Source organism: Citrus clementina, unplaced genomic scaffold, assembly GCF_000493195.1.
Source record: "Citrus clementina cultivar Clemenules unplaced genomic scaffold, Citrus_clementina_v1.0 scaffold_2, whole genome shotgun sequence".
NCBI classification, from domain to species: domain Eukaryota; kingdom Viridiplantae; phylum Streptophyta; class Magnoliopsida; order Sapindales; family Rutaceae; genus Citrus; species Citrus x clementina.
The window spans coordinates 8,898,825-8,960,516 of NW_006262688.1; the positions used below are offsets into that span (position 1 = coordinate 8,898,825).

The 61,692-nt window shown below is 36.8% G+C and overlaps 10 protein-coding genes across 13 annotated transcripts; 4 read left to right on the plus strand and 6 right to left on the minus strand.

Moving 5' to 3' along the window:
• Positions 1-1,466: 1,466 nt before the first annotated feature.
• Positions 1,467-2,623, minus strand: LOC18050962. The gene has a single exon (XM_006446394.2). The coding sequence runs from the start codon at positions 2,585-2,587 to the stop codon at positions 1,808-1,810; it is 780 nt and encodes a 259-aa protein (XP_006446457.1). The 5' UTR covers positions 2,588-2,623; the 3' UTR covers positions 1,467-1,807.
• A 4,849-nt stretch (positions 2,624-7,472) lies between these two features.
• On the minus strand, positions 7,473-10,984 carry LOC18050963. 2 transcript variants are annotated; one of them, XM_024190164.1, is made up of 8 exons: positions 10,789-10,984; positions 10,535-10,652; positions 10,365-10,445; positions 10,090-10,233; positions 9,133-9,303; positions 8,715-8,927; positions 8,545-8,633; positions 7,473-8,394 (listed from the first exon to the last, which is right to left on the minus strand). In XM_024190164.1, exons 2-8 carry the CDS (start codon positions 10,620-10,622, stop codon positions 7,690-7,692), a joined length of 1,491 nt encoding a protein of 496 aa, XP_024045932.1. In that variant the 5' UTR covers positions 10,623-10,652; positions 10,789-10,984; the 3' UTR covers positions 7,473-7,689. The 2 variants fall into 2 exon arrangements, with proteins under 2 accessions (XP_024045932.1, XP_024045931.1); XM_024190163.1 differs by having other exon boundaries at positions 10,090-10,266.
• A 1,810-nt stretch (positions 10,985-12,794) lies between these two features.
• Positions 12,795-18,256, minus strand: LOC18050964 (potassium transporter 8). The gene is given in 9 exon segments (XM_006446396.2): positions 12,795-13,968; positions 14,255-14,509; positions 14,601-14,724; positions 15,029-15,081; positions 15,201-15,461; positions 17,493-17,546; positions 17,633-18,092; positions 18,094-18,123; positions 18,218-18,256. Coding segments are annotated over 9 exon segments (2,328 nt in total). The 3' UTR covers positions 12,795-12,916.
• Positions 18,257-27,664: 9,408 nt separating this feature from the next.
• LOC18050965 lies at positions 27,665-28,507 on the minus strand. Its single transcript, XM_024190720.1, has 2 exons — positions 28,088-28,507; positions 27,665-28,012 (listed from the first exon to the last, which is right to left on the minus strand). The coding sequence occupies exons 1-2, from the start codon at positions 28,505-28,507 to the stop codon at positions 27,665-27,667; spliced, it is 768 nt and encodes a 255-aa protein (XP_024046488.1).
• A 3,294-nt stretch (positions 28,508-31,801) lies between these two features.
• On the plus strand, positions 31,802-35,360 carry LOC18050966 (cyclic nucleotide-gated ion channel 18). Its single transcript, XM_006446398.2, has 6 exons — positions 31,802-32,394; positions 32,479-32,691; positions 32,793-33,103; positions 33,231-33,342; positions 34,204-34,440; positions 34,538-35,360. Exons 1-6 carry the CDS (start codon positions 31,861-31,863, stop codon positions 35,324-35,326), a joined length of 2,196 nt encoding a protein of 731 aa, XP_006446461.1. The 5' UTR covers positions 31,802-31,860; the 3' UTR covers positions 35,327-35,360.
• A 484-nt stretch (positions 35,361-35,844) lies between these two features.
• LOC18050967 (probable receptor-like protein kinase At5g18500) lies at positions 35,845-38,562 on the minus strand. Its single transcript, XM_024190721.1, has 8 exons — positions 37,860-38,562; positions 37,689-37,730; positions 37,463-37,579; positions 37,263-37,376; positions 36,820-37,038; positions 36,627-36,742; positions 36,181-36,441; positions 35,845-36,084 (listed from the first exon to the last, which is right to left on the minus strand). Exons 1-8 carry the CDS (start codon positions 38,560-38,562, stop codon positions 35,845-35,847), a joined length of 1,812 nt encoding a protein of 603 aa, XP_024046489.1.
• A 3,317-nt stretch (positions 38,563-41,879) lies between these two features.
• On the plus strand, positions 41,880-42,876 carry LOC112100860. The gene is made up of 2 exons (XM_024190722.1): positions 41,880-42,720; positions 42,830-42,876. The coding sequence occupies exons 1-2, from the start codon at positions 41,880-41,882 to the stop codon at positions 42,874-42,876; spliced, it is 888 nt and encodes a 295-aa protein (XP_024046490.1).
• A 93-nt stretch (positions 42,877-42,969) lies between these two features.
• Positions 42,970-44,016, plus strand: LOC112100861. The gene has a single exon (XM_024190723.1). It carries the CDS (start codon positions 42,970-42,972, stop codon positions 44,014-44,016), a length of 1,047 nt encoding a protein of 348 aa, XP_024046491.1.
• A 7,756-nt stretch (positions 44,017-51,772) lies between these two features.
• Positions 51,773-54,906, plus strand: LOC18050968 (protein DSS1 HOMOLOG ON CHROMOSOME V). Of its 3 annotated transcripts, none has more exons than XM_006446401.2 (4): positions 51,773-51,797; positions 51,917-52,027; positions 54,344-54,476; positions 54,595-54,906. In XM_006446401.2, exons 2-3 carry the CDS (start codon positions 51,937-51,939, stop codon positions 54,472-54,474), a joined length of 222 nt encoding a protein of 73 aa, XP_006446464.1. In that variant the 5' UTR covers positions 51,773-51,797; positions 51,917-51,936; the 3' UTR covers positions 54,475-54,476; positions 54,595-54,906. The 3 variants fall into 3 exon arrangements, with proteins under 3 accessions (XP_006446464.1, XP_024045924.1, XP_006446463.1); XM_024190156.1 differs by having other exon boundaries at positions 54,686-54,860; XM_006446400.2 differs by having other exon boundaries at positions 54,344-54,860.
• Positions 54,907-55,967: 1,061 nt separating this feature from the next.
• On the minus strand, positions 55,968-57,636 carry LOC18050969 (UDP-glycosyltransferase 90A1). Its single transcript, XM_006446402.2, has one exon. The coding sequence runs from the start codon at positions 57,540-57,542 to the stop codon at positions 56,118-56,120; it is 1,425 nt and encodes a 474-aa protein (XP_006446465.1). The 5' UTR covers positions 57,543-57,636; the 3' UTR covers positions 55,968-56,117.
• Between the last annotated feature and the right edge of the window lie 4,056 nt (positions 57,637-61,692).

The following is a 61,692-nucleotide window of genomic DNA, read 5'->3' on the forward strand; positions in this document are numbered from 1 at the left end:
TAAATATGATATTATTTATTTTTATAAGGATAAAATGGGAAGAGAGAGGAGTAGATTCCCACTCCCACCTCCCCCCATGGGAGTGGGAATTTCACTCCCCACTCCAAAATTGAGTGGGACCCACGGATTCTCACTCCCACTCCTTTTTTTTTAAGGTAAATAAATACTAGAGTAGAAAAAATTCACACTCCACACTTTCACTCCAGAAAATAAACACTACCTTAAAATCTTTTTTCACATTCCCAAAAATAATTTCAGACGGAAGACGGACTCTTAACGTGGCTCGTGGAATCTGCGAGGCCACTATCCACCAGCCAAAACCAGGCCCAGCCTCCGGGTAAAATCGTAGCAAATTGTGCTTTCAAGACTAGGCCCAGAATGTAAACGTTGTGCCACGTTTGCGTGCATTACGTGACAACCATTTCCTTCAACTATGCTGTTCTTTAATTTTATAAACGGATACGATTTGTTGGTCATACATTTAGCTTAAGTCAGGGACTTAACTGAATGGTTTCCAAACAGATTTACTTAATTGGTTATCCGAATTTGAATTTTGACTTCATAATTTCTTTGTAAAATTAAGTGCCAACTATTATATAACCGAGTAAGGATTTAAGGAGGAAAAAAAGGGACTTTGATAGAGCATCATTATATTTTTGGTTAGAACAGAATGGAAAAATCCACCAACCATATATAGACAACACAAAGATGTTAGTTTTGCTAGCTAACAACTCATCCACTAAATGGTAATAATTGAGACAGGCCAAGCACTAACCTACCTCACCAACACTATTATTATGACATGGTTATAAATCTATTATTACCATCAGTATCACTTTGAAATTTATAAATGCATGCACTGGTATGAAAATTAAAAAAATAAAGGTAGAAAAAGATTATAAAGAACTTCTAGTAGTTTTTGAAACTCTAATACTGACTAAGTTCTTTGTTGATTTGAATTTACCTAGTTACTTTCTACTCTAAATTAAACATGGTATGACGCTAACCAATTGAACTTCTTTTGTGAATGCCTTTATTGAATCTTAATATTTACATATATTATTGTTATTTATGTTGCGTTATTTTTTTAGCACCAACATCTCTCACATTTAAAAATATGATCTCAAAATACAAATATCGGTGTTAACATCCCATCAAACCAACCTTATTGAAGGATTGACTTAATTTGCAATGAGATGATTCAAAATATTAAAATTATCTAATTTAATTAATACACTTATCATATACTTTTTAAAACTATCGATGGACTTTTGTAGCGTCAATTGATTCAACTAATAAAATAATTCAATGAAGTTAAATGTTGAAGCTTTGCCAACACGGAAGGTAAGGATGGGTTATCATCAAAGTTTTTTTTTTTTTTTAATTTTGTATTTCCTTTGTTCAAATCACAAATACAAACCCAGAAAAATGGACATTCAATGCATACAAATTCCTTTGAATTATTGATGTTTCCTTGAATTTGAAGATTAACAAAACACCCACTTTACCTCCACCCCCACTCTCTCTCATTTACAAGTCCCACCCCCTCTTAATTTGCTAATTATGTGAAGCCCCAAGCGTAATTTAATGTAATTTACATTAAATTACATTATCAATAACAAAAATAATAATAATAATCAACAAAAGCAAATCAAGAAAATTTTATCCTCACTCCTCAGCATTCCTGCCAAAATAAAAATCAACCGCCAACAGCATGGCCCCACCACAAAATACGGGCATGGGGCGGGCGCGCACGTTAACCTCCCACGCGGCGTACGCAGTTTTTTAAACGGAAGTCACATGACGCTCACGTGACGATATTGAGCGGGGTAGTAAGAGGAGGCGTGTCTTTTCCGAAAACGACGGACGCGAACCTCGAGGAGAAGTCCCTGGACGCCAAATCCTCGTCGGTCGCCGCTCCCTCGTCGAAGTTCAAGGAGTAACTCAGGGGATCGTAGTAGAATTTCGGCTGCTGCCTATGCTGGGCCCCACCGGCGCAACCACCGCGGACGCAAATGACGAAACGCTGGTGGTTCTTCCTAAACGTACGGATGAAAGTCTTCCACTTGGGACCCGCGGTGATCTCAGACCACTCACGGAGCCTCTTCCATCCACGCGTCCACCAGGGGGCGTCGTTCGCTTTGTAATTGTAATCGACGGCCCTGATTCGCTCCCACCAGACCGACGACGGCGACGGCCCGGGTTTGGAGCCGAAACACGGGATCCAGAAACAACACCCTCCGTGGGAGGAGAACCTCTGCATATCGATATCATCAATGTCGTCAATGTCGGTATCAACAACGTCTTCGGAGGTGTTTTCGTGAGTTTGTGGGGGCATTTTCGGGAATATAATTACGACGGGGCCCCACACAGCCTCAGAAACTCTCTTTAGCTCAGGAGGAGGTGACCGGTAGAGTGGGGTGAGGTGGGGCGTGGTATGGTGGTAAAATGAGGACGCGTTCGTTTTATTTGTCCACGAAGAAGAAGAAGAAACAAACGAAGCGCCTTTTGTAACGGAAATTTCGCAAGATGTGTAGGGAAACCGCCACCGGTAAATGCCGGTTGCCAGGTGTGCTTGCCATGACATATTTATTAGTTTTGTTCGTCCTGGCGCCTGCGTGCTCACTGCTTTGTTGTCATTTAGTTAATTTGGAAAATCCCTATTAAAAAAAAATTTAAAATGATAAAATCAAATAAATTATGTTATAGTTTTTATTCATGTGTTAGGAGAAATAATTAGTGATAAATATAATAGACGACAAGAGTTGGCATTTGATGAGTAATATTTCCATCTCTGTCTTAAGTATTTTAAAAATAATAATATTCGAAAGGAATAAATCACTTCGAAAAAAATGAATAAATCACTTCAAAAAATAAAAATAAAAATAAGAAAAAGAAAAAACCTCGGCTGGTGGTCAGGGGGGCAACTGTTGTAATTGCAACTGTTTAACAGTTACTGGCGCGGGGTTGCAGGTGCGGTTATCCAGTACACTCAGAATTAATCGTTATCTTTCTTCAGACAAACCAGCACTGCACAACAAGATAAATAGCCTGTTATAAATTCCGCGGGTGCCACGTGGCATCTATCATTAGAAACTAAAATTTAAATTGTCGTGTGTCGAGGTGTATTTGATCAGAAGCACTCTTTCCAACTTACTACCAAACATAAATCATATGTTTAGTGGGATGATGATAATTGGAGAATCTGACAGTCGGTGATGGCATTATGTAGTCAAATTTATTTATTATAATTATTGCTGATTTATTTTTTTCAAAAAAGTAGGTTGTCTTATAGAAAATTCTCGACGCCTTCGGGTACTTTTTGTCGTTTATAAATATTTTTAATATTGTATTATTTTCTTAAAAAAAGTATTTTAATGATCATTCATTTTACTTGTTATAAGAAATGAAAAATTGTTAATGATGATTGAAGGATCCAAGAATTTCTGATGACTGTTTTCTTTCTAATCATATGTGTTGCAAGAAATTTTAGACTACATTATAAGTATCATATCAGTTATACAATAAGTAAATGATACTATGACATATGTGTATTTATTTTAAAAAATCATCATGCAAGTGGTGGTTATATTAAATTTAATCACACTTGTCATGCATGAACTAATTAATTATAATACATATGAGGTATTCTAGAATTTCTCATGCATTGTTAGAACTGATTTGATATTTTATTTTATTTATTTCATAATATAATCATAAAATATTTATCTATTAAAATAATTTTTATTATTTTTAACAAAAATTCTCATTAACAACCAAATAATTAAATTTTTTTGTTAAAAATCCAACTTATAAAAGTTCACTAATAAAAAATTTATTTAAATATATTCTATTTAAAAAATTATACCAACCAGAGTCTAATCTAAGCCGTCAAATAAATAGTTTTAAATGATTTGTTTTTAGAGTGTTTTGGTAATTTACATGTACATCTTTCATCATTAGAGTAATGATACAGCCACAAACTCTTGTATAAATTTATTTTGTATAAACTGACGTGACATTAATTCATTGGTTGAATGAAAATATAAAATAATAAAAATAAATCATGTGGGCCAAGTGATATTTAATTCAACAAATGAATTAATGTCACATCAGTTTGTACAAAATAAATTTATACAAGAATTTATGACTATATTATTACTCTTCATCATTATCATGGTGGGATGAGCTGTTCATAAGGGCTTGCATAATGCTTTGCAGCGTGCCTTAAAATATATTTGCATAAGCTACGCATGTTATTCGGTTATCAAGCTTCAGCTCCTTCCTTTTCCATACTCACTGTACGAATGGATCTAAGCCCAAAGAATGTCAAATAGGCCCAAACATTTTTTAACACTTAAGAGAGCCATTTTATGAAAAACCATTTTGCCCCCATTTAGCACCCGGTTGAGATTATAGTGGGTGATAAAATAAGTTAATTCTAGTATATGAATAAAATAAGCTGTTAATTAAAAAAGTTATTATTTAGTAAATTATATTGTTGTAGTTGCTGTGAGTTTAAAGAACAAAGTACATGCATTTGATAAATTTTATTACAAATTACTATTTTATTATACAATGACCAAAATACATATATGTTTTAATATACAATTAGGATTTATGGGAAAATAAGATTGTTTTAAGTGGATTTTGGGTTGTAAGGAAATGAGACAAAATCTCACCAAAACAATGAATTTATTTTTTAAGGATCAAGGTACCTCACTTAACCGTGGTACATGGGTTGTTTTGGGCAACAAATGAGATGAAAAAGAGTGGAAGAGGTCTGATAATGGTGAGAGGTCAAATTTGAAACGTGGGAACCTTAAAACAGTGTTTTTAGACCTGCAAAATAAGGAAAGAAGGTCAGAGGTGGAGCCGACGGTGGCCGGCGATCACACTTCGACGCTCAAGTCAGCTACTTAAACTTTTTGAGTGATGAGAGCTTGTAAGCTCTCTAAAAATGGTGGCTGGAGATTGAAGAAGACTTCATTCCCTTTTTTGTGTGTGTATTGGTGATGAGTATGACAGAGATAGAACATTTTTGTCATTATAAGCATACTATGAGTACCTTGCCACGTGGCACATTTTTAGTGGTGATTCTACTATCATTTTTGAAATTCTCATGTCTTTTTCACCTTTATCATGTTTTTTTCTACCGTTAGGAGCATGCTTGGAGGGTAAGGAGGAGGTTTTTGTTGTTTTACGTACGCAGCGTACGCTGCAAGTGGTCCAAGGTTCCTTTTGTAGAGGTTGTCTGGACAGTAGCAAGCGTGACAATTAAGGACCACTGTCCTTTGCGTGCTGCTTTTAATTTTTTGCAGATATTACAATTAGTTGTCCCCTCTTTTTCAACAAGATATTATTTTTTTGATTTTGCCAAATCAAATATTCTTTTTGGGCGAGGGAGATAGCACGTGTGGTGGATGTTTTTAGATATTTTCTTCAACACCTCAATCCTGTCATGGTGTACCTCGCGTACCAATTTAATTAGCAGGTGTATCGGTATAGGTTGGGTACCCTCCGAGGATAACTTATAGTCATATAACCTTTGCATCGACACGTAACGCTTCAGTTTCAATATTTTATTTATCCCCAAACAAAGATAAAATTATCTTTTATTAAAATATTAAGGTTATAATAGAAATTTTAAAAAAGTGTGGTGACTTATTTAACAAATTACTTATAAAAAGTAAATTCGTTTTAATTTCTACTTTCAAAATAGATAAACTTATAAAATAAATAATTTTTAAAAATTTATCAAATGCTTAATTTATCAAAACTTATGAAATAAACAAGTTATAATGTTTTATCCTCAATTCCAAACGACGCTGTAGTCACTAAGTCATTTACAACCTCTAGCAAGATTTTTTTTTTCAGTCCACTGGGAGATAATTTGTTTGTATGAAAAAGTTCGCTTATATATTTATGGTTTCAGTTCACGAATCGTCGGAGTGTTGTTTTCCTATCCAAAACTAAACTAGCACAATTAATCACAAAATTCCAATCCAAAATTAGGAGAAAAAAGAAAATTTAAAAGAAAATTTAGAGGACTCTAAAAATTATGCAGTAGAAAAAAATAATTAAATAAATTTTATTAGAACCAGAGGATAAATTATAACGTCTAATAATTTTTGTTTTATTTATTTATAATTGTTACACTCTACAAAATATTATAATCTAGAGCTTATTGGAAACTTTTATTTTTTTGGATTAAATGAGACTATTGCTCAGAATACAATATATTACATGATATTATAACTAATATTTACAATCACATAATTACTGAAACTAGTTTACATCAAATCTTATACAATACTACTTAAATTTTAACCCTTTCTAATTTTCAAAATATTTCAACCTTCACTCAATAGAAGAGAAAGGAAATTTAAATTGAATATCACTTCCCTCACACTTGCGAGTAGGGGTGAGCAAAACTAAACTGGAATTGAAAAAATTCGGTTTGGCTTTGTTTTTTCGATTTCGGTTCGGTTTTTTTATCTCAAAAAAACTGAATATAGAAATACCGAACCAAACCATTCGGTTCGATTCGGTTTTCAGATTAAATTTTAAAAAACCCTAACTGAACCGATAATATCATTCGGATCCCTCTCTTTTATAAAATTTTAGTATGACCCAATATTAAGAAAATATTTACATATAAAAATTCTGTTATGGCCTAACATGTTTTGCAGACTTTTCAAAAGGGTCATCGACCAAAAGTCAACAAGGCAAGATAACATTCTGATCCCTATTTTTTTGATAAGTTATATTATGGTGCATAAACTTATTTTAATTTATTTACGTTTTGAGCCAAAAGTTTTGATATTAAAAACAATGACGATGATTCTGAAAATTATTCAGTTTAGTCCAAAATTTTGTAATTTTTTTTTGCTTATACAAATTTGTAAATTTTTTTTGGTTGATTATACATTGATTATAGTAAGCTTTGTATGCAAGTTAAGATAAACCGAAAAACCAATTTGCTAATCCAATCCGTTACCGAAAAATCAAAACCGAACCGAAAAACTGAAGCCAAACTGAAACCGAACTATTGGTTCCGGTTCGGTTTTTATTTTTTAAAAAGCTGAACAGATTTTTTGAATTTAGGACCTCGAACCGAATCGAAACTGAAAATTTATCTCAAAACCAAACCGACCTGATGTCCACCCCTACTTGCGAAGGAGTGGCTCTAACCACTCGGTTAAGACCCAATGATTTTTACTAGAAACTTGAATACACTTATAGCACGGCCCAAAGATCTACCGAACGCAATTCCAAAAATTGTGCCAATTTTTTTATCAGAGTTATGGTTTGCCTCGTTTTATATCCAACAATGTGCTGATCAACATTTTTGTTTTCCTTTTCACACAATTTCTTGAGGAAATTAAACATATATTGCATACAACTTTGCTTTTTTGAATTAATATGATTGAGAACAAAAGAATATACAAAGAAGCTATATTGGTGTTAAATTTAACATACTCTAGATAGTAGATTCTCTTGATTTCTAGTCAAAAGAAAACAGGAAAAAAGGGGGGAAGAAAGAAAAGAAAGAACAATATACATCCTTTTGACTAAGAACAAACTTTGGAATAACATTCCTCCTAAAAGAAACATTAAAGCCTCCCTCATTCCTCATCACATATATCTTCTTTTGCTTTTCATTTTATCATATCTAGTAATAAGCTGTCAATATACTTGGGAATAACTATTGGAATAACCCATGTAATTCAACCGCGGTCGAATGTTGTGGTGGTTATATCTAGGATCCCCGTAATCAACAGCCTTTATCACCACAGCTTCACGTCGTCCATCCTGCTCTTGAACTGCCCCGAAAACAATCTCATTCGTCTCACAGCTTTTCTCATAGTAAGTTTGAGGATGTGGTGAGAATTGCCGATGATGATGCTGTTGTTGTTGGTGGTGTATTGGCATCTGCTGTTGTTGTCCGTGGTGATAATCAACTTCCCATCCATTATAGTAAGATTTGCTTTGCTTGGTATACTGTCTCTTGTCCAAGTCTTTGATTGTATATGGATGATAGCTCTTCTTTGGTGTAGGGGTTCTTGTTTCTAATGGGGGTGGCTCATCCTCATCTGGAATCACATAGCTCTCTTGCATATGCCACGTGCTTGGAGGTAAATTTCTTTGCTGGTACTGGTGCTGGAGCTGATAGTGGACAGGCTTTCTCCTAAACATGGAAAATAATCCCCCAAAGATTTCACCCACTGTTGATCCAGTGTTCTGGACAAGCCTCCCAATTGAACCGAAAAAACCCTCCTCTGGTTTCTCAAAATCATCTTCGGTAGGAACTAAGGGTGGCCTGGCAGATTTAGGAGGCCTTTGATATGGTGCCACAGCCGGTGGACCTCTCTTCATCTGGGTTCTTGGGTCCTACCAAGTAAAAAGCCAGAAATTAATTTCCTGGATCATATCATGCAATGAATCTGGAATGGATAACTTACGATAGCTCTGATCATCTATACACCAGGTATTCGTGGTCAAAATATGGGATTAGAAGATTAGAAACCTGAAATCACTTACATCTTTTGAGGAAAACATTGCTTGTACCCTACGCTGCAGCAATGCTAACATGTAACCAAAGAAAGCAGCTGCCACAAGCACAAATATTCCTGCAACATTGGATGACATATCTTATAGATCATGCAGAATTTGAAACAAAAGCCACAAGGGTGAGAATTTTCTGGTTCTACCTAAATGAAAAGTATCATCATAATTATCAGAACAATCATCATCATGGAGTTGGATCTCTCTAATTGCCTGATTTCCTCTGTCTATGACCAAAAGAGAGCAGCTACTTCCAACATAAACCACATCAAAGTTGTTTGAAAATTTTGCATCTTCACTCGGACCATCAACATGACCTACACCTCGGCTCCATTTCCCTCCAGCAATAGTCGTAACCCCTGCAGAGTTGTAGATCCAGTTCATTAAGTTATTCAGATAACAACAAATATTGTCAAAGACAAGGACTTCAAGAAAGCATGCTTCGTTTGACAAGAGATCATTTGTTAGAAAATTTTTCCCTTACATTTTAGCTCCAACATCATGATCCAAAGGGATTTGACTTGCTTTAATCAAGAGAATGCATAAAGTATACAAAAAATTTACCAGTATCACTGATCTTCCTGATAGCCATATTCATTGTATCAGCGATGTATATATTTCCTCTGTCATCCACTGCAAGCCCTTTTGGGTGGTTCATTCGTGCTCCTCTCGGTCTCCCATCTACATGCCCATAGTACCCTTCAGGTGATCCAGCAACTAGCTTGGGCCTGCTATCTGTTGTTTGACATTTTAAATTTACCTCATAAAAAGACTGACAATGTCTACTCAAACAACTTGTTGAGCAGACAAAAGAAGAAGTAACTCAAATTGGTAAATTAAAACTGTGTATGTGGCTGAAGAAGTAAGAAGTTTTCATCTTTTTCTTTTTTCCTTAAATTAAAAAAAAAAGAGCAACTGTTCTGTTCAAGAAAACAAGTTAGCTCATATCATTTACAACTATACAACAAAAGAAGAATTGGTTACGCATCACTCAAGTAACTAAAAAGTTTAAGCTTCTGGAAGAAGCTTAAAGGTATTCTCACATCGAAATCAAGATACTTCAGTTTAATGAAGTACAGAAATTAGTTAGATAAGAAAGATAAAGTACAAAAGCAGTAAAAGTTGAGTAAAAAACAAGTCTTATTGATAGGAAAACAAAATCAGTCCTAAAATAGAAAAAAAAAGTGGAAGGGTGAAGCTAATCACAAAGTAAGATTTGGGTATGCAGAAACATAACTAGAAGGTGTCTTGTACTTTTAAAAGTGGAGACTTCTACTTAACAAAAGCATTTTAAACTCTACTCTAATAATTTTAAAGGCATTTCAGAGTCTGTCAGGGAAAAAAAAGAACATATTGGTCGTTGTGATGTCCCTAGTATGAAGTTAAGTACCACAATTGTTCCAAAACAGAAAAATGAAGGAAAATTAAATTCTCATTTACTGAATAAAACCAACTTAATTATCAGAAGAATACGATGAAGCATACACGGCATACTGAGAATTCTAACAAAAAGAAACATACACGGAGACAACGAAGTTGAAATCTTGTAAATGTTACTGTTTTCACTATCCAAAACAAGAAGCTCCCCACTTGGCGACACCGCAACTGAGAATGGTTCCATTCCAAATTTGCTTCCCTCAAAGACTGTCTCTACAGTGTATCCACCTTCAAATTTAATCATTGAACTGCTAGAAACAGCTGAAATTCAAACCCCATCAACCTCAACAAATGCGAACAACAAACTCTAGACCCAGTATATATATGTAGAACATTACCAAAAGAAAAATGATAAATACCTGTTTTTGGAGAATCTTTAAGTGACCAAAGCCATTTCACAAGAGCAGAGACCACATTGGAGACAATTCCAGCTACAATTTCTGCAAATTTATTAAACAATTAAGCAAATGTGATATAAAAAAGAATGCAAAAGAAATTAAAAAAAAAGAGAGTAGAAGCCAGTACTCACTAGCAGGTGGAGTGGAAGCTGAAACGGAAGAGAACCCACCAAAGAAAAACACTAAAATCAGAAGAAATACAACCAAATTTCTCACCATTGTTGTTCAGTTGGGGTTTCTTTGTTGAACCTGAGAGATAAAGGAATACTCAAAATTGTTAAGATTCCAAGCTTGGCATCTTATATATACCCATTTAAAAAAGCAGACCCCACAAGGCATTATCAGTCATTCCTTTTGCTTGCATGCTAATCAGCAGAAGATTAACCTTTTCTTTGAGAGAAAGTGAATGAGGCAAAGAGAAAGCAGTATGGAAGGCTTGAGCATTCCACAAGAAGTCTAGAAACACATACGGGATATCTGTTCAACAAAACAAAGTAAAAAGGAAAAAGAGAGAGAGAGGAGAAAGAATCTGTGTGTTGTCTCCTCTACGTCAGAGAGAATCAAATGCCTCTCTTTGTGGCCTTTTTTTTTTTTTTTCAAATCTAATGGTAATCTAAATAAATATCTATAGAAAAAATGCATCAAATATATTAGAGATATAATGTGATTTATATAATAAGTAAAGATGTTATGGTATTTATACTTTAATTTTAAATGATCACTATATAAGTGTAATTACACTTAATTCAATTACATAGGTTTAAAATCTAATCTTATTAATATTTAATCATATATTTATCTACACACAGATTTAACAATTATTTTAAGTCCCTATAAAGATTCAAACTTGTGACCCCGATTTTGAAAGAATAAGTCCACTACTAGACCAATAACTTGGTGGTTACTTTTATATATATAATTTAAAAAAATAAAGAAATAGTCTAAAATATCAAAATGCTACTTCAATATTTTTATTTAGTGTTTAAGATTTGGATCAGTTTGGGAAGAGTATTCACTATTCAATGTTGGGATCTTGTCTTGTGGGCTGAAAGAACAGTTAAAATATGCCAGTCACGTCACAGACTCCAAGGCCGGTAGCTCCATTGATCTCCTTTATTTAACTCTTTAAACTTTATTTATTCTATACTTTTTTTGAGTACTTATTTATTCTATACTTCAAAATTGTTTTATATGCTTTTTTAAGAGTTTGGGTTTGATGATCCTTTATAATGTGCCCTTACTAGTCATGTAGCATGTGAAATTAAAGTGGGTAAAACTCTCTAGAGAGAATGTTTACATCTTCTTTGAATTTTTTTTTTTTTAATGCTAAAGTGTAGCAGCTCAACCTTAAAGTATATTTAGGCAATTGTTTAGAGTCCTATCTAAAAATAAGTTCATAATTTAGAATAAATTGATTTTTTTACATCTTATTTTATACTTTAAAAATAAAATTTTCAATTGAAATATTTTTTTTCTTTTTTAATATATCAACAAGGCCCATCTAATTCTTTCTAAATATATTTTAAATGGCACATTAAAATTCAAAAGGTGCTGTCTATCTATTTCAATATATCAAAACCAAAAGGTAGTTTAAAAAGCACAAAAATGATTAATAGTGAATATTTGTCCAATCTCATCACCTATTCATTATCTTTTTTTGAATTTTTCTTTTAAAATTGTTATAATTCTAAAAATATAGTATAATCTGAAATCTACTGAGATTTTAAATACATACACTTATAATATAATCCAAAGATCAGTCGAGCAATAGCTTGAAAGTATACCAAAAAAAAAAATTACTCTTATCTTCACTTTTCCGAGCTATACTTATAAAATTATCTTTTTTAATTTTGTTTACCCTTTAACATAAACATTAGTTTTTAGTTTTACACCTAAAACAAAATAATTTTTAATTGTAATATTTATATGAAATTTTTGCCAAAGCCCCACCAATGTCTTGAGCTGGCCTGTCAGTGACTGCGTTATTTGATATAGTAATGCTCAATTTCTTGATAGCTTAGAAACGAGCACCTTGCATGATCCTCGTCTCTTTATTTACATGCCCACCAGGCTAGAGGATGACTCGGCGTTGGCAAGCTTGGTCCGTTATCTTCTGTGTGTAGAATGAATAATCAAAATCAACTTTTACGGCTATTTATTGCATTGGTATTTGCAAGATAGATCTTGTATTATTGTTAACATCGTATTTGTCTTCTGGAATTTCCAGAGCTGAAAACATGCTGGGTTTGATTGGCTTTTGCTGAAACAAAATCTAACATAACATGACCCAATCCATGAAGCAGATTATAGGCTTTAGCATCCCGCAGATAAAAGGATTTAAGGAATCCGTAATTTTTCTACTGTAACTAAAATTTAAGAGTGAAGGAAGCATGATAGAAAGGTTACACTTGTACATGATGATTTTCGAGTGACTACAGAATAATATATGGTTGAAGCTGTGATCTTTCATATACAATATGACTCAAAAGCATAAGTATAATGTATTCTGGAATTTAAACAAGGTAGATCATCCCTACCTCTAGAGTAGATGCACAGGGAATGCCGAGTGCATAAGTTGGTCCCCTGGAATTTCTTCTCAAGAAATCATATCCAAGGTTTATCACAAGTCTCTTCATCAAACTTGACCCGCTCTTGGCTCTGACATAACAGTGTCCAAGTATAAATGCCATTCCTGCCTCCCTTGCATCCATCAGTTCTTGTAACTCCTCTCTTGTGTCTGTATCAATCCGAGGACTCTCTGGCACAACGAATTTCACTCTCTTCCTCAGTTTCTCTGGGTTCTTTAGCTCCTTCAGCTCAGAAGTGCCTGCCATTTGGGAAAAATCTCCATCATCTTCACACATTCTTATGCCGTCTAAGTTTGACGAAGTAGTCCCAACAACTGTCATTTTTCCGTCGCATTCCACGTCTTCTATTCCTAAACTGCACTGTGGTTTCTCCGAACGGATGAATTCGGCAATACTACAAACAAGGTCCTTTTCAAACTCCAGATCATCTTTGTGGATATCACGATATCCATAACGAGCTATGCATCTGTAAAGACGGTATTCCTTTGGACCCACTCTTCCCACCAGGAACCTTTCGTCTGGTCTGACATGTGGCACTGGAACTGATTTGATGCAGAGGAAGACCACAACCTGGTGAAAAGCTGGAAGGTTGGTGACAAAGTGAGAGAAAATTGCTGGGATTCCAGAAACTAGCTCTGTATGTATAAGGCCAATACCCCGGACCCTAACAATTCCCAGATTCGGGCCTAAGCTCAAAATCCAGTTGATGGAGACCTTATTTTGAACATCAAACTCATATTTCTTGAGTGTGCCATAGTGCCAAACATACATAGCAACTAGAAAAATAAATGAGAGGGCAATAGGAACCCATGCCCCTTCTAAGAACTTGATGAGGGATGCTGAAAAGTAAAGTGCTTCAACCGAGCCGAAGAAGATTATAAAACAAATGGCAAAGAAAATGCTCTGATGCCAGCATAAGACAATGACCAGAGACATTAGACAGGTTGTTACCAGCATGACAGTTATAACTGCTAAACCTGTTAGAACCAAAAGGAAAAAGGAAGGAGATGTAGTGAGAATGATTGTGGCTTCAGCTTATAAAACATGAAGATCACTGTAAAATCTCCTAAAATGTAGTAATTTAGTTTAAATATTGGGTTAAACTCATTCATCAAAATGATAAAACCGCAGGTGATAAATATGAAAATCATGCATTCTCTATATAAAGACACCACAACTTTAAAGCTCGAGTGGATAGTACTCGAAACCACACTATTTTAAATATGTGCACACAAGCAGAAAAACATTTGATGCACCAAATACCTGATGCGTTCCCCATGTGTTTTGTGTCTCTAAAACCAATAGTAATAGCCAAGCATAAAAGCATTAATGTCCAGTTGATCTCTGGAATGTAAATCTGGCCATGTATTTTGGAAGATGTATGAATGATTTTGACCCTTGGAAAGCAACCCAAAGCAGAGCACTGTTTTATTATCGAGAAAGTTCCAGTGATAATGGCTTGACTTCCCACAACTGCTGCAAGTATGGCTATAGCCAGAACAGGCCATCTTAATTTCTCTGGAACCACAAGAACAATGGTACTTTAGTTTCTTCTTTCAATTTAGAGAGGATTTAGTCTCATCTATAGGAACCAACAATTACCACTTACCAGGTACAGATACGTAGAATCCAATTCGGTAATCACTTTCAATATTATGATGCTTAGAAAGATAAGCTGCTTGTCCCATATATGCAAGGATTAAAGATGGATAAACCAAACAGGTGAAAGCAATCTGAAGAAAATTGGAATATGTTAGAAAATCTCACCAGAGAATTATTCTGTAATTGATTTTGTGAATCTAAGAAACATGAATTCAAATGTGTTTTATTTGCACATGAGTTGCAGAGGCTTTTGAGGGACATCAATGTATACAATTGAAGGATAATGCCTTGAAGTAAACACACTGCACTTGTTTTTATTAATAATGAGAGCTCCTTATCGGTAACAAAACCTAGTGCAATGTTCCATCAATATATTCCAAGATTAATTATCTTAAGAGCACGCATTTATCTGAAATCATCGACAAGTCAGATTACCTTAATTGACAACTGTGAGAAATGCCCAAGATCAGCATACATAGCTTCTGAGCCTGAAATAAAAAAGAATGGTTGATTACTATAAAAAAGAAAATAATAATAATAATAACAAAAAGAAAAAACTAACTGGGAAGGTGGTAAAGTATATAGTTCAGTGTCCATACTCTCGTACCTGTTATACACAAAAGGATCCCACCCAAGGACATCCAACCTCCCTTTTGGGTCTTCTTTAAAAATTTGTACATGTAATATGGAGAGAGTGCTTTGAAAACATGGGGATTCCAGTGGAAAATGTTATAGACACCAATAGCACTGATGCATAGAAGCCATGTAATGACAATAGGGGCAAATAGAAATCCCACTCGATGAGTCCCGTAATGTTGGAGAGAAAACAAAAATACCAATATGGCACAAGCAACTGGCACTTCAACATCTGCAGAATCCCATAATAAACTCTGAGAAAATATAGTAATAAGCACTAATTGATACTGTGAGTTCAAGTCCACACTTCTGAAAAACTTCAATTTTTTTGCTATCTTTTTTACCATTTCATAGTGCGGTTTGTCTTCCTTTAAGATTAATAGTTCTTGTAGGTAGGTTTTGACTTCTTTGAAGATTAACAGACCTCTACGATTTCTCTAAAAGATAGGAACCGATAGAACTACTACTTCATCAAGGTATAGAAGCCCCCTGCACATTCGCATGGGTGTGCACACAAGATTACTCACATACTCATGCGCATATAATGTGAAATACTTTTTCTTAGACAGATCTTTGTGATTGAGAAAACATAATGGGAAAACAAGAAAGTTCTCATCCTTTCAACACCATTGCTCTTGCATTTAACTTTTTCTGTTGTCGTGGACCTAGCAATTGAATACTTGAACAGCTTGCACCTTGTGTGATCTTAGAAATTAATTAACAAGAAAGTTTATTATCATGCCAGCATCACCACTTCACACTAATTCTCCAACAGAAACTAAGATGAAGTGGACAAGACCTCTGCTCAACAGTGTTGTCTGTGGATTATGTAAGTAAATGCAAGTCCTTAGAGCTCAATAAGTTTCAGTCTGTCAAAATTTTTAAGTGGAATGGTGTCAGGAATTGCACTTATCAAAAGGGAAACAGAAATATCCCTTGTTTAATAGGTTAAACACATAGAACTAAAGACAAGCACCTTCACAGTAGAGTAATGTTTGATTGCTTTAAGATCAAGTTATAATATAGAATCTATGATATCCAGGCGTCCAACTGATGGAGAATGTGATTAAATCATGACATGATAGCCAGTGGAGAACATGTTCCCCACAAACAGCAACGTTGGCAACTAAGGACGTAGGACCTAACTCCACCAATAAGTCAAAAAAACTAACTTTAGCCCACTGATAAAATGATAAACAAATGTGACAAAACAAGCCAATCATGCATGTATAAGAAATTAGAGTCACAATTAAGACACGGGTAATTATCTAGAAACTTGGAGTGCAATATGTACATCTCTTAAGATATTCTCGAGAGTGACGAAGAAGATGAATGGTGACAGCAGCCAAAGAATGATACCATGCTTCAGCCATCGTTATAATTATGTATGGCTAATGGCAGCTTCAAGTCATAGTTCTGACCCAATTTCAGCAGTTCAAGAATATGTCTATGCTGTCAATTAGGCATATAAACTCATAAATATCCAACTGCAGTAAATTACGTGTTTAAATCCTTTTTTCTTTTTACCCAGAACCTTATCCAAACCAAAACTACTTTTCTCTTCACTTTATAGTGACGGCTAACCTTCTATTAAAGACAACATTTTTGACTTAATTATCTTATTTATTTAAATTAAACTTCTTTTATATGCCACATATTGAGTCTTTACTTTAAAATAAGCAGGATGTCATCCACTTGACCTTCCGCATTAAAAATTAAATATCTTAAATAGCTTGATGGTGATTTGAGTTTGATTAAAGTAGGAAGGTTTATCTTAATTATATTTGTACGGACCCCACAATAATGCATGCTTCTGCAGCAATTAGGAACTCTCTTCTTGTCCACTTGCTCACATCCAGACAACTTAACAGTGGAAACAGAAGCTTTGGAAATTCACAACCTCGTAAATTCTGCTTATACAACAGCAAAATCAAGATGCAGACACAAAACCAAGATTTGCTTATTTTACTTCCTTCCCCACAATTATAGAGAGCCAAATAAATTGTTTCAGAAGCAATAAATATAGCCCAGCTGCAGAAATCTGGTGTCACCTAACAACCAAAATTAACAAATAAACCTATATTTTGTATTGCTATTTACCAAATAAACTAAACTTTGGGCATCGAATCCGAATGTGAGCCACAACAAGAGAAAAAAATGGCTAAAAGTAATAAAACTATTTCAGGCCATAAGAGTTCCTTTGAAGAGAAGAAGTTGATCATTAACAAGCTTGAACAAAATGGATTCAAGATAAGGAACTTACATTGGTGGTGTTCTTTAGACATTGAAAGTTCCAAGCCTGATACCGCCGAAAAAACTGCAAATATAGCACAAAAACCAAACAATAACAACCCAATCTTTCATCATAAATCCAAAAGCACAGAGAAGGGAAACCTCCACTACCAGAAAGCGCAGGCGTAAGCACCCCATCACCGATGACCATACACGTTCCAATCAAAGCCAAAATGAGCAACATCTTTTGCAACACTCTATGCTTCTCCAAAGTATATTTCAAACTAGACCCAATAGAACTTTTATTATCGGATAAAATTACATCCTTATTGTACGCCGATAACTCCTCATCTGCTAATTGACAATTGGGCAAAGTACTAATTCTGGCATGCCTGCATAGCAATGAATACAAAGCAAAAGTGCCACCTTCACCATTATCATCTGCTCTAAGCACAATAAACACATATTTCAACAGTGGTATTAATGTTAGTGTCCAGAACACAAAAGATAAAACCCCATAAATCTCCTCATTAGTCTCAGAATGTTGTATGTCCTCTGCAAAAGTGCTTTTGTACACATACAAAGGAGAAGTGCTTAAATCTCCATACACAACACCTAAGCTCTGGTAAGCCCAAAGTTAACACAGTCTTCCATGAATCTTTCTGCAACAACAAACAGAACCAACATCATGAAACCGAAAAAGAAAAAAATTAATTTTGAAGCAAATAAAACAAAAATGGTTGCTACATGCCATACCTTAACTGGACTGTTACCGATAACACGTTCAAGATCCATAACTGCTTATCACTAAATCACTGGGAATCCATTTTTTGAAGGCAAATAAATACAACCAAGATAGATTATCACCCTCCCCAGTTGAAACAACTAGAATTTCATTTGAAAAAAGAGAAAAAAAAAAAAGAAGAAAAGTTGAAAGGGAAAGACTGGTTTTTGTTGTTTGTAAGGAACAGAATATACAGAGTAGTTAATGAGTCCAAGACTCAAGAACCCACCAATGTAGACAAATGAAGAACAAACACGAAACACAACAAACGAATATAGAGAATAGGGAGAACTTTTATATATTAATTTGTTAGTTGAGATTCTGAAAATGGATAGAATATATGTTTATATAATTTTATATATTCTTTTGAGGTCTTGGGGTATGGTGTAATCTTCTCCACCTGGCTTTTGGCTTCTCAGTGACTGTGAGTGTGAATTTAGAAGAAATTGTGAGTGGCAATTTTGGCAAGTGGACGGTGAACGAAGCATGCACTATCTGCAAAAATCTTTTCTTACGATATACCTAACTCTCATCACTCGAGCAAACTGCCAGTGTAAGAAACTGCTTCTCTTCAGTTATATTTATTAAACGGTTGGTGAGTTCTTTCTCGTCTTATTGTGTGTGTATATACACCTGTCCAAAAAATAAATAAATAAATATAAGGTTGCATTTTACACAATTAAATTATAATAATCAACCAATAAGCGCGTTGATCAACTGACATAAATTATTTTATCTTAATTAAGGTTATTGATTCGAAACTTGAGAATATAATTTCGTTAAATATTTGTTAAAAAAAATTTATTACTCTAGTAGTTCTATTCAGTTCAAATCTAAATTAATCAAGACCTAATATAATCTTCAGATACCAAATAATTTAATCCACTAAAAAAATCATAATAATCGATTAATTTGGTTGGCGCCTCCTTATCTTATAAATACACTATTTATTCTTTAATATAATTCTATTTATTGTAAACTAATTTGTGGTGATAATTAACTCTTTTTTTTTTTTGTTTTTATTTTTTTGTCACAAGTAGGATGTGATATGTATAAGGAATTGCCATCTCAATCTTATATTATCCTGGTCCACTGGAGTCGTACACGTTTAAAAACTTGAGTGGCATACATAATTCGAGAGGACAAAAGAGCTGGAGCTAGCAAGCAAATGATGTTTTCACAAATGGCTTCGTCTCTCTCTCTCTCAAGGACAAGGCAATGCAAAAAAAAAAAAAAAACTTAAGGTGCCCATTCTGGCAACTGGCAGAAAATCTAGTTTGCCCCAACTTCACCAGCAAACCAAACACTCAACGCTGCCTGAAGCAGCCAACACTTGGTAGTTCAACTGCATCAGTTTCTCTGCCGAAAAGGACTCCGATACCCCGTGACTTGACGAAATGATTCAGCAAGTCTCATTGTTTTCAAAAGTGGTCATGTAGATTTTTTTCCTTTTTTTTTGGGGGGGGGGGGGGGGGGAGAGAAAAAAAACAATTATGCTCATATGAAAAATAATTAGATCGCGATAGTCAAATGATATAATTGTTATTTTACCAAACTATAAAAATAAAAGCTTGTTCTTTCTTCTCTCTTTCTACGAGCTTCAGTGTTTGCTTCTCTATGTAAGATTGAAAATGATGACTTTAAGAAGAAAATTAGGGTTGATCATTAGGGCATATATTTAAGCCATTAAGAATTTAGTTAATGTAAATTAATCAAATTGTTAACTGAACAAAGTTATGAGTGTTATATTGACGATAAATAAATAATAATAATAATAATAATAATGATGATGATTCGGTCTTCAAAAAGGGAAATGACTTTAAAATATACCATTCTTAGTAAGACAGAATGAGAAAATCTTAGTAACATTTACACAAGATCTGCATCTTAGAATAATATATATAATGCTACTGTTTTTAGTTCAAATTCTTTGAGATCTTCTTCTTCTTTTTTTTTTTTTTTTCATAGTAGAATAAATGCTGCAAGAACCAGATGCAGTTATCTGAATTGAGCAACCTTTTTTATTTTGTTTTCTAGAATATATGAATCCAGCAACTTAATTAGAGGGACATCATCTATGCACATAAAGCAGCTAATGTTTTACTGGACTGTGTATGAGCTGTTGTTGTTTCAAATAAATCCACAGTGCAATCAATCAGCATATGTTATCCACAACTTTACAATCACCACCACAAGAAAAAAAAATGCCATTCATATGACATATTTCAAAAGTTTATGAAAATCAACAAAAAACAAAAAATAAATTTGGAAAAATAATACGCATGGTGAAATGCTCCCATACTGAATATGTTTATTAATAAGATAAATTTTCGGTTAGTCTTCTCGTGAAATAATAATTTTTAAAATATTTTTAAATTATTATAAATTTTAACTTACTTCATTTTTGTCTAGAAGTTAAAGAAATATTGAATGCATGTTAATGAATTTTCTTCTTATCTTCTTAATAAAAAGTGAGAGTAAGGTGGCGTTTGTTTTTTAACTTAATGACTTAAAGTAACTTAACTTAATTAATTGAGTTAATTAGATGTGTTTGTTTTTATAACTTAATGAGACTTTTTAGATAATTTTGACTTAATAAAATAAGCCAATTTTTTTTGCTTTTTACTTAATGGAGAAATCTCAATTAAGTCAATTACTTACTAATGTCAAAAATATCCATGTTTTATAATTTATTTTTTATGTCTATCCCAAAACTCACACATAGACATTTAACCCACATAAAAATATCTCTGTTTTTTCTTTCTTATATTATATACGATAAAATTTGAAATTTATGGTATTTTATATATTAAAATTCTAAAATAATTATGTATTCACTTGAATATAGTTTTACTTATAATGTTAAAATATTTTGGTATTTAATATATTATTTATTTGACATTCAAATTTAATAAGGATACAAATGTAAAAGTACATATTTTTTAGCTTTTTCAGTTAAAAAAAACAAACAACTTAATACTTATTTTCTGAGATTCAGACGAAAAAATAAATATATTATTCAGATTCAGACATTCAGATCTATTCAGAATTCAGACTAATTCAGGTCTATTCAGATTTCAGATAAAAAAACAAACGCCACCTAAGTTAAGGTTTATAATCATTTAAGGATATTTAGAATAATATTATTTCATAAAAGAATAATCCGAAAAAAAAACCCTCTTTCTAATTTGAGCTAGACCGTGCGTTGGGATAGGTTATTGGATCATCCATTTTTTTCAGAAATAATGTAGAAGAGAATAGATTCTTGCAAATCTTAATTAATTACATACACGTGCATATGATTCACTAATGAATGTTCACTGCCACATGATTCCGTTGACCCAAAATCCCCATTCAGTAACGAATTATAATAATAACTAATTATAAGATAAATATTTATTAATCAAAGAAAGATGAGATGAGAAAAATCTGCCATGTTCTCTTTACGTTCGACAAATTATATGCAACAATTTTTTGGAGCTGGTTTGATAAAATAAAAAAATAAAAATTATGGGTTATGTTGGGATAGCACCCAAATGTTTTGGCATGTTTCATTGCACCACTAATTGCTTTAACAACAATCACCGTATACGCAAAACTTTTAAATTAGATTTATGATAGTTTTTATTGTAAATTTTTACTATGTCCTGGTTGGAAGATATTATTTGCTTTTAATTTTATTGTATAATATTAGTTTTATGATCTTTTTATTGTAAATTTTACAAGTTATCATGGTTATTTTAGTATTTACACAGCCCATTCAATTCAAAAGAGGAACGTTATAGTCTTTGAAAAATTATCATTCGTATACCCTATATTTGCTTTGTTATCAAAAATACTACAACATTTTGAAGGCGTATCAATCGTCCATCCTTAGTTGACAAAATGTATCAGCCGACCACCAAACCGTTAGTTGCCGTTTGAAAGTTAATGGAATTACAGTGAATTGACGATTTTACCCTTAAAAATTATCACTTGTATACCCTTAAATTCTCTTTTTATCACTTATGTACCCATAAATTATCACTTGTATCAATTGAAAAGACCAAATTACCCTTCTAACGTCATCATACTTAAACGACAACTAATGGTTTGGTGGTCAACTGATACATTTTATCAACTTAGAGTGGACGATTGATACACCCTTAAAGTATTGTAGTATATTTGATAATTGAGTAAACTAAGGGTATACAAATGATAATTTCCTTAGTCTTTTTAGTGGTTAATAGACATTAGACAAATCGCAAAGGATATTAGAATAGGTACGCTAAGATAGTTGTCGAAATAAGTGGGTGGGTGCACGGTCAAATATGTAGAAATATTTGGGTGTTGGTAGAACATAAAAACCCTAAAAATATTTTTATATTTATGAAGAATAATGTCAAGCGATAAAAAATAAATAGTGCCAAAATTAGAGATGGTGAAATTTTCTATAGTTTGGAACCACATGGGATCCCATCCTAAATGGTATGAATTTTAAATAATTTTTGGGAATAGAAAAAAATAATTTCTAAATTCTTAATGGGGATAATGGGATAGAGTTTTGTTTTATACTCCCCACCCCATCCCCTACCTAATCTCCATTATATATTTTAATGTTTGTTCAATAATTTTTATTTTATTAATTACAATGTTAGATCATAATTTTTTTAATCTTACCTAATATAAATATGTTATAACTAAAAGAAAATCATACATTTCAACTCTTATTCAACCCTAAAATATTATTATGTTTTCTTTTCTCTTTCTCTCTTCAAACATTTTTTTAGTTTTGTTATTATTTCAAGATATTGTTTCAACTTTTTTGAATTTTTAAATAATTTAAATATTTTATAATATAGTAATAATTTTATTTAAGTCTTTAATTTTTAATTTATTAAAATTATTTATCTATATTTATTATAAAAGAAATAAATAAAAAATGGAGTGGAGATACGAAAATCATTTCTTATATTAGGATTTATATTAAAATTTTCTATCCCTACCCTACTAAATTTATTGAGAAATGTGATAAGAAATAAAAGTAAAATTTTTAATAGAGTTGAGAATGAGATAAGTCTCACCACCACCTCTACCCCACCTCATTATCATCGGGAGCCAAAATCTAAAGGGCAATTGTACAATCAGCATCCGTCACGTCGTTTTTAAAAATTTCGAGTGGGTGGTGACCACTTCCCACTACAGGTGAAGTTAATGCCCTCTTCCCAATATTATTGGTCTTTTTTGTTTTCGTGCCTTTTTTTTCTTTTTTGGCAAATAATTTGGAATTTTCTACTTTTAAGTTGGATCCCATTGTCCTGAGTCTTGATTGATCAATTCTTTTTCATTTTAATGCTATAAATAATAAAGTTAATTATATTATGTATTTCTGCTTGCTTCAGCTCAAATAGAACTTGAAGAGACGTCAATGATCAATTGATGTATATTATTTTTGGCTTATTTGTTTTATTAAAGAAAATAATGTTTTTTTATAGAATTTATAACATTTTTTTAGTCTTCTCATATTTAGAAGTTTGTATTTATTGAATCGTTCTTTCTTTTTTGGTATATTAAACCATCTGGTATTCGAAGACTACATTGAATCTCGACTAATTCAAATTCGAGTTGGGTAATACCACTAGAACAGTAAAATTTTCCCAACAAATATTTAATACAACTGCACTCCCAAACCTTATTGAATCGTTTTTTCTTTTATAGCATTGTAAAGAATCCTTTCGTCTTTGTAAAAATATTAATAATATTGTAAAAAAATTAGTCTGCTATCGAATTTTTTAGTGTAATAAGGACATTGATTGTTTTAAATTTTAAAACAAATGTCTTCAGTTACTTACTGCGATTTCAATCTCTTTTGTAATATTTTGTATCATATTCAATTACTACCTAAAATTTGGAGAGAAAAAGAGCAAGAAAAAAAGGGAAGATCTCGAAAAGAATCTTAATCAATGATGATGCAAAAGATGTGGCCACCATCATTGCCATTAGTGATAAAAAAATAAAAAATAAAGAATTGAATTTTGATCACATCACGAAATAAATAAATAGTTATAAGTTATTTGGTGATGCCATGAAGATCAACGCAGCCCTCAGAATCTGGGTATTATTTACATATTCTGTGTTTTCAGATCGTAGGCCAGCCAGCTCAATATGTATTAATGAATACTCCTACATTTCTAGTTAAATAAATTAAATATACAGTTACAGGTATTTATTAAAAAGTAAATTCGAATAAAATAAGGAATCCTATGCATAAGGGGATCTATTAATTGCCTCAAATTAAGCATTAAAGATTCGGATTTACAATTTTCTATAATTATTCCATATTCTAGCGGTGAGATGTGAACATTAAAATTCCTCATTTTACTGGCGAAAAAACATCTGGCGGATTGATCAGGTGCCCAAGAATTCAACTTTCCCATTAATTGAAAAAAATAAAATTCAATCGAAAATGATTCAGCGTTGGTTTCTTTACGTACGTAATCCATACCTATGCATTCAGCCGACTAAAAAAAAATAAAGAATAATTTATTTTTTTTTTAAAAGACGATTCTTGAAATGTAAAGAATATTTTCAAAAACTCCTTTGAATTCTCTAGGTTTCTTTTTAATAGTATTTAAAAAAAATAAGTTGGAAAAGTGTAAAGAAATTAATAATTAAATAATAAAGTAGACAATCCAACATAGAAAATTCTTAAAATTATATAAGAGAAGTAATTTTAAATTGTCTCGTGTCACAAACTCAAGAAGATCATTTTCACACTAGTTAGCTTCTGCCTTGTAGCGTAGTGGCATGACAATGGGCCGGGCCTGACAAGCCCAGGCCTAGTTTGGTTGGTTTGGTGAAGCCAGGATGGGCTTTGTCCGAGGTCGAATGATTTTAATTTTTCTATAAATTTGGGTGTGGGTTAAAGTTAATTAACCCTTCAATCTATTATTAGCTCGCTTAAGGTTATCAAATAATTGTTATTTTATCAATTTAATATTAATTAAATTAATTATTTAAACAAATTAATAAAATAACTTATTTTATTTAATTAATTTGAAAAATAGAAAAATAAATTTAATTTTAATGCTCTCATCTCTCAACCAAACTGTAAGATTTTTTTTTTTAAAAAAATAAGGGTTGCTCTATAGACATTTAGATCAAAATACATTCAACTCATTATAATATACAACTAAATCCAGACATTCAATTGAGTATAAAATATTGTAATGAGACCTAACTCTCATCTGTCAAGCAAACTGTAAGAAATTTTAAGAAATTTTAAAAAAAAAATAAACAAAATAAATATACATTCTAACTCTTCACAACATGCAACTAAATTACGACATTCAGTTGAGTTAATTAGTGCCTCCTCACCTTTTTCAAAATGGTGTCTCTTTACATGTACAAGAGTTTTAATTAATTAATTAATTAATTTTTTTTTGCTATATTTCAATTTTGAATGTCATGACAAATCCGACATGTATTAAATTCAACTTCAAGTCTGAACATACGTATTAATTGGATGCTATTTATGTTGATGCCGAAAAACGACCTCAACAGCTGAATTTGTTTCTTTAGGGGAATTACAGCACGAATCCAAGCTCAAACGCCAATATGACCGCAATTTTCCGTACCTGTCAACCAGAAAACACGGTTAGGATACGCCGGTGGGTTTCCGGCGCAGACCCTCCGATGCTTAAGTCAGAAATTGTGTATAAAGAGATAAAAATGAGAGGGAAGAATTGTGAATGGGTTCAAAAGAAAGGAATTTTCCGATCAAAGAACTCAAAATCTGGTAAGCTCTGTTAAGGCTCTTAGATAGGTCACTTCTAGAGTTTTTTGGTTGATTTTTGCTAACCCCCACCTCAGTTGCCATTTTCAGCTTAAATAGGCCCCTGGTCATGGGTGGTTACCACCTTTAACTTCTGTCCACTTTCTTCAGCAGTTGCACGTGGTCATCGGTTGGAGATAGTTTAAATAGATCGTGGCACACAACTTTCCTAGAAATTAGGCCACGTTATCTTAACCAATAGCTTTCTATGTCAAGCTAATTCTCTGGTCGGGCAAATAAATTTCGAGGTCGGACCGGTGAATTTCCTGGTCGCTCATATAGGTCTAAGGTTGTATTCTTAAATCAGGTTATTCACATAAATCTCAGGCCGTACTTGTGAACCAGGTCGCCAACATAGGCTCCAGGTTGTACTTACGTGGTCAGCTCGACAACAACAATGAGTTCTAAGTAAATTAGGGTCGACTATACTTCTGAAGTTTTTTTAGAAAAATCTAACCTGAACACCAGTCCCCTAGTTTTCGATATTGGAAAGTCATTACCGGTATTGGAAACTAATCAGTGAAAATAGAAAAAATTGTGTAAACCAAAGTATAGTCGACACTTGTGCTTTGTGAGCTTTACGTTTGCGGTCTACAATTGTGCTTTGTGAGCTCTACCTTTGAAGTCGACACTTGTTGCTTTGAAAGTTCTACGTTTGATGTTGTTTATTAAGGTCGACATTTTAGTTTCGTAAAGCCTACGGTTGAGGTCGACATTTTAGTTTTGAAAAGCCCACGGTTAAGGTCGACCCTTGTTGCTTTGTGAGCTCTACGTTTGAGGTTGTTTATTAAGGTCGACATTTTAGTTTCGTAAAGCCTACGGTTGAGGTCGACATTTTAGTTTTGAAAAGCCCACGGTTAAGGTCGACCCTTGTTGCTTTGTGAGCTCTACGTTTGAGGTTGTTTATTAAGGTCGACATTTTAGTTTCGTAAAACCCTACGGTTGAGGTTGACATTTTAGTTTTGAAAAGCCCACGGTTGAGGTCGACACTTGCTTTGTGAGCTCTACCTTTGAAGTCGACACTTGTTGCTTTGAAAGTTCTACGTTTGAGGTTGTTTATTAAGGCCGACAGTTTAGTTTTGTGAGGTCTACGATTGAGGTTGACACTTCAGATTTGTACGGCCTATGGTTGAGGTCGACATTTTAGCTTGGTAAGATCTATGCGCGAGGTTGACACTTCGTAAGAATCTATAGCGAGGTCAGCTTCGAGCTTCCTAAGGTCAACTTTCCAGCTTAGTTACAATCGGCAGTAGCCTAAACATCTTCAGACTTGTCGCGGTCGGCATTAGCTTTATTAAAAATAAGCGTGCAAGCTATGTAATAATTATCTGAAGTACAAACACAAAATGAAAGCGCAACAAGAGTTATACGTTCGTAAAACTACCAAAAGGCAAGCCTTATAGCAACTTTTCAAATCTACTTAGAAAGCACTCTCCTCGTCTTCAGCAACTCTGCTTGTTAAAGATGCCTCACCCTCAACTCTAATCTCATCACCCTGAAGAACTCGATTAGCTTCTTGATCCGTACCCAATGACTTCCTCTTAGCCTTTTCTTTGCTCACATAAGCGGTCAACATCCATTGAAAGTCCATGTCTGGGTGTTTCTCTTAGAACAATTCGATGCATGTCTGAATGACATCCGCCTTCAATTGCCTTTTCTCTAGTCGAATGCGTTGATCAACATCAGACTTAACTTTTTCCAACTCATAGCTAAGATCGGCAATCTTGGAGTCTTTGCTCACATTAGATTTCTTTTCGGCTACCAAGTCTTCTGCCAAGCGAGTATTTTCATCGTTGCGAGTATTGAGGTCACGCTTGAGCCGATCTCGTTCGCTTGCTGTTTTTTCGTTCGTGAGGTTGGCTTTCATCAAAGCGCGCTCGAGTTCTTCTATTTTCGCATGGCCTTTCAATGACTTGGCAAACGTCTCGATATGCGCGGCCATGATCAAGGATTGCTGGAAAAGAAAGCATGACAATTAGGATGGAAAGTATAAACATCACAGAAATAAAGGTTGTGAATTAATACCCACCTCAACTTGGTTTCGAGCAAGCGCTTCAAGAGCATGAGTAGCTGACAAGTGGGAAAAATTCTCGAGGGTATCCTGGCTCACAAAACGAGCAGCTAAGTTCACCATGGGTAGTAAGTCCTCCGCTCTTCCTCGCTTTGACTCTATGATGTCACTGCTTTCAAGCAAGCTTCCTTTCGGACATATCGGGGAAGGGGTAGGTGGCAAAATGCGCAGGGGACGAGAATCACTAGCTCGGTCACTTTTGCTCTGAGGTAGCATGTTGCGAGCTGAAACCGCGGGCTGTTTCTCTTTTTTCTCATCAACTTTGTTTTTTTGTGATGCCCGCCGTGGTTTCTTATTACGTGGTTCGCCTTCTTCGTCCGACATCTCCTCGATCAAGGCTTTTGCAATTTCTGCAGGGGTACGCTTAGCGGTAGACATGTTTCCTGCAACAATAGCAACCACACTAAAATTAGTGAATCTTTGGCGTATGACAACATGGGTAACCACTTAGTAAAATTTTACCTTTTGTTCTCTTTGTTTTCTTTTTCTTGCTGTAATGTGGTAGACTAGAAATGAGGTAAGTGCTCAACAATCTCTCGGATGTCAACAACAACTTCCAATCCTCCGCATTTAGCAATCCTTTCTCAACTCTAACACTCAGCTTGTCACCTATATCAACTTTCTTCTTCCAAGTCACTGCAGTAAAAACATGCGTTAGATTGTATCCTTATTTCGACCTCAACCTGAACAAAACTTGTATTACCTGGTCTACTAAAATGAGTGGGAACTTTAAACCAACCCTTGGTCAGCTCTACATCCCTACCCCAATTTCCACCTACCACGAAATACTTGTTTTTCCAACCTCTACATGAACCTGGAAAGTCAAGTACTATTTTTCTACTCTTTGTTTTTGACATAAAATAGTACCATCCTTTGTGGTTGATCCCATGCTCATTACAAAAATATAAGTGAGTAAACTCCTTGAAACAAGGCTCGGTTTTATTCTGCTCAGCCCATACAACATACATACCACCTAAAACCCTCCAGCCATTCGGGTCAAGTTGACCTGGACTCAAACCCACTCTCACCAACATTCGAGCAAAGTAAGGTTGAATGGGCAACCTGAAACCAAGATCAAACATTTCCAGATAAATCGCAGTCTCTCCATTACTCAATTTGCTTGCCACCTCATCTTCGCCCAATAACCTAAGTGTAATATCGTCTGGGATCAAATATTCTTTCCTCAACTCTTCAATCTCTGTCTCTGTTGTATCAAAGTTTAGCCTGTTCACGCCGTATTCTTCATGCTCATCTCCCTCATCTTCAAATTGTGCACAACTCGATTCCTTATTCACCTCATTTCCGCAGCTTGTATTCTTAGACTCATTTTCGGCCGTATTACAATTTAATTCTACATTATCTTCCCTGACTTTTCCATTATCATCTATACCCGATGCAATATCACTGAGCCCATCCAACAACTCCTTATTCGCATTTTGCGAGTAGCTACAAAGTGACCCATCTTTGCTCCTTAATTCCATTCCTGCCTAATATTACATTTAACAAAACTTCATTCCCAGTCAATACTAACACCCATTAAATCAACAGTTTTTCATTACCAGCACCACATCCAACACAAAACAACACATAGCCAATCCTAAATGCCCAGCAAAACTCACATTTAATATACACATGAATACAACAAGCAGATGTGTCTGGGATGAGATAACTCACCGGATCTCCTTCAACCCGAATGAATTCGAGTTTTGCTGAAGGTCAACAGCAGTAACATCATTCAGCATTCTATTAGTTCTGCATCAGTAGTAAACGGCAACATGAGCTCGATTTTGACAACACAACCCCCAAAAAAATAAATAAATAAATAAATAAATATACATTCTAACTCTTCACAACATGCAACTAAATTACGACATTCAGTTGAGTTAATTAGTGCCTCCTCACCTTTTTCAAAATGGTGTCTCTTTACATGTACGAGAGTTTTAATTAATTAATTAATTTTTTTTTTTGGGTATATTTCAATTTTGAATGTCATGACAAATCCGACATGTATTAAATTCAACTTCAAGTCTGAACATACGTATTAATTGGATGCTATTTATATTGTAATCTCGATATAATATTTAAAAAATTTCAAGAGTGTACTAACATTAATTTAACAAGTGAAGAGAAAACTAATAAACCGGGGTATTTACTCATCTACTTATTCTCAGAAAGAGTAAGTTAATTTGTGTTGATAATTAACTCATCTTCAGTTTTCATTTTTCGTCACAAGTAGGATGTGATATGTATAATCGCCATTTCAATCTATATATATCTTGATCCACCAGAGTGGTACACGTTTAAAAACTTGAGTGGCATACGCAATTCGGGAACGAAAGAGAGAGACTTGCATGAAAATGATGTTATTACGAACGGTTTCATTTCTTTGGAAGGACAACGCAACCCCAATAATTTCAAGGTAGTCTTTCCGGCAACTGGCAAGAAGCTCGTTTGCCTTAAACTTTACCAACCAAACACTTAATGCTGAAGCTAACACTTGGTTTATTCAACTGCATCATCAATTTCTCTACGGAAAACAATGGCGATATTTCGGAATTTGACGAAATGGTTAAGGAATATATATGTGTGTGTGTGTGTGTGTGTACACACACACAATTATGTCCATATGAAAAATAATCAGATTACCCTAATCAAATGATATAATTATCTATGAAATGATCTATTTAACCATTTTTTAAATTTTAAGAGCTTTAGTGTCTGCTCTTTATGTTGGATTGAAAATAATGACCTCAACAAAGAAACGAGTGTCCATTAAGGGCATGCATTTAAGCCATCAAGAAGTTAACAAATGTGAATTAATAATTAATCTATTAACTGAACAAAATTATTGAATATTAGTTGATTCAACTAATAAAAAAGGAAAACAAATTATTGCGGTTTTCGAAAGGAGAAATGACTTTAAACTAAACCATTGTTAGTGGTACAAAATGTCAAATTCTTTAGTAACAATTACTGAATTACACAAGATCTGCATCTAGAATATTTTAGTGCTGCCGGTTTTTGTTCAAATTTTTTTTCTTTTTAGTAGAATAAATATTCTTTTAAATATTTCAACAGTCCATTTTTCCATCTTTATGTTATCTCTTATTTATATTATTATTACAAGCATTAGGATTTTTTTTTTAGTTTACGTCCATAATATCAAAATTTTAATATATTCTACATAACAATTTAAAAAATATATACAATAAAAATTTAAAACTAAGAGAAAATGAGGAAGTGGTGACTTCACCTTATTCTCGTTCCTTCTTCAAATAATAAAATAAATCATTTATATCTCTTTTTCAAAAAGTGTAAATAGTAACATAGCTGACGGAATAACGGATTCCCGCCATCCATACATCTACTACATTATTTTATTTCAAGCAGAAAGCACGTGGAATGAAATCCCACCTTTATTCCAATTATGTCCTTTCTTTTCCCGCCCTTTATTAATTTACCAACTGCTATCCCACGTTCCGATTCCAACGCTCTCCCTCCAGTCTCCCGCGAAAATCTCCACTCTTTGTTAACTAACAAAAATTTTGCCACCTCTCTTTCTCTCTTCTCACAGCGCCATCATCATCATCATCACACAAAAGCACAAAAAGGAAAAACAAAATCTTGATAATTTGCTGTCTCTCTCTCTCTCTCTCTCTCTCTCTTTCTCTCTCTGTCTCAAAACCTCCTGGCGGCGGAATCCGGCTTGCCAGCGGGCTCCGCGATGGAAGATGAATAGAAAAATACTTCCAGTTCTGTCCTCGGCCGCCGCCTCCACCGCCACCGCGACAGCCAATGTCGCCTCCTCTGCTTCATCCCTCTTCCGCCCGTTCAGCAACCATAACCGGCCTTTACTCTCATCGTCCACAACTTCAGAGGTACCCACCGCGCAAATCCTCTGCTGGCGCTTCCAAATCCTGGACCCGGATTCGGAAGCCGTGTCCCACTGGAACTACGTCTTCCTTGCCACCTGCATCATCGCGCTCTTGCTCGATCCTCTCTACTTCTTTCTGCCCTCTGTCAACAGAGAAGAGGCATGCCTAGAGACGGATGGAAATACGGGCTTCTTGATCACCGTCTTTCGGACGGTGGCTGATCTTTTCTTTGTATTTAACATCTTTATGAAGTTTCGGACAGCTTTTGTGTCGCCCAGTTCTAGGAGTTTTGGGAGGGGAGAGTTAGTTATGGATGCAAGAGAGATTCGCAGTAGGTATTTCAAGACTGATTTTGTCATTGATCTCGCCGCCGCCCTTCCCCTGCCTCAGGTTCGTCCTTAATATTTTCAAAGTTAAAACTAAACTACTTAACACCGCAAACTGTAGGGACTAAAGGAGCATTTAACTTGGCAGTTTGTCGTATTTCTAATAATTCCTTCAATGAGGGATTCCAAGGCTGATTATAACAACTCCTCGTTGGCCCTGGTCATTCTGTTGCAATATATTCCCAGGCTATTTGTCATCTTTCCTTTGAACGGAAGAATCATCAAAACTACAGGGGTTGTTGCGAAGGCTGATTGGGCAGGAGCTGGGTACAATCTTGTTCTTTTCTTGCTTAGCAGTCACGTAAGAAACAGGGCGCCTCCACTGTTCATTCTCCTCCCAGTTTCTGAAACTCAATTGCCTTTTTTTTTTTCCATTTATTGTTGCTGTTATGTTTGCCTCAGGTTTTAGGAGCAACGTGGTACCTGGTGGCCGTAGGGCGGCAGTTCAGCTGCTGGAAAGATAGGTGTAATTGGGAGAACCGGCATCGAGCTTTGTGCCTTCCCTATTTCCTGGATTGCTCTACTTTAGAGGAGCCTGATCGGTTGAATTGGAGAAATGTCACCACCGTTATTGATGATTGCGATGCAGTTAGGGAAGCTGAGATTGACTTCAAGTTTGGAATATTTGCAGAATGTTTCACTGATGATGTTGCTGCGTCACATTTTTATAGGAAGATTTTATACTGTCTTTGGTGGGGTTTAAGAACTTTAAGGTCCGATTTTGTTATTGGTTTTGTTGATACTATATCATGGACTTTAATACGGAATCCTCCGTTAAAATGTTTCTGTTTATATCAGGGCTCATATTTTATATATTCACTTTATTCTTTCTTTCTGCAGTTCATATGCACAGGAATTAGATACAAGCATATATGTGGAGGAGAATCTACTTGCTATTTTCATATGTATCCTTGGTTCGGTCTTGTTTGCACTGTTGATTGGCAACATGCAGGTACCATGAACTGCCACCTTAAATATTACTAATTCTCTTTACTGCGTTGTTGTTGCCTACTTTGAATAACCATGCTCTGCAGTAGTATCAGAAGCAACCATATTTTGCCCGTAAATAACTTGGACGCTAAAAATTTATGCAAAAACCAAATGTATGTACAACCTGTTTGGACTTATGAAACTCCAAAGAATTGGAGTTACCACCTAATCCGTAGGTCGTATTGGAAACAGAAATGGAACACTTAAAAGACTGCAGATAAAAACGTATGATCTTCCTTTTTTTTTTGGCTGTCGGATTTTGAGTATGCTTGAAATTTAGGTATAGGCGGGTTGCAAACATTAGCTATTAAGTAAAGTGCGCGTTTGCCAATCACTTTATCTGCCGTGTCTGTGCTTCAAAGTCTAGCTGAAGCACATTACTTCCGAGCATGCCCCTTCTCTTTTTCAGTTAAGTTATAGCATCATCGATCAATATGAAAAGGAATGTTTGCCTGAAATCTCATAGGGAGCATTATCTGTTGAGGGATTGGTTCACTACTACCTAGTTTGCAGGTGAAGTATCTAGGCGAGTAGGTTCATCTACACTTCATTAGGTGAGTGTTAGATTCTGGCTGGGAACAGCTGGTAAAGTTTTGGATTAAATAAATCTTATATCTACGGAAAATATTCAAATTGTTCTTCAAATTGTGTTAAATGATGGAACTTCTTTGTGGCTGCTGTCTAATGAAATGATACTGCTGATTGCATAATTATATATTACTAGAGATGGATTCCAGGTCTTGCTGATAACAACTTGTAATACATTAACGTGCCAAGTTTATAAGCAATGGCAATATGATTTTTTCTTTTTCGCTTCTTGAAGACATATTTCCAGTCCATGTCTGTAAGAATTGAAGAATGGAGGATTAAGCGAAGGGATACAGAGGAGTGGATGAGGCACCGGCAATTACCTCCAGATTTGCAGGAACGTGTTCATCAGTTTGTTCAGTACAAATGGCTTGCTACAAGAGGAGTCAATGAAGAGTCTATACTGCGTTCACTACCTGTGGACCTCCGTCGTGAAATTCAGAGGCATTTATGCATTGCCCTTGTTCGCCGTGTAGGTCTATCTTGCATTTGTAACATTGGTTTAACGACATACTTTTCTTGTTTTTTTTCGTTGATCAACAATCCAATTTAATTTGTTTGTTTTTCAGGTACCATTCTTCTCACAAATGGATGACCAGCTTCTTGATGCTATATGCCAGCGCCTGGTCTCATCATTGAGCATTAAAGGCACCTACATTGTTAGAGAGGGTGATCCAGTAAATGAGATGCTTTTCATAATCAGAGGGACACTGGAGAGCTCTACAACTAATGGAGGAAGGGACGGGTTCTTCAACTCCATCACCCTTCAACCGGGTGATTTCTGTGGTGAAGAGCTGCTAACATGGGCTTTAACACCCAACTCTACCCTCAACTTGCCCTCTTCAACTCGTACTGTCAGAGCTGTCACCGAAGTTGAAGCTTTTGCCCTTGAAGCTGAAGACCTTAAGTTTGTAGCACATCAATTCAAGCGACTTCACAGCAAGAAGCTCCAGCATGCCTTTAGGTACTATTCTCACCAATGGAGGACTTGGGCTTCTTGCTTCATACAATCTGCTTGGAGAAAGTTCAGAAAGAGGAAGATGGCAATGGATTTGAGTATAAAAGAGAGTGGCTACGGCTACGTGACAATTCCTGACAATGACAGCTACTATAGTTTCGACGCACCTGCTGGAAATTATGCAGATGGAAGTGCTCTAAAATCAGCATCCCGCAAACATAGCAGTTCTAAGAATCTTGGAGCCACAATTTTGGCTTCAAAATTTGCCAAAAATACTAGAAAAGTGGCTGGCCAGAAACCTCAACCGGTTGAAGAAATTAGTGCTTCTAGTAGCTTACAGATGCCCCCCTTGTTGAAACCATCTGATCCCGATTTCTATGTAGAAAATGAGCTTGTTTAGTTATTAGCACAAAAACTAATTGGAAGATGAATGAGTCGATGCAAAAGAAAAAGTAAAATAGTTAGGAAATTTTTTTATGTCATTTATGTAAATTTTTATAGATTAATGATGATCATATTTTCACTTCTCAGCATCAAACATTCACTCAAAAATTTTGCAGTTTTCTATTTACAAAATCTTTCATTGGTTTTATGAGCATTATTGGTAGAGAAGCAAAATTCATTTATGGTTTTGGGTGCTCATGCTCTTTGATTAAGCATACTTCATATGTTTATCTATAAATTCTGATTCTAAACTTCGTGCTTCTTCTTTCTTGGAATGACTTAAGCTCCATGTTCTTGGTGATCTCAGGAGCCACTGATTCAATCGGCTTTTGACGTGAAGTTATTTACAAAAGTATATATGTCTCATGATCTTCTATTATTCAAAATGGTAACGACTACAACAAAGAAACCACTAAATCTCTGTCACAAAAAATTCCCAAAAACTTATATATAGTAATTAAAAATTTCTCTCTTTCACGGAGTTGAAGGCTGGGTGGTTGAAGTTTGAGTTGTGGAAGCCTTAGCTGTTGTCGATATGTCAAGTGCCTTCTGTAATGTAACAAAAACTTGCTCCATGGGTGGTCTTTGATGCGTAAGTGCTGTGCAGGATAGAGCCAGCTGAAGTGTAAGATCAAAAGCTTCTATTGAGTATTCCCTATCAAGTTTAGGATCAGCAAGTTCCAATGTACTGCCTGCTCTGGTAAGAACTTTTGCCTGGTTAACAGAAACATTGAAAATAAAAACATAAGCCGGAAATTGAAAACATAAATCCAAAACAAGAAATTAGAATGAGGCAACACGGTGTCTGACCATTTTATTTAGATGCATTGGTTTCTTCAAGTTCATGTTAATGACCTTCTTCCCAGACAGAATTTGGAGAAGTACTATTCCAAAACTGTAGACATCGCCTGATGAATTTACTTGGCAGTTGCTTCGGTACTCAGGATCAAGATAACCAAAAGTTCCTCTTACTTCTGAGCTAGCATAGGTTTCACCAATGTCAATAACCTTAGACAATCCAAAATCTGAAAGCTTGGCCTCAAAGTTTGGACCCAGGAGAATGTTTGTTGGCTGCGAGAACCAACATTTAGCAATAATTAATCTTTTGCATTATTCCATTCTGGAAGAAGCCTGTGTTACTCGAATTCTCAAGTCTTGAAACTCAGTAATGTTATAATTGGTGGAAAGGAGAGTTCTGACCAGCATGAGAGATGACACAAACGGTATTGTTATGAATAGACTGAGGTAAAACAGACCTTGATATCACGATGAACAATGCAGCCTTCTGAGTAACTGTGGAGAAACCAAAGACCACGAGCACTATCAATTGCAATCTCCAGCCTTTGGATCCAAGATAGGCACTTATCCTTGCCTGTTATGGCTCACTTTCGTCAGACTGGAAATAAATTAAACATGAAAAAGGAACTTTTAACAAATGGAAAGGACTACCAAAAAGCCACTCAGCGAGATTTCCATTGGGACACAGCTCATATATGAGGAAACATTCGTCTACTCTTAAACAATAACCCAGCAGAGCCACAAGGTTCGGGTGTCTGACGTGAGATAAGCTTGCAACTTCTCTGACGAAGGTCTCTACATTTCCCTCATTGGTAATATGTTTGATGGCAACGTGCTGATTGTTTGACAGTTTGCCTTTATACACTTTTCCTGATATAATATCAAAACAAGTGAAAATAAAAACCAAGAAGCCATATAGTTGTGATAGGCCTACTGAGATTTTATTGTCATTTGTGGTGAAATGAAAACATCATATGACTTGAATATTCAGTTGTGAATATTAGGTTTGGAGTGGCCGTTAAGTTAGTCGATACACGTTGATTCTTGAGACAAAAAGAAGGTTGCATCGTTCTTTAGCTTACTTAGATACCGACCTGTTATTCCTTCCCCAATGAGATTTAGTTCGTTTAGTTTCTCCGTTGCGTAATGCACCTCCCTGATTGTATATCTTGGACAACCAGGATCCTTCAGTTGAACACCTTTGAATGCTGCCAAGTGAAATAAGCAGAATCAGCAAGCATTGTTAGCTATTGGCTAATGCCTTGGTTGGTTACTGGAACTCTGCAAGGCTTACAAGTAATCTTAGCTGGAGGATTTGATTTATAGTATCTCTTCAGGCAAATGCAAGACGCAATGATTATTATTGCGACGACCCCAACAACTACAAGGCCTCCAATGAGAATCCAAATACCTGTTTCCATATAGAGTTCTTGACGGTTAAGAGAATAGAACATGCCATCAAATGAAAAGATCCATATTTGAGAACCAAGTGTTGATTACAGAAATGTTTATGTACTCACCAGTCTTATGTGTCATCTTCATTTCAGCCAGTGTTTGTTTCGCTGCAGACCATAGAGACTAGTTACAGATGTTCTCAACATTAACTTTCAACGCAATGATCGTGTAAAAATCTTGCTGGAAATTGAATTTACTGAAATTCATGTGTTTTTAAGATCTGTCCAGCAACTTACTAATATAGATATCTTGTGCAGCAAGGCACGTGAAAACGTTTTGTGCATACTTCTCATCTCCAATTCTGCTACTTATCAATGATACCATCGCCGCAAATCTGCAGACTTCAGATTCAATATCTATTGACTCGGCTTTGGAGGATGCGAAATGCGGTCCTTTTATCTCTTCCCAACTCTGCACGCAGACGCCACATATTTGATCCCATTCTCCATCAGAACTCACAAATTTGCAATCTTCATTAAACTTAATCAGTTTATTTCCCAACATCTTAGAAACATCAGCAACAGAGTAGTTGGAACAAGCCCCAGCACCACTAGTTAATTTCTCAATCCCACAAGCGAAAGCATCTTCTTCCAATCTCTTCATTGAAGTCAAACAACTTCTCTGCTCGCTGGAATTCAGGTATATATTTCCTGTTTGATTCGCCCGCTGCCCCAATGCATAGAGGTACTTTTGAAAAGCTGAATCACAGCATTTGTTGGGCAGAAATCCTCCCCAATCTCCCCCTTCACAACTCGAATTATTTGACAACGATGAAAACTGAAAATGGAGGCTGCAGTCTACAGGTGAAGGCTGACAATGTGTTAACTCTGTTACAGCGGTGATGATGATGATGAAAATAAACATAAATGACAAATCCTGAGGATACATCTTATGCTTCCCCTCTTGAAATGTAGATTTTGCAATGTAGGGAACTACCATAGAACATATGCTGATAGCACTATCCTAACAACTTCTGTGGCAAGAAAGATTATAAATTTCAGAAACCTTGGTGTGATATGTGTGTTATTCAAAGAAATTCCATTGAAACTTTGAATAAAAAATTTCTTTCTGAGAACTCAGAAGAGAGGTCTCTGTTGCAGTAACAAGTTTTAGTGAACACATTAAGACAAGACTCCTGAGAAAATGAGGTAGTGAAAACTTTGTCTGTATTACGAATTTGGATGGTTTAATTTGTACGGACTCAAAAAAGAATTGCATAATCTTGGCAATTGCGTTTTTGATTAATTAATACAAAACTAAAACGAAAGGTTTGTATGCATTTGTTCTAATGGAATATATGGCTAGTAATATGTGCTGTATAATTATATTTCTTTTCTGATTAACAAAGATGTTTGTTTTTGCCGGCCTACGCAATTTCAACAATATGCCATATGCTTAACATTTTAATTTTAATTTTTAATTTTTTAATTTTTACCGAAGGTCGTTGCAGACAAATTGTTCCAAGGAACTTACTGTTTGTCAAAGAATATGCTAGCTTTATTCCAGAGAACGACAGCTCAAGTTACTCCACCTTATTCCTTATATGTCTGTACTGAATTTACAATTGTGCATTAGATTATTAAAAGATGTCTTAACATTAGATATTAGAGTATTAGTGTTGCACTAGAGAGTCTGATTGAATGGTTTTCAAATAATTTTATTTAAAAATATTAATTTAAAAAGTCCATACTGTCTAATAAATATTCTCTTTAATTATTCTCTATTTTTCACTTGTTGGTATGTCAAATTTGTTTGAATTTTAAGTTATATCAGACATAAATACTATTTTACGCTTGAAGAATTAGATTTTCAACAATTATTATAAGTAATGGCAACTCAACATGGGTGTTTTGAGTAATTTTCAATAATAAACAACTAATTGGGTAATTGGCTTAAGCTATAAGAACTGAGCATTTACTTTACAAATTATTCATGCAAATCTTTGTTTCTACTTTTATATAATAGACATTTGTTAAACTTGACTATCTAAGAACTTGATTATGTGATTTTTTAACAACTTTATTTAGTTGGCTACTCGAATTCAAATACAGTGATTTGAAAAAGAATAGATTTGTGCTTTGCTACCTCCTTACTTTAAAAGTAAAAATAAAAATAACAAACATTATTTTTTATTAAAAAATAATGTGTTTCAGATTAAGATTTTCTTGGTTGAATGTACATGGCATAGAAAAGGCATGGAAAGAGAGAGAGAATGACGAGAGAAATTTTAGAATACACCAGAATAAGTACAATTAATTTAATTCATGAATAACATATATATTTAAATTTTATATAACCATCAATTACATAATAATTTTTTAAAATAAATACACATATTATCATAATATTATTTAATTGCGGTATAACTGACATAATATCTCAAGGTATTTTAGCATTTCTCGACAAAATAGAGCACAATAACAATTGATGATTTCACAATTTGACTTGTGGGCCAATCAAATGTCCCCGAAGCAATTGACCAAAAGTAAGTAATCAGGACCAAATGCAATCGTGATAAGCAGTAAATTATAGGCTTGCTAAATTAAGATGGCCATAATTTATTAATTTTACAATAAAATTTTAAAATTTTAAATACATTTCAAACTCAAAACACACGTGTATAGAGCGTCGTCATTTTTTATTTCACTTCTTTAAAAGTGTAATTTTAATCGAGGGTAAGTTGTAAACAACTGACAAGGGTATTCATTAGCAGGATACTAAAGCGGTGCCAGTAAATCAATTCTAAAAATAGAGCAATCCTTTTACATCCTTTAATATCCTTATAACACCTCATTTTTCGTAATCTTAATTCTGTTACTACTAGAAATTAAGTGTTGATGCTGAAATCTGCTCGCCCTTTGACCGACCAGATTCTTTCACCAACGTTTGTGTTATCTGTTGTTGCTCGTTCACTGGAACTGGAATCGTCCCCCTTCCTCTCAATAGACCTGCGCTCACTAAAAACGGATCAGAGACGCCGGTGGTTTTGCCGGCGTAAACCCTCCGATGCCTAAGTTAGCTCAAGGTGTTTACGGGAAAACAATGTGATTTGGGTTCAAGAAGTTTATCTGAAATTCGTAGGAAAATGGTCTGGTTGCAATTTGGCAGCGTTTTCCCTCTCTCAGTTTTTCTGTCCCTTTCTCCGTTGAGTTCCTTTTCTTTTATAGCCGCTGTCCCCACCTTTCCGTTTGCCCTTCATCCCCCCCTTTTTCGGGTAGTGGCAGCCCCTCACGGGACTCTAACCGTTGCATTGTCGCAAACGTGGGGACTTACGTGTCCTTCAACGGTTCTGGGAAAAGCGTAACGGCCGCAATTCTGTGTTCTGTGAAAAGCATAACGGCCGCGATTCTGTGTTCTGGGAAAAGCGTAACGGCCGCGATTCTGTGTTCTGGGAACAGCGTAACGGCCGCGGTTCTGTGGGATCGTGTTCCCGCTTTCTGGGGGACAGGTATCGGCTCGGTGTATACCTCTGGTCGGTACATTCCCCTCGCAGGGGTTCCCCTCTGGTCGGTTTATGCTTGTCAGGGGTTCCCCTCTGGTCGGTTTATGCTTGTCCCTGTGTTCGGCTCGTACCATAGGCTGAGGTGATCTACGCCGGGGTGGAAATAATAGCATGACCGACCTGGTGCTTGTATTTACTTAACACCAGTCCCCCAGTTTCTGGTCTTGTGAGTGAAATGAGTCAAGAGTAGAAACTGATAGTCGGATCTTATCCATTCGGGGGTTTTTCCTCTGGTCTTCTGTCTAATGGGACGGATCTGAGATATCATTTTTCTTCTGAGGAGATTCCGACCTGAGCATGGGCCTAAATGAACACGCGCCCATTGCATATCTGGGCTTACATCTACCCTGGCCTTTTGTAACGGTTAGTGACGTGGCATCTCCAGACTCTTCGTATTTGAAATTTGAAACGACGGGTTATCTGTCCTCGATGTACGGTGAGTGAGCTGGCGTCTCCATCACTTTAAATGCCTTCGTTTCCCCCTTTTCGTTTCAAATCCCTAGACTCACATCGTCATCGTTTGGTTACTCGTCTCTCCGTCGTTACTTAACCCCCTCTCTGAACTTTGCTTACACTTCTCGTGTCTGGAGTATCCACTTGCTGGATTTTTTCTCTATCACGGCCGCGCCATCAGTGACAGTTCAATCCAGGTATTGCTTTTAACTTCTCCTCTGGTTGTTGTTGATTGGGTTCTGTGTTGCCCTCTTTGTGTCCATATACTCGAGTTTTCTCTATTTTCTTTTGGGATTCCGATATGTCAAACCGGAGAGGAAAGTTGATTGCTGATGAGAGTGATGAAGAATCGGAGAGTTCAGGCCTCAACGTGCCAATACCCACCGACTTCTTAGGTCCCTCCAGTAGTATAGGTCCTTCCCATGGGAGGGATACCCTTGAGTATCCACGCCCCTTAGTTGTCTTTCCCTCCCCCGAAATAGAGCTTGTAGGTAATAGAGGCGGACCTGCTTCGGGCTCTGGTGAGAACCACAGCTATGGTGGGGTTAGGGTTCCTGAAGGAGTCGGTGATGGTGAGGGGAGCAGCTCCGGACCGAGCAGACCTCCTCAAAGAAGGCATCTTGGTCATAGGGCAGAGGCGGATTCTTACCCTATTGACTACACAGCTTGTGCTACCACCGAAACCGATTTGTTCAAGCTGAGGAACCTTTACGACATTCCTTCAGAGGTTCTCCTGGTAGTTCCAGGAAAAGGTGACGTCCCCAGTCGACCTCCGCGGGGGTATGTGACGATGCACCTGGAGAGCTTCAAATTAGGAGCTCGGCTGCCCCTTCAACGTTATTTTGCTAAGATATTGGGTGGTATGCACCTGGCCCCAGGTCAGCTACATCCCAATGGATGGAGGGTTCTCTCGGCTATGTATGTGTTGTGGAAGAGGTGTGAATCAGAGGAGCCCTCCCTTGTTGAAGTGAAGCATCTATACCAGCTGAGGAGTAGCCCGAGGGAAGCAGGCTGGTATTATTTCATGTCGAGCTCTGCGAAGAGGAAACCAATCACCGGCTTCCCCTCCTCGTGCAAAAATTGGAAGAACAAATTCTTCTTTGCTGGGGGGAATTGGTGTCCAGCAGCTCACTCGCTGGGTGGTGATATTTACCTTCCAACGAATTTTGTCACCCCAGGTCGTTCATTTTTGCCTATATTATTGATAAAATTGCTACTTATTGGGTTCTTTAACCTTTTGTACTATTTCAGAATCGTGGGGTCTGATTGGGGGGCTTGAAGATCGGCCTTTGCTTTAGGTGGAAACGGCTCTATTGAACGCGTCTACCTGCCAAGAGCTCCTGTCACCAACAAGTCTGGTCGGCTCGGGCTTAGTGGATATAGCTGCCGGGATGGATAACAAGATTCTCAGTGCTATGACCAGAAAGCGTGGTCGAGCTTCAGGCAGCTCCAGCAACCCACCTCCTCCTCCGAAGAAAACCAGCGTAGGCCCATCCAAGGCTTCTGTTCCTGCTCTGTCCCCTCCCCCGCCCCGTAAGAGTGGTGGGGAGAGAACTTCTGACAAGAGTCCCGAGGTCAGCCTCCAGTCTGGGGACCGATCCTCCCCTCCGCCATCTCGGGAACAAGGCGACTACCTGAGCTTGTATCAGAAGGATTACAAAAGATCGGTGGGGCCCAAGATGGTGAAGGACATTGAGAGTATGGACCTCTCAGAGTTGGCTGCTTCTGTTCAGAGAGTATCCTTCAGGCTGGCCACCATGGTTTCGTGTTACAAGGCCGGGGCCGCGCGCCATGAGAGGAAGCTTCAAGCTGACAATCAGGAGCTGAAGAAGAAAGCTGACTCTGCTGATCGTTCCAAGGAGAAGCTGGTCGAACTGAACCAGCAGATGTCGGAGCTGGCGGAGAAGGTTGCGGTTGCTGAGTCCACCTCCTCCAATCTTGAGGACGAGTTAGGTGGCCTAAAGTCTGACCTTCAAGTTGCTCAAAGTGAAAGGGATACTTTGAGGACCGCCCTTGAGGGAGAGATCAAATCCCTGAGTGACCAGCTGGCTGAAGAGAAAGGCAAATCCGCTGATGTGGATGATCGGTTGGATGCTGAGTACAACTCCGGGGTTGCTTTCAGCTATAAGTGTATCATGTCTGTACTCAAGGAAGAATACCCCGAGCTCGACATGAGCAAGCTGGAATCTGGGGTGGAGAGGTATATGGCTGGGGCCAGCCAGGGAGATAAGGAGCAGGGTGAGCAGGATCAGGTGGATGCTCCTTTGGATAGGGCACAGGAGGAGGAAATTGGGAGACGTGCTTTCGAAGTAGGTCAAGGGTCTGTGCCTGTACCTCCCAGTAATGCTGATCTCCCACCTCCTGAGATTGCTGACCCTTTACCTCCCGAGGTCGCTGATCTTTCAGCTGCTGGAGCCGCTGACTCTCATAATCTTTAGGCCCCCTTTTTTTTTGTATGAACTCTTGAGTTGTATTCGTTTGATAAAGAATTGAACATTTATGAGATTTCCAGATACTTTCTATTGGATCTCTTGTCTGGTGTTTACTTGCATTTAGCAAAATTTTTCGAAAAATTAGTTGCTGGTCTTTCGTTGACCGAGCAGAAGCAGACACTCATTTGCCTTAATAAAATTTACGAAAAATTAGCTGCTGGTCCTTTGTTGACCGAGCAGAAGCAGACACTCATTTGCCTTAATAAAATTTACGAAAAATTAGCTGCTGGTCCTTTGTTAACCGAGCAGAAGCAGGCACTTTGTTGCCTTCGTAGAATTTTCGTAGCTTTAGCTGCTGGTCTTTTGTTGACCGAGCAGAAACAGGCATTTTCTTGCCTTAGCGAAACTTTCGAGAATTTAGCTGCTGGTCTTCGTTGACCGAGCAGAAGCAGGCATTTTGTTGCCTTAGTAACATCTTCATAAATTTAGCTGCTGGTCTTTCGTTGACCGAGCAGAAACAGGCACTTTGTTGCCTTAGTAATATTTTTACTGGTCTTGCTACCAGGGGACTTCATGCTGAATTCATCTTTATTGAAATTTGAATGCCTTACAAAAAACATAGAACATATGCATGTACAACAGGCTATCATGCATTTAACAGAAATAACTTGTCAGAACGAGAATTCAGTAGAGCATTTTGCTTACTGGAAATATTTCTTCAAGTGCTCGGCGTTCCACGACCTTTTCACGTCTCGCCCATCCTGGTATGCTAACTTATAAGCTCCTGGTCCAGTGGCGCGTATCACCCTGTACGGGCCTTCCCACTTCGGGCCAAGGGCGCCATGGTTAGGTTCCCTGGTGTTTTGGTTCACCTTCCTAAGTACCCAATCTCCTGCTCGGAATTGCCTCACGCGTACGTTCTTGTTGTAATAACGCATCATCCTTTGCTGACACTGGGCCACTTTCTGCGATGCCCCTGCCCTCTTCTCCTCAAGCAAGTCTAGGTTTAAGCAGATCTGCTCGTCATTTTGCTCCTCGTTGAAATATTTCGTTCGATGTGTCCCCACTCCAATTTCTGCTTGGACTATCGCCTCATGACCAAATGCTAAGGCGAACGGAGTTTCCCCTGTGGCGGTCTTGTGAGTTGTCCGATAAGCCCATAACACTCCTGGTAACTCGTCAACCCAGGCCCCCTTCTTCTCTCCCAGTCTAGTTTTCAGGAGCTTCTTTATCACTTTGTTGGCTGCTTCCACTTGTCCGTTTGCCTGGGGGTGTGCGGGGGTGCAGAATTTCAGGTCCACCCCCAAATTTCGGCAAAATTCCCTGAAGTTGCCGTTGTCAAACTGTCTCCCATTGTCTGTAACGATGGCATAGGGGATCCCGTATCTGCAGATGATATTTCTCCAAATAAAATCTGTTGTCTTCTTCTCCGTGATTTGGCTGAGGACTCCCACTTCCACCTACTTGGTGAAATAGTCTATCGCCACAATTGCATGTGTCGCCCCTCCTCGGCCCTTAGGTAACGGTCCGATCAAGTCGATTCCCCATTGAGCGAAAGGCCACGGGGATGTCATGGTGGTCAGCTTCTCTGGGGGTTGTGCAGGAACCTCGGAGAAGCTTTGGTAGGTTTTACAGTTTTTTGCCATCCTTTTCGCATCCTGATGCATGGTTGGCCAGAAGTATCCTTGTCGGAGTGCCTTGAAGGCTAAAGTTCTCGCTCCCGAGTGATTGCCGCAAATTCCTTCATGAATTTCCCTTAATACATAATCTGCCTCCTCATCATCCACACATCTCAACAGGGGCAAAGTGAATCCTCGGCGATAGAGTACTCCATCGAGTAATGTGTACCTCGCTGCTCGGCATTTTAGCTTTCTCGCTTGCCTTTTGTCCTCTGGTAAAACTCCATCGCGGATGTGTGCAAGGATCGGGTCCATCCAGGATTCTTCAGTGCTTACTCTCATTACCTCTACTTCTTCTCCTATACTCAGCGAGGTCCTCACCTCTAGTGGAACTGATTTAGGTAATTTGGGATCTACAGTTGCGGCCATCCTAGCCAACATGTCAGCTCGGTAATTTTCGTTCCGGGATATCTGCTTCACCTCTACTTCCTTGAATAGTTCGACCATCTGCCTCGCCTTCTTTACATAAAATCCCAATTTCTCTTCCCTTACTTGGAATTGATCACTGAGCTGGTTGCATACTAGCTGGGAGTCTGCTCGGATTTCAACCCTTTCTGCTCGTAGCGTATGTGCAAGACCGAGACCAATAATGAAGGCCTCATATTCAGCTTGGTTGTTCGTAAGCTGGAATTCGAACTTTACAGCGTAGGATACCTCAACACCTTCTGGGCTTCGTATTATAACTCCTGCCCCGGATCCCTGTTCACTACGTGAACCATCAACCATCACCAACCATATCCCCTTCGAATCCTCCTGTTCTGCTGGTTGTCCCTCCTGGACCCCTTCCCCTGGTTCAATGCGGTCCACCATAAAATCTACCAGGGCTTGGGCCTTGATTGCCCCTCGGGGCTTGTACGACAGGTCAAATTCGCTCAACTCCACCGACCATTTTACTAACCGACCTGACGCGTCCGGTTTTTGAAGTACTTGCCGAAGGGGTTGGTCGGTCATCACAACAATATGGTGGGCTTGGAAATATGGTCGGAGTTTGCGTGCCGCCGTTATCAGAGCTAGCGCCCATTTCTCCATTAGCGGATATCTGGTTTCTGCGTCCACTAGGGCCTTGCTTGCGTAATATACCGGGCGTTGCTTCCCTTCTTCTTCCCTGACTAAAACCGAGCTGGTAGCCCACTTAGAGATTGCTAAGTACAAAAACAGCTGGTCACCCTCTCTCGGAATTGATAGTAACGGGGCGCGGGCTAGATATTCCTTCAACTGTCCAAATGCCTCATCGCATTCCGGTGTCCATTCCATCTTCCTCCCTTTCTTTATGACTTGGAAGAAAGGGTGACACTTATCAGTGGCTCGCGAAATAAATCGGTTCAATGCTGCCAACCTCCCCGTAAGGCTCTACACCTCCTTTACTGTTCGTGGCGACCTCATTTCTATCACTGCTCGTATCTTTTCCGGGTTGGCCTCAATCCCTCGATGGCTCACCAGGAATCCCAGAAATTTGCCCGAGCTGACCCCAAATGCACATTTCTCCGGGTTTAGCTTCATCTCGTACTTCCTCAGTAATTCAAAGGTTTCCTCAAGATGCTTCACGTGATCCCTTGGTTCTTTGGACTTTGTGATCATATCGTCCACATATACCTCCATTGTATGTCCGATCAATGGCTTGAAGATCTTGTTCACCAACCTTTGATAGGTAGCTCCTGCATTTTTCAGGCCGAAAGGCATCACCCTGTAGCAAAACAAACCCATGTTAGTTATAAAGGTCGTGCTTTCCTCATCCTGCTCGTTCATGGGTATCTGGTTGTATCCGGAGAAGGCATCCATGAAACTGAGCAGACTATGACCCGCGGTTGAGTCCACCAACTGATCTATTTTTGGTAGGGGGAAGCTGTCTTTCGGGCATGCCTTGTTGAGGTCCGTGAAGTCTACACACATTCTCCACTTCCCATTGGCCTTCTTTACCAGTACTACATTGGAAATCCACTCCGGGTACTTGGCTTCCCTTATAAATCCCGCTTTCAGCAGTTTTTCTACTTCCGCATTTATGGCCTCGTACCGTTCCTGGTTGAAGCACCTCCTTTTCTGCCTCACCGGCCTTGCCCATTTTCTGACTGCCAGCTTATGACAAGCTACCCCTCGATCAATACCTGGCATATCCTCATGAGACCAGGCAAATATGTCCGCATGGGACTGTAGACACTTCACCAGCTCGCCTTTTATTTCTTCACCCAATTCCGATCCGACTTTAACCACTCTGCTCGGGTCACTCCTGCTAACAATAACTTCCTCCAGCTTCTCAACAGGTTCCTGGCGACCGTTTTTTGACTCCCCCCGGTTATCTAGAGAGGTGACCTGCAACGTTTCCTTGACCGCTGTAGCATAGCAGCTCATGGCCATCCTCTGGTCGCCCTTTACTACACCCACAACTCCATTTACTCTGTACTTCAGCGCTAGATAATGCGTGGACATTACACATTGGCTTATCCTTATGAACGGTCTCCCCAATATCATCTGGTAAGGGCTTCTTTCCTCTACCACGACGAAGTCCAGCATCATCGTTCGTTCAAACGGCTTTGTCCCCACAGTAATCGGGAGTTCAATGATCCCCAAGAGAGTTAACCGTCCCCCTCCAAATCCTTTCAAGGAAGTATTTGTTCGCTCCAGCTTCAAATCTGAAATCCCCATATCATCTAGGGCCGACTTAAACAGAATGTCTACTGAGCTGCCCGTGTCTACCAGTATTCGCTGCAATTCTGTACCGGCCACCTTTGCCTTAATCACCAAGGCATCCTCATGAGGATACAAAATACCCTCTTCGTCATCTTCCGTCCACATAATAGGAACTTGCCGCACTTTTGCTCTTTTGGCTGCCGGTAAATTCAGAAGCACCTCTTTGCCAGCCATGGCGTATCTCCCATAGTTCTTCCGTGCTCTGTTTGAATCCCCGACCAATGTTGGCCCTCCTGCTATCACACGGATGGTCGGCTGTTCTCGTTCTAGACTCCTCTCAACTCCTTCATCCCGTATGTACTTTGACTCAATGACAGGGGACACTCCGTCTACATACTCATCCAAGTATCGGTTCCTTACTAAATCTTCCACCCGAATCTTCAGGTCACGACATTGGCTGATTGTGTGACCGTGAGTGTCGTGAAATTTGCAGAATCTGTTCTTATCCCGTCGATGAGCCGGTTTTGTTATTGGGGCTGGAGGGTATAGCAGGCCTCTTCCCTCGATCCTCTCATATAGTTCCTCCATGGAGATCTTTAATGGAGTGTATTGTCTATAGGCCGAGCTCTGATCTATTAGCTGAACTGATCGGCTATCATGAATGTCACCTCGGGCTGTCCCAGTTGCTAATTGATCTAGTCGACTAGCCCTGGAATCGGTTGCATGTAATGTTCTGGGAGTGTTGTGATAGGGGTGGGCAGCCATCTGCCGGAATTCTCGCTGCCGCTATGGGATTGGGGGGCGTGGAGGTTGAGCCCGGCTGTGTTGGAACTGTTGTGCTCTCGGAGTTATGGGGTAAGGGCGGGATCGAGCTGATGTTCCGCCCATCCCTGAAGATTCTCCAGTTCGCTTTCCCAACCCGCTCCCTTTCAGGGCTCTCCGCTCCTTCCGCCTCAGCTCTTCTAGCTGTTCACTTTTTAGTCTTGCTGATTTCTCCTCTTCAATTTCAATATCTCGTCTCGCCTGCTCATACCCTGCTGAATAATTCTGCACCAGGGGGCTTCTCAGGTTATACCATAGCCGGCCTATCCTCACACCCTCCTTTAAACCCCTCAACGCCTGCGGGTGATTGAAAGCTCCCAAATCAAGTACGGCTCGGTGGTATCGCTTTACAAAATCCCGTAGGGACTCGTGCTCCTCCTGTTTCATCCCCATCAGTTCCATCATGTCGTCCTCTGGGGCTACTGCCCCTCGGAACTGCTCGGCCAACTCCTGACACATCTGCTCATACCCCTTTATACTTCCTCGGGGCAGCTTGCGGTACCATTCTCGAGCTCGTCCCTCTAGCGTCAACGGGAACGCCCTGCACCTCTGAGCTGGTGTCAGCCCCTGCACACCTGTCATGTCGTTGAAACGCTCAATGTGCACCAGTGGATCACTTCGCCCGGAGTATTTGAGGTCGGGGAAGCGGAAATCTCTTGGGATTATGGTACCCATGATCTCAGCTGATAGCGGAGATTCTTCATCTAGCATTATCCTCCAGCTCGGGGGTTTCCTCTTACCCTGTATCTCCTCTATCACTTGCGCTAGTCTGCGCACCTCTCCCTCCAATTCTACAGCACGGTCAGGATCACGTGCAGCTATCTGATCTCGCTCCTGCTCGGCATTTTGCAACCGCTGTCTGAGCTCTCCTTCATCAGCGTTGACTCCTCGGCCATCAGCTCCCGGTACTTGCCTGGGGCGAGGTTGGTTCCTCCCTTCGTCTACTTGTTCTCCAGGAATCCAACCAGTGCTTCTGTGGGGATGAACCCCATAAGGTTGGTCCCCTGGCGGAGGGATCTCCTCGACTCTATGCCTCCGGATGTTGGGCTCTGCTCCCACATCATCTCTCCCCACGGGGATTTCGCGATCCCTTCTCCGCTCATCTCTTAGCTCATTCAGTATGGTGGCGAGAGTCTCCATTTGCCTCTCCATCCGTTCCAATCGATCTTGCGTCACCCTCTCTCGGGCTTCATTTGCAATTTTCCGAAGGGTGATTGTTTCCCCCGATTCGTTATCCTCCCTCAAAGCGTCCTTCCTTGACAAATCCATGTCTACTTGTTCTCTGTCTCTCCGGTAAGTGCTAATTCGGTGGTAGCTTTTTATCCAGATCCCCACAGACGGCGCCAAAATGTTGATGCTGAAATCTGCTCGCCCTTTGACCGACCAGATTCTTTCACCAACGTTTGTGTTATCTGTTGTTGCTCGTTCACTGGAACTGGAATCGTCCCCCTTCCTTTCAATAGACCTGCGCTCACTAAAAACGGATCAGAGACGCCGGCGGTTTTGCCGGCGTAAACCCTCCGATGCCTAAGTTAGCTCAAGGTGTTTACGGGAAAACAATGTGATTTGGGTTCAAGAAGTTTATCTGAAATTCGTAGGAAAATGGTCTGGTTGCAATTTGGCAGCGTTTTCCCTCTCTCAGTTTTTCTGTCCCTTTCTCCGTTGAGTTCCTTTTTTTTTATAGCCGCTGTCCCCACCTTTCCGTTTGCCCTTCATCCCCCCCTTTTTCGGGTAGTGGCAGCCCCTCACGGGACTCTAACCGTTGCATTGTCGCAAACGTGGGGACTTACGTGTCCTTCAACGGTTCTGGGAAAAGCGTAACGGCCGCAATTCTGTGTTCTGTGAAAAGCATAACGGCCGCGATTCTGTGTTCTGGGAAAAGCGTAACGGCCGCGATTCTGTGTTCTGGGAACAGCGTAACGGCCGCGGTTCTGTGGGATCGTGTTCCCGCTTTCTGGGGGACAGGTATCAGCTCGGTGTATACCTCTGGTCGGTACATTCCCCTAGCAGGGGTTCCCCTCTGGTCGGTTTATGCTTGTCAGGGGTTCCCCTCTGGTCGGTTTATGCTTGTCCCTGTGTTCGGCTCGTACCATAGGCTGAGGTGATCCACGCCGGGGTGGAAATAATAGCATGACCGACCTGGTGCTTGTATTTACTTAACATTACGTAAAGGATAAGTAAGAATTTAATTACACTAAAATGTTTTTACAAATCACGAACTCCTAGCTTTTTTTTTTAAGCCTTGTATATGATACATTTATTTTTGTTGATAAAATAAAATAAAAAATAATTTTGAAACAATGAAGAAATGAGTTGCCTAGCATAATAATTTTATTATAATTAATATATTCTAAGTGACTGTAAAACTTTATTGTAATTTTATAGTCTTTTGATCTATAATTTCATAAAGGAAGGAGATATAAAAATAAAAAGTGGTGTTTATAAAGAGTTTTAATGGGGTGTTAGAAGCTCTGCTCCCAGAAATAAACAGGTACTTTCTTAATGGGTACAGTTCAGAGCCCAAAACGCGGTCCGCTTTTGATTGGTCTCGATGGGCCAAGTTGGCCGCTTGACCCAGCAACGTAATGTATAAATTAAATGAAATCTGGTGAAATAAATTAAATGAACAACTACTCTGTTGCTCTCTGTCAACACTCAACTGCAAGTTTCTACCTCTCGAAATTGGATTTTTTTTTTTTTGACTATTAGAAGTTTATTTGAATTTGATTAACGAAATAATTAAAGAGTAAGCAGCTAACAAAAAAAGTTTACTGTTTTAGGGTTTGTGAGCTTAAATATAATGGAGATTGAAACCAAGGCAGCAATCGGAGATCCGAAAATCGATTTATTCGAAGACGACGACGAGTTTGAAGAATTTCAGATCAATCAAGGTCTTTTTTTAATTATTATATTTGCTAAATAGATAATTGTGGTTATATTTATTTGTTATTTCAATCTTTATTCGGTGTTAATTAACATTCTGTTATTTTATTTCGCTTTCAGTTCTCTACAAAAATATATAGAAAGAAAGGCTAAAGTACTCGTTTTCTTTTTTTGAATTTCAATTTATTATTTATTTGTTTATTTGATTTGTTTTATGGCTAATTGCTGGGATGCCTTTTGTAGATTGCAATGTAGAACTTGAAATGCATTAGGGGAATGTTAATTAAAGACATGACTGATACTCAATTTTAGAAAATAAAAAGATGCTTTTGAGAAATATGAAAGCTGGAAGGATGAATGATTTGGTAGACATAGGAGAACTTTGTGGATACTTGAGATAGTTTATGTGGGCAATCTCTAGGGTAAAGCTTCGTTTTGCATTTTTGTCTAACAACTACTACTTTTGTTCTAAACTGTTTGATAAATACTAGCAGCCATGTAGTTTGGAAGTTAAGAGTCTATGCCACAGTATGTTAATGAAAACCTTTATTACCTTTACTGGGATTGTCTGAATTATAATCTACAAGTCATAGTTATTTAACATTATAAATTTTTATTTCACAGGTAGAGCTTCCATTTCATAGCAGTACCACAATAGTAAAAGGAGCCATGTAGGATGGTTTATATTGTACTATAAAAAAGGTTTTACATTAGATGTGTTCTTACAAATTGGTCTTCAAATGATAATTGAATTCTATCTGAAGTTTATTGTTGGTACATGGTTTTGGTTTGGATTGAGTACGGTCAAACAATAAATTTGCAAGACTATAGTTTGAAGTATAATGTGATGTTATAATTATTTCCTTTTTGCTCTTTGAAGAGGAATAAAAAGAATATAAGAAAAAATTTAGAACTTTGGAGAGTTTTCTCTTGGTTGGATTTCCCTTATATTTGGATATAAATGTTAAATTGTTTGTTGTTCACTAACTAAAACGTCTTAAAATCAATGTTTTTACATGCTTGTCCTTGTAAGCATTTCTGTCTTCTTGGTAGTGCTGACTGAAAGAAGAGATTTTGATAAATGAAGCAGTAGATAATGGTGGTGGGTTGGTGGTATTGGTACTAGTGATGGCTATGGAGGAGTGTTTGAGAAATGAGTTTGAATAAAGAGTGTTGATGAAGAGGGGATCTTACAGGAACGGAACTTAACGATTATTAAAACTTTACATTAAGATAGGAATCAAAGCTTTTTACTTTTTTGATTTAGTCATCAATATTTTGTTGTTAGAAAAATCAAGTCGAGAAAGCAAATCATATAGAACATTTTAATGACTCTCAAGCGAATCTTTTCCAGAAAGAAATCGGGCCTTGTTAATTCAACTAAGATTAATTTCCTAAACCTTGATGGTTGAGGACTTGCCGCTGCCTTATTTGTTTCTGTCTTTTTGGAACTATTACCACATCTTCAGAACTATTTGATGCCTATTCCCTTTGCCTTTTTCTTTCCTTCAACTTTTATGTGATAAAGCAATATAATACTTAGCTGTAACAATTAGCTTTGTCTAAACTAGCTCTGACTGACAATAAGAGGCACTTTCTGAAACCCAGTTAAGAAGTTGTGTCTGAGCTGTTGGAAATTCCTTGTTAAATTAATAAAAATCCTTCAATTTTTATGTGATAAAGCAATATAATACTTAGATGTAACAATTAGCTTTGTCTAAACTAGCGCTGACTGACAATTTCTGAAACCCAGTTAAGAAGTTGTGTTTGAGCCGTCGGAAATGCTTTGGTAAATTAATAGAAAACAAGCTTGGCAGGCAAATTTGGAATGAGACATTGGCGTACCATGTTCTAATTTTGCAGTGTGAACCCAGAAGACTGAAAGTTCTTGTTGATTAGCATGTAGTAGCATAAGAGACAGTGCAGCTTTACAGCTTCTGAAATGTTCATCTTTTATTTGTTATTTCATAAGTTACAAGCAGTGTTTGTATCCTAAAATGGTGAAAGTTTTGAAATAGGTTAGCTGATGGTATGCGAATAAGATGCAGCATCACTGCTTGCGTTACCTTTATACTTTTGAGTGTCATTTTGCAAGGATGATAAAGCATTGTCGTAATAGTTACTATGTGTTACTGCTGTCATATGTTGGACTTTGTACTCTAAATTCCTTTAGAGTTTTTACGTACTGTGTTTATGTCAAACTGCTTGAATATAATGTTGAAAATTTTGAATGCCCATCTGTGACCATTTGTGTTGCATTTATATTATAATTGTTGGTACATCATATTTTTCTTTAAATTTATTGTGAATTGATTTATTAACAGAATGGGATGAAAAGGAAGAAGGAAAAGAGATAGCGCAGCAATGGGAAGATGATTGGGATGATGATGATGTCAATGATGACTTTTCCCTGCAGCTGAGAAGAGAACTGGAAAACAATTCTGAGAAGAGCTAAGTGTATGCTCCCTTGTTTTTCTTGTTACTGTGCCTCATTTTGCTATTTGTTAGACAATCTCTGGATGGGATAATGTTGTATTGTTTCTCAGTTATCGTTGAAAATTCTTGGTGAAATCAGATTACCTTTTCTGGGACCCAAGGCTACTGCATTTAAATCTGAATTTGCCACTTGAAGTTTAAATGCTGTTGTCTTTTCCTTGCATGTTTAGACAATTTGATTACACGCAACAGCTGTGGCTCAAGATGACACGCTGCTTCCTTCAACTACTACTAAATAATAACCCACTTATGTGGAAGCTGCTACCAAGTGTCAGGTTTAATTTATAGATTCAGGGTGCGTTTGGAATTGAGGAAGCTACAACATTAAAGTGTTTGGTAAATGCTAGCTGCTGTAATTTATTAACATAAATTTAGAAACTATGTTAATATGATTTTTTTCTTGTATAATAAAAAATTTATTATATTTTTAATAATTTTGTTAAAATTATTATTTAAAATTTATATTTATTATATATTATTAATTTTTGTTTCATATTTATAATTTTTTTTTTCACAGCAGCTATAGTATCTCAATCCCAAACAATATCTCATTCTCTCATATTTAGTCCGAGGTCGAGCACAACAGTGAATGAAATTAGGGTTATGGATGTGCCGACGTTTGACATCTTTAATGTTTTAATATATGTTGATGTTTCTTAAGGAATTTAATTTGAACCGATTTTCTCTATAATCCTGCGGCGGGAAGATAATCCAATCAACCTGACTCACAGTACAGTTTGGTTCGGTTAGGTTCCATACTATTTCGTAATCTCGTGCAATTGACTTTTGCCCACTTATGATGCCACTATGCTTCAACTTTGTTCACTAATTGGTAGGGAAAACAGGGAGGTGCAACAGCTGGAGAACAAAAACCAAAAGAAAACAACGATCAATGATTTTACGAAAAGGAAAGCTCCATCATCTCCTTCCAGGGTTCTCTGGATTTACAAATGTCAGTCTCACAAGAAAATGGCAGCTTAATTCCTACCCAGCAAGCGACGCGGGTACAAAATGTCAATAACAAAGCGACACGAGTATAAAATGCGTCCGTTTTTCCCTGAGAAATACCGGCCAGACCCGCCTTCGGTGGCGCGTCAAATCAATAAAAAGAACAAGCTTGGTGGGTTCTACAACTGAGAGACTAGAAGTATTTTTATTGGATTATAATTATTTAATATTTATTTTAAAAAAATTATTGATAGTTATTTTAATTTATGATACATATGTTGTATATGTAGTATGATTATAGGTTCCACAGCATTCATGCATCAAGTAGGTCCCACCTTGACTATTGTTGTATTCTTGTCAGATTATATTCTTGATGCTCAAGTTCGTCTTTAAATTCATTTTTCTTGCCTTTAAAATTTTACTTTCGAAAACTTTTCGGCTTCTTTTTTACCTTTGTTTCGGAGCCTAGCGGGTACACATGTATGAATACACATTTTAGTGGAATTATTGTGACTGATAGAATTCAGTTAGATACTCAGATAATAGACGATCTGAAACACAGAGGACGAAATATGATAATCGTAACATGGAAAATAAGAAGCTAATTTAACAGTCCCTTTAGGCTCCTGCTAAGAGGCTCTTGCTGTTTGTCAATTAGTCATGTTGCTCTAATTTGCAAGTCTCATCAAGGAGCATGTCCAAGCAACGCCAGGAAGAGCCTTTCCCCTCTTCCATGGCTTTCCTCGCAATCTCAGACAACTCCTTCACCTTAGTCCTGGCCTTCTCACCCTTCTCGCCTCCCATCAACTCCCTCACCGTCTTCTCTAACCCTTGCCATTTCACAAACCCTCTCACCGATCCGTCACAAGTCTCCACTCTTAACCCCAGTTTGATCTCTTCAGTAACCATCCTTGCATTCAGCGGCTGCTCCGCCATCATAGGCCAAGCCAGAATCGGAACCCCCGCGCATATGCTCTCTAGCGTCGAATTCCATCCGCAATGGCTTAAAAACCCTTGTACACTCCCGTGCCACAAAATCTCCTTCTGATCCACCCAGTCCCTCACCACAAGTCCCCTCCCTTTAACCCGCTCTTCAAACCCGTCTCCGAGCTCCGACTCTGCCTTCCTTATGACCCACAGGAAATTCACCTTTGATTGTTCTAATCCTGTTGCTATTTCCTTCAGTTGTTGAGCTGAGATCTCCGCTTGGGACCCGAATGCTACGTACATAACCGACCTTCCTTCATCAAGCTTTCTGTCTAGCCACTTAATCCATGCTGGTTTCGACAGTTCGTTTTTCGGTTCTTCATTTTTCGGGGGTAACTCGGCAAGACAAAGCGGCCCCACACACCAGGATTTAGGTTTACCTACGCGGTTCCAATGATCAGCAAAGAGAGGCTCAAGCTCATAAAAGCTGTTGACAATCACACCATAACTGTTTGAAGTCGAGACAATTTGGTCAATAAATAACTCAAAGTCAGGACCCTTTGGCTCAGGGTCCGTGATTGGGGGATCAAAATCTTTTTTTGTGATCTTAATCCATGGAAACTCAGGCAGAATTAGTAACTCATCATCTGACTGAACACCCGACAGCAACCGGTTTTGCCCGACACTTCTTGACACAGACATAGCATAATTGTTCATGCCATAGAACACAAACCTCGGAAAGCCGAACTTATTAGCGGAGTCTAAAGTCCACCAGAGAAAGCCATCAGAGACCATGAAGCTGACACGCGGAAGGGACTCGAGTGCACGTTCGAAGTGTGGCTGCATGAGCTTGGTGGCTCTGGTGAAGGGAACATAGAGTGACATGGAGGGAAGTCTATCCGTGCTCTCGACGCCAGCAGGAATTTCAGGGACGTTTTCGGGATATGGGATGTCGACGATGGAGCAGGCAGCAGTGCTACTGTTGGACAGAAACTTGGAGGTGAATGGGCGGTTGGCCGGAGTGGTGAAGACGGTGACGGTGACACGTGGACGACGGAGAAGGAGTTGAGCTAGGTTGAGGATTGGTATAATGTGACCTTTGGACATGAAAGGGAATAAAACCACATGATGATCAGAAGAAATTGAACCCATGCCGGCTGAAGTTGTGTTTGTCTTTCTTGTTTCTGGGGTTTAAATTTGTTGAAGTGTGCTGATCTTTTATACTCGGAGAAATTTTATAATTCATTAAGGTCATGTTTGGCATGCCGCATTATACTGTATTAGCGCTCTGCATTGCATTAAAATATGACAATACGATGTTTGGCACTTATCTGGTATTGCATTAAAAAAAAAATTAATGCGGGAAACCGCGGAAACCCGAGTGAAACTCGGGTTTATACTGTATTAGTTTCTTCTTCTTCGTCTTCTCTATTTCTCTCTCTTTCTTTTTTTCCTTTCCCTCTCTTCTTCTTCGTCTTCCCTGTTACTCTCTCTCTCTCTTTTTGTTTTATTTTTTTCCTTTTCCCCTCTTATTCTTCATCTTCTCTGTTTTTCTCTCTTTTCTTTTTTCTTTTCCCCTCTTCTCCTTCGTCTTCGCTGATTCTCACTCTCTCTCTTTTTTTCTTTTATTTTTTTCCCTTTTCCCCTCTTCTTCTTAGTCATATATGTTTCTCTCTTCTCATTTTTCTTTTATTTTTATTTTTTCCTTTTCCCCTCTTCTTTTTCGTCTTCTCTGTTTCTTCTTCTTCTTCTCAATTTCTTGTTTGTCATCTTCTCCTCCATTTCTCGGTTTCTTAGCTCTTGTGCTTTTGCATTTGCTGCTGCTTCTTTTTTTTAACTTTTGCTTTTTTTAATAATGATAAATAATATAACTTTTTAATATAATATAATATAATATAATATAATATTTTATTTTCTTTTATTTTCTTTTATTTTTATATCATAATTATTAATATAAATTAATAATTTATTATTCATATTTTAATTTTTATTATATTATATAATAATTAATATATCAAATTGATTAATAAGTACTTAAATAATATATAAAAATAAGAATATAACTTGATATTACATTATTTAATTATATTATAGTAATTAATATATAAAAAATTAATATAACTAATAAAAATATTTATATATGAATAAATTTAAATAATATTAATTTAAAATAAATATTATGCTGTCAATTATAAGGCTATAAGCTTCAATCTTTATGGAAAAATTATTTTTTTTAATATTTATACTAAAAAATAATGTCAAATTTCTAAAATTCAAGACTTCCATATTTTGTATTTTTCTAGGTACTAATAAATATTATTTTCTAAATATATAATTTAAGTTAATCACAAAAAAATTAATATAGTACAGTACAGCACCAAACATTGTACAATATTATTATAATACAGTGTTAATATAATACAACATAATACAATACACCAACATAAAAATAATACAATACAACATAATACAATATAATATGTCAAACGCACCCTAAACGTATTATAATCAGTCATACAATAATTATATAACATTATTATAAATATACATTTATTTTAAAAAAATTATCATACGAGACAAAAAAATAGTTATATTAAATTAATTAGACTAGATGAATAATCAATTCACGCAAATTCATTTGAAGTGCATTAATTGAGAATCGGTCGACAATTTAATGTGCGTCCACGATGAGGTCAATGTGATGTATTGCTGTTTTGCTGACAATGACGTCTTGTGGAGGAGAGAAAATAGATGTAGAGTGCTTATCAAATCGGGGTTAATTCAGAATTAAAATTTGGTATGTATTTTAGGTGATGTTTGATTGGGAGGAGTAAATGGAGAAGAAAAAAATAATTTAAATTTTATGTTATTTTATTGTTTAGTTGTATAAAATATATAAATATCTAATATTATTATCATGTAAAATTTGAATTCTTCACTCTTTGGTCTTATATTGGAGTGAAGAATTCAAATTTTACATGATAATAGATATTAAATTTTAATAAAATAAAATATTTATATATTTTATACAACTAAACAATAAAATAACATAAAATAGTGAAGAATTCAAATTACTTTTATGTTAGAACCACAATTTCTAAAATTATCCTTCAAAATTTTAACTTATTTAATGTTATTAATAATAATTATTTATAATTTTATTTTATCAATTTAATATTATAAATAATTTTATATTAATTAAATTTAATGAATGATTTAAGAAACTTAAAGAAAAAAATTTATTTATTTATTTAATATGAAAATATAAAAATATAAATTAACTGTCGCCAGAACTTCGCCGGACCTTCGCCGGCACATCCCGGACTTCCGCCGGACCTCCCGTTGACCGCCTTTATTTATATTAAATTATATTAAATAGTTTAATATATTAAATTATTTTATATTTTATATTAAATATAAATCATGAATTGTGATAGGACTTTTTAACATTAAAAAAAGTTTGGTATTGATATTAAATTATATTTCATTATTAATATAGGTAATTTAGTATTTAAGACAAAAGATAAATTTATCCAAAGGAAACAAATATGATTCCTTTCCCTATCAAAGTTATGTCAAACTAATTAATAAAATTTAATTTCATTATTCTCCTCCACTCATTTCTCTTACATTTCTCTCTGTTCCATTCTTTTTTTCTCATTCTCTTTCTTTAAACCAAACATGGTCTTATGGTATCATAAATTAACTTATTTGCAATAAGTTAACTTACCACGTCATAAACTCATCTTAATTTTTTTAATTAATTAATTAATTAATTTTTTGTCAGTAACCGTACAATTTAGGTGACGATTGGTAGATTGTGAATATATTTCTACATTAATCACACGCTGTTATCGCGGTGCTCGTGATGTTAACATATATAATTATTGCAAGGCATTCTAGAACAGACAAAAAAGTCGTGAGATATTTAATGTGCTTTAGCCTATTCGAAAACTTTTTAAGACTTTGACTAGTCGAAGAAAAATAATTAACGGAGACAAGGTGATAAGATGACGATGAACTAGCGAGTAATTTTGGGTGGAGTTATAATTTTGTAAAAAAAAAAATAAAGTGATTGAATAAGTTCGGGTTTGATTTTCATTTCTCTTCCTCAAGTTCATTTTAAAGGTTGATGGGAATTTTTTAGTTATAGATTCTCTTAAGTTCTGTTTTTATTTTCTTTACAATTTATTTTAGGAGATAGATTACTCTACAATTTTGTACTGATTATTAATTTTCTTGTTTATTTTATTGACTTAAGACTTTTTTTTTTTAAAAAGTAAAGCCCCAGGTTACAGTTGTTTTTTGTTACTATCCTCTCTCTCTCTCTCTCTCTCTCTTATAAATATTTGTATTCTAAATCAAATAGTGTTCTAGGAGCCAGCAAGTGACAATGATATTTTTGCGTTTGACTGGTTAGTTTTTTGACAACTTTTTTTAGTGGGAGAGATTAAAGAAATTAGAATTTCAATTTTACCCACCCCTACCTGTAAAGAAAATATTAATTCTTGTTCATTGGGTGAATGCTGTTCATGAAATGGTATGAGATTTTCCGAACGTTAGGTATCTTTGTAAAATGAATAATTATAACCAAAATCCTTTCTATTGACCAAACTATCGATTCGATGCGTTGCACTTGTGAAGAATATTTTTAATGTGAATGAATTTAACTTCTTATTCGGAATCTATGTAAGTGTCAAGAGTAGAATTGCCTCACATTAGTATTCAATAAATTGATAATCTTGATTAAATAATAATTTTTATTAATCGTAATTTAGGACAAATGTAGTAAATTAATAATTCAATAAATATATTAGATAATAACTTTAAAAAAATCTTTCTTTTATAGTTCTCAAATAATACATAAAATAATAATAATTAATTTGAAACTAAATACATATGATATGCATATGATTTTCTCTGTTGCATTAGTGTAATGCTTTACATACTTCATTGGCCATTGTAGCTTTCTTTACACATTTTAGATAAGAAGCTATTGTTGTATGTGTGCTATGATAAGAGAATAAAGACAGAGAATCGGTTTAATATGTTGCTTTCAATCCAGCCCATGGATTATCAAGTGATTGATTCACTCCATAATCCAGTATCAAATCCTAATTTTATCCCTATAATTTGATAAAATCTCTATATTCTCCAATTCTATACTTCTTAAAAATTTCTATTATTAATGGGATATTAACTTTATAACTCACTGATTATTTAATTTTCTCGAATTCTAATATTTGTCAAATCCGGGTTAATTTCTATTGACACTTTTAGGTTGAAAATTTTACCTGTTACA

Coding starts and splice junctions, on each gene's coding strand:
- LOC18050962 (XM_006446394.2), bottom strand. CDS start 2,587: ATGTCATGGCAAGCACACCTGGCAACCGGCATTTACCGGTGGCGGTTT.
- LOC112100860 (XM_024190722.1), top strand. CDS start 41,880: ATGTCAAACCGGAGAGGAAAGTTGATTGCTGATGAGAGTGATGAAGAA. Junction 42,721..42,829: donor AGCAGCTCACTCGCTGGGTG/GTGATATTTACC, acceptor GTACTATTTCAG/AATCGTGGGGTCTGATTGGG.
- LOC18050963 (XM_024190163.1), bottom strand. CDS start 10,622: ATGGTGAGAAATTTGGTTGTATTTCTTCTGATTTTAGTGTTTTTCTTT. Junction 9,304..10,089: donor TTCAACTTCGTTGTCTCCGT/GTATGTTTCTTT, acceptor GTCAAACAACAG/ATAGCAGGCCCAAGCTAGTT. Junction 8,928..9,132: donor CAGGAAGATCAGTGATACTG/GTAAATTTTTTG, acceptor ACAACTCTGCAG/GGGTTACGACTATTGCTGGA.
- LOC18050967 (XM_024190721.1), bottom strand. CDS start 38,562: ATGGTAGTTCCCTACATTGCAAAATCTACATTTCAAGAGGGGAAGCAT. Junction 37,377..37,462: donor TCCTCCAGCTAAGATTACTT/GTAAGCCTTGCA, acceptor TTCACTTGGCAG/CATTCAAAGGTGTTCAACTG. Junction 36,442..36,626: donor TTGTTCATCGTGATATCAAG/GTCTGTTTTACC, acceptor TGGTTCTCGCAG/CCAACAAACATTCTCCTGGG.
- LOC18050969 (XM_006446402.2), bottom strand. CDS start 57,542: ATGGGTTCAATTTCTTCTGATCATCATGTGGTTTTATTCCCTTTCATG.
- LOC18050966 (XM_006446398.2), top strand. CDS start 31,861: ATGAATAGAAAAATACTTCCAGTTCTGTCCTCGGCCGCCGCCTCCACC. Junction 32,395..32,478: donor CCGCCCTTCCCCTGCCTCAG/GTTCGTCCTTAA, acceptor TTAACTTGGCAG/TTTGTCGTATTTCTAATAAT. Junction 34,441..34,537: donor GCATTGCCCTTGTTCGCCGT/GTAGGTCTATCT, acceptor TTTGTTTTTCAG/GTACCATTCTTCTCACAAAT.
- LOC18050965 (XM_024190720.1), bottom strand. CDS start 28,507: ATGTCTACCGCTAAGCGTACCCCTGCAGAAATTGCAAAAGCCTTGATC. Junction 28,013..28,087: donor TTGCTCGAAACCAAGTTGAG/GTGGGTATTAAT, acceptor TTTCTTTTCCAG/CAATCCTTGATCATGGCCGC.
- LOC112100861 (XM_024190723.1), top strand. CDS start 42,970: ATGGATAACAAGATTCTCAGTGCTATGACCAGAAAGCGTGGTCGAGCT.
- LOC18050968 (XM_006446401.2), top strand. CDS start 51,937: ATGGAGATTGAAACCAAGGCAGCAATCGGAGATCCGAAAATCGATTTA. Junction 52,028..54,343: donor AGAATTTCAGATCAATCAAG/GTCTTTTTTTAA, acceptor ATTTATTAACAG/AATGGGATGAAAAGGAAGAA.